Genomic DNA, 72089 nt, shown 5'->3' on the forward strand with positions numbered 1-72089 from the left:
TTGTATTTTCTTGGTGAGGAGGTAGGACTTGAACCGAAGGATATCGATGATCAATCTCAAGTTGGAGAGGGGATAGAACTAGAGAAGCCAAAGGAAGGGAAAAAGGAGAATGCTTGGCTGTGTGAAGGTGAGATTGAAATGCCATGTTTTATAGTGAGAAAGGCTATGATTAGTAATGTTTTGGGTGATTCAAAGGGAAAACCTTTTTAACACCAAATGCCTTACTAAGGGGGTTGTGTGTTCTATGCTTATTGATGAAGGTAGTTGTCACGACCTGAGTTGTAACGCTAACTGTAACGAGCATCCAAAACCACATAGGCCCGGACGCTCCTTTCTATTTGGTACATCATGAACACCATTCATAACCATAAAGTAAAGATGTGGAACATACACAAAATAGAATCATGGTCACATTCTGAGTTAAGTATATCAATACAAAAGAAGATCCATCAACTTCTAAACAATATTGGTTTCTGTTTGTAAAATCTCTATTACATACAAAATTATCAAACTATCTAAAACTGGGACAAGGGCCCCAGTGGACCAAAACCAAGTAAATAGTAAGTATCTGAAAAGAAATAAGCCTTCCGGAATAGAGAAGGCTCACCAAGTGCACACTTCACTTCTGTCTGAAAAACTCTATGGGTTAGCAAGACCTCTAGACTGAGCCTCAGATCCTGAAATATAGGGGGTCAATACAACTGTACTGGTACACAAAATAGCCCAAAAACAAAATATACATTTCTTTATAACCACATAGGTAAGAGCATTTCATAAATCACACATATCATCTTGAAGTAGTTGAAAATACATGGGCATAATATGAAACTTTCAAAACACATTCCGCAAATCATGACTCTACTCTTTACCTTACTTCTAAGCTAGATGGTACACCCTACAACTCTGCTATTCCACGGGTTATATGGAATCCTCCCTTGAATTGGCGACCAAGCCTCCAACCCAAGTTTGCCGCAAGGGTTGGAGTCAATGTTTCTCTACTACACCATAAGGCCATCGCTAGCGTACAATTTCCCTATCGGGTATTATAAACCCGTGTCATCAAATCATAGTTTTGGGCAATGAATTGTTTGACTCGTGCCTTCTTCGGGTAACCATCTAACTCTCTTAAGCCCAATTTTAGATTATTTAAACTATATCTTCTTTGAAAAGTTCCTTCTTTCTTAATATCATACGGGCACATCAAAAATAGTGTATCTTCATACCCAGACTTACAAGTCGTGTGAAAACATCTATACTTCCCTTATGTTATTTCAAAATATGTTTATTGACCACCCAAAAGCTTTACTGTTTGAACAAAAGTTCATATTTCACAACAGTTGAAATACCCAAACCATTTTCAATACTTATTCTACGGTGGTCAACCTTTTCAATCACTTCAAAACTATTCTATATAAGAATTATGATCATCATAAAACAAGTAAATTTATCTCAGGAAAACAATTCAATATATACATAACAGGCTCAAACATTTAACAATTTGCGTAATTCATTCTCAACATGTGAAATCAATACAGTTTTATAGTAAAAGAGGGAATTACATATCCCATCCTCTCTTTTAAATTCACAATTGTAATATCACAAAATCACACGAAAACAAATTCGAATTTAGGGTTTCATACCATAATTTTCATGGCACTTCATCATGACGCAATAATTCCAGCACAAGTTCATCAATGATCTTGAAACAATTTTGTATATATATATATATATATATATATATATATATATATATATATATATTCTTTAAAAAAAAATTGAAAACCAAAAATCCATGCCTATGAGGTTTAGCATAGTCCCGCGTACCTTAGACTACTTGGGAGGGAGAGTGGAACCCGAATCTTGTTTACGTTTTTTAAAATCTTGAGTTCAAAGATGAACTCTAGATCTATGAGGGAGGGACTAGGATTTTCTTTTGAGATAATAAGAGTAATTTTTGATAATATTTTCCCTAAACACTCTTTAATTTTGTGTTATGGCAAAGTTATGATGAGGGAAAAAGACTGATTTGCCCTCCCCAAGGTCGGTTATTTAAAAGAATTCGTGAACTGGGCACCGACTCATTGAGATCACGTCAGTCCACTATTTCATCTACACTATCATCGACACAACGCATCGACTTCGCGGTTGTTCACTGCTTCTCACAATCCATCCACATTTGGTACACACAGCCTGCCTTGGTACTTCAAAATACCATCACCGCCAATTTCAAAAGACATCATCTTCTTTTGACCCACATCTTTCTTAATCTGCATCAAGATGGGATCCTCGGCTTGTTTTTTCCTAACTTCCGCACATAAGGAAGACTTAGCTATTTCAGGCACAACTACTCCACCATCTTTGAAATCCAAAAGTTGTACCCCTAGATTTGCAAGCCAGTGAATGTCTTTCACTATCTCCCTCTTTCTTTCCACAACATGAGAAATGCTGCCTATAGATAATCTACTGAGGACGTCAGCCAATACATTCACCTTAACCAAATGATAGTTCAGGCTTATGTCATAACCCTTCAATAGTTCCAACCATCACCTTTGCCTAAGATTCAACTCTTTCTGCGAGAAAACATACTGCAAACTTTTGTGGTCAATAAATATGTCAAGATGTACTCCATAAAGATAATGCCGCCATATTTTAAGTGCAAATACCACAGCCGCTAACTCCAAGTCGTGAGTGGGGTAATTTCGTTCGTGCACCATCAACTTCATAGATGCATAAGCTACCACCTTTACATGTTGCATAAGTACACATCCAAGTCCTACTCGAGATGCATCACAATATATAACAAAACCCTCTGTACCCTCCGAAAGAGTCAAAACAGATGCGGTAGTCAACTTATCTTTTAGCTTCTCAAAACTATTCTCACAAGAGTTAGACCACACAAATTTCACCTTTTTCTGTGTCAAACTAGTAAGTGGAGCAGCTGGCACACCCATTTTTTTCAACCTGAAAAGATTGAATTTTAAAGTTTGAAAGGGTTTTTACTATTAAAATGATAAAATGAAGATTTTGTTTCGAAAAGGATTATTTTTCACTTAACTCAGAGTCTCCACTTGACATAATTGGATGTACCAAGTCACCTTTGGAAAATCCTTGTCAAAACGATTTGACTCTAAAACTGATCTGCGAACAGAGATTCCGTTTAAGGAATTATATTGATCAACAAAAAAGTGTTAGGCACCCCTCGATCCCGTTGTTCGATCATGGTCGCTTGGTGGAGCGTATTGGCTAATTTGATACTACGAATGTATAAACCACACAAAACACATAAAACAATCAATCAAGCAAACAAAACAAAACAAATACAAAATTCAGTGTCCAGTCCAATTATACAGTCCGAAATAGGAAAATACAAAAATATAAAACCTATTCTAAACTAGTCCTAGACTAAGATCCAATGCTTTACCCGATACCTCGGGCCTTGATCACGAACCTCCTTCAAAGGCATAATACGCGGGGCATTCTACGGTGAATAAATACATGAAACCTCGGGGCATTCTCTGGCCAAATGAATACATTTAAATTAAATACGATAAACTAGAAAGAAACATTCCCACGCACATTCAAACATAAATCAAACACAAGTTCTAAACTTGCCCTCCCGAACCTACATTTGCCTATCCGTTTTAACATATCATAATTCTATCGCATTTCAATAATATTCATGCTTATTCCGAATTAAACAAAAACAACAATAAACCAATATTGATCTATATTCATCCATTTTTACCAATTTCTCAATTCCACCCATCTAGCTTCGTTTGTATCAATCACACCATCAAAATTGCTCCAATTCGTTCCATGTATCATCGAAATCACATCGTCAAGCACATAATCATAACATCAACAAAAATTCAATAATCATGATTACACCACACATAATCACAACCAATTTAACAAATCAAGATAAAGAAAAGAGAATGAGTTAAGGAAATAGACCTCGATAAAACTTATTTTTGTCGATAATAAAGAACACCCGAACTTGGAATTTCGAATAGAACCTCAACCGCGATGAATCCAACTCAATATAGAGAAGCAGCAATCCAAAACTTACCGCAACAATCAGATTGATACCAAACAGTACCCAAATTCCTTCAAACCAATGCGGAAACCGATGGACCAAAAATAGAAATCACAACCGAGTAACCAAACCCATCATGCAAAAAATATCATGAAATCGATTCAAAACACTGAACCCATGAGAATAGTGAACCCAAAAAACCAAAATTACAAGAATATCAGAGAAACACGTGCAGACGGAGTTCCGGTGAGTACTGGCGACGGCAAAAAATAAAAAGCAACCAAAAATGTCTAATTCCGGCGAATCTCGGTATGCTTCGATGTTTTTTCGGTGACACAGTCGAAGAATACTAAGAAAAGTAAAGAAATTTTGTGGTGTTTCAAAGCGGTGGTGGTTTCAAACCTGTGATACAAAAGAAAATGATGAAATAATCAGTTCCGCCGATGTGTTTGCCAAAAAATTCAACACCACCGTTCTCCCTCTCGATCTCCTCTCTCTCTCTTTGTTACTCTCTCTCTCCTCTCTACTCTCTATTTTTGCTACTCTCTCTCTGTTTCTCTCTTTCTCTCTTTCTCTCTATCCCATTTTTATTTTTAGTGTATCTATGGGTAATTGGGTGGCGTTAATGGTTGTTCTTTGTCTTCTGTGTGTAGGTGTATTATTTTAGAAGATGAAAATGATCTGTGTATTAACCAAAATGATCTCTATCTAAAAAAGGAGGAATCAAGATGATTATTCCCCAAAATGGCGTGTTTCCTTTTTTTTATTGTATCTTATGCGGGTGTCTACTATTGGTGGCTCGTGGAAATATGTGCGTGGCATGTGGAAATATGTGTGTGGCGTGTGGGTTCCACCTGAATGAGTGTGTAAGGTGAGTGAGACATGTGCCTTTTTTGTATGTATCCAATGAGAAATAAAGAGTGAGGTGTTAAGGCGGCATGGTGAGGTGTCAAAAGTACTATGTATTTGATTATTTTTTGTTCTTTTTGGTTGAAAAATATCAACCAAAAAAATAGTAAGTTAAATAAAAATAAGTAAAATATTTTTCGGGAAGGGACAAAATTATGTGTCTACATCATGCCACCTTAGAATGTAAACACAGAGTGTTTTCATACAAAGAAGTAGACAACGCGGCAGAATTTTATCCCACTCATTATTCGTTGGAAGAAATAGAAAGAAGAAGGACAACCAAGTCTTGACTTAGGACATCTTACCCACCCAGGTTATGAGGGAATCAAGTGACAGGTATCTCAGAGGATTAGAAGGAGATGGACTATACCGAGTTGGAGAGTCGAGTGAGGTCCCGTCAAGGTTCCGGTCTGCGGTTCTATTATGGAATCTAAAATGAAAATTACAAGTTAAAACATAAATGAAATCAAAAAACTCCTATCTACGCAGCTTCTTTTGGGACTCCTTATTTAAGTTTCATCACCCTATTCTTCAGGCGGGCTCCTGGTTTACAATTTCCTCAACTTGTTGTTTGGCTTTCAATTACTTCACCTTGTTGTTTGACTTTCAACTTCTTCATCATGTTCTCCAGATGGGCTCCTGACTTTTTATTTTTGAATTTCAATTTCTTCGCATTGTTGCTTGACTTTCAACTTCTTCACCCTATTCTTTAGGTGGGCTCCTGACTTAAAATTTTATCACCCTTGTTCTTCAGGCGGGCTATGGAAGAAAAACTCTCTACGAATCTTCTACAATACCCTGCCAAACCCAAGAAGCTCCGAATGTCCGTTGGAGTCATGGGTCTGGGCTATTTCCTCACTGCCTCAATCTTTTGGGGATCAACTTTAATTCCCTCACAAGACAGAATATACCCCAAGAAAGAAATAGCATCAAGCCAGAATTTACACGTGGAAAATTTTGCATACAATCTATGATCTTTGAGGGTCTGAAGAATAATTCGAAGGTGATTGACATGATCCTCCTCATTTTTAGAATAAATCAAAATGTCATTAATGAAAACTATGACAAACAGATCTAGAAACTGGTAGAACACTCTATCCATTAGATCCACGAAAGCTGCAGGAGCGTTAGTCAGTCCGAAGGACATGACTAAGAATTCATAATGTCCATATCGGGTTCGAAAAACTATTTTAAGGATATCAGCCTCCCTAACTTTCAACTGATGATACCCCAAATGAAGGTCTATCCTTGAAAAACACCTAGCACTCTGAAGTTGGTCAAATAGATCATCAATTTTAGGAAGAGGGTATTTGTTTTTAACTGTAACCTTGTTCAGCTGACGGTAGTCTATACACATGTGGAGGGAATTGTCTTTCTTACGCACGAAGAGTACAAGTGCACCCCAGGGAGAAACACTAGGATGGATAAAGCCTTTGTCAAGAAAATCTTTTAACTGCTCTTTCAACTCTATCAACTCTGCCGAAGCCATCCTGTATGGTGGAATAGAAATAGGATGAGTGTCTGGAAATAAGTCAATACCAAAATCTATCTCCCTATTAGGTGGTATTTCTAAGAGATTATAAAGAAAGACTTTGGGGAATTATTTACCGCAGGGACAGACTGGAGAGGAGGACTCTCAACACTGGAATCCTTGACCCGAATAAGATGATACAAATAGCCCTTAGATATAAGTTTGCAGGCTCTGAGATAAGAGATGGATTTCCTTTTTGGTGCTAAGGAATACCCCTCCTATTCTATCACAGGTTCATTCAGAAAAGACAAAGTAACCTTTTAGGTTCTACAGTCTAGGATGGTGTAGCACGAGTGGAGCTAATACATTCCCAAGATGGCATCACAATAAATCATGTCAAGCTCTATAAGATCTGCCATAGTATCATGGTCACAAATATTTGCTATACAATTTTTATACACCCTCCTAGCTACCACAGAGTCACCAAAAGGAGTATATATTGAAAAAGGTTTCAAAATAACTTCAGGCCTAAACCCAAAACTAACTGCCACATATGGGGTCAAATAATATAAGGTAGACCCTGGGTCAAGCAACACATATGCATTACGAGAAAAGATTTTTAACATACCCATGACCATCTGGGAAAGCCTCTGCATCGTGATGGTTGGACAAAGCACACAATCGGTTGCGACCACTCCCGGTAGCTGAAGTAGCACCCTTAGGAGGAAGAGCGGTGGAATTTTCCTGAGACCTAGCCCCTCCAAGGTTTCCTTTTGCCGTGGGACAATCCTTTTATATGGCCAAGCTGGCCATAGGCATAGCAAATAAGAGTACCAAACTGATATGATCCAGGATGCTCCTTTCCATATTTTCCACAGCGTGGGTAAGGCCGAGGAGTATGAGCTACACTTCCCTGAGACTGAGTTCCTTGAATTCTCGATCTATGGTTAGGCTAAAAATTCTAAAACCGCCGATCAATTGGAGGTCTGGGCATTGGAGCGCTGGCTGATGACTGGGCATGACTCCAAAACTTTTTCTTCGGCCACCTGTTACCCCAATTACCATCTTGGTGCTGACTATAGTTCTGGTCTACTGGTTTGGCCCTTTTGGCCTATCTATCTTTCTCCCTTGCTTCAGCAACCCTCTTTTTCTAATCCTCAATCTACTGCATATGAATGGACAATCTAGAGAAGTCCATATCTATGTTCATCATCGCCCTTTTGCACTCCAATACCAAGTCATCCGAAAGACTGAATACAAACTTCCTCATAATGGCCCTCATGTTTCCTGCCAATTCAGGAGCATAACGGGATAGTTGATTAAATTTCAGGGTGTACTCCTTGATACTCATCTTCCCCTACTTCAAATTCATAAACTCTTCAGCCTTGGACTCCCTCAACTCCTGGGGAAAGAATCGGTCCAGAAAAGCTTCTACAAATTTTCCCCACACAGAAAGCTCAGCATTTTCACCTCTCGAATCTTCCCACTTATTGTACCACTAATTTTCTACCTTCTTAAGTTGATAAGCTGCTAGTTCAACCCCTTCCACTTCATCCACATGCATCACTAAAAAAAATTTCTCCATCTCGTCTACAAACTCTAGTGGATCCTTCTTCACCTTTGTACCAGTAAACTTAGGTGGGTTCAACCTCATAAACTGACCCACCCGTGTAGTCTTGGATGCACCAGATGCAGACCCAACATCCTTTGACCGTCGGGTTTGTGAAGCCACCAACTGTCTAATTATATGCATCGACTATCTGAACTCAGCATTTGATATCTCTCTTTGGGGAGGTTAGGTGTGATTAGTCCCAAACCGGGGAGACCTAGGTGCCCTAGGTGGGCTGGTCTGAATGGGAGAGACTCCCGTAACAGTAACAAATTTAGGAGTGCGATCCCTATTACATTTCCCCATCCCATAGGTAGGACAGATATGAATTCTAATCCTTAGAGCGACGAGGAGGCATGATAGCTTTTCTGAAATATAAGAGACCATTGATTAGGGGACATTTCAAACTCTACAGCACGAACTAAATCACAAAAAAGGGAGACATTCCTAAATGCCTAGTAGTCTCCTGTTTATAAGTATGGCGCGCTACACACCCATAAACAATACTCTACCCGACGTGATTTCACAGACACCCTGGGACCATGAACTATGCTCGGATACCAAGTTGGTTACGACCCGAGTCGGGACCCTAGCCGTGATGAGCATCCTGAACCATATAGGCTCGGACACTCCTTTATATCTGGTACATCATGAACACCATTCATAATCATAAAGAAAAGATGTGGAACATACACAAAACAGAATCATGGTCACATTCTGAGTTAAGTATATCAATACGAAAGAAGATCTATCAACTTCTAAACAACATTTTTTTCTATCTACGAAATCTCTATTACATATGAAATTATCAAACTATCTAAAACTGGGACAAGGCCCCCAGTGGACCAAACCAAGTAAATAGCAAGTATCTGAAAAGAAATAGGCCTTTTGGAATAGAGAAGGCTCACCAACTCTACACTTCACTTCTGTCTGAAAACTCTACGGCTTAGCAGGACCTCTAGACTGAGCCTCAGACCTTTAAATAAAGGGGGTCAATACCATTGTACTGGTACAAAAAACAACCCAAAAATAAAATATATATTTTTATAAACACATAGGTAAGAGCATTTCATAAATCACACATATCATCTTGACGTAGTTTAAAACACATGGGCATAATCTGAAACTTTCAAAACACATTCCGCAAATCATGACTCTACTCTTTACCTTACTTCTGAGCGAGATGGTACACCCTACAACTCGCTATTCCACAGGCTCTATGGAATCCACCTTGACACGGCGGCCAAGCCCCCAATCCAAGTTTGCCACAAGGATTGTAGTCTCTCCTTCTCTACAACACCACAGGGCCGCTGCTAGTGTACAATTTCTCTTTTGGGTATTATAAAACCGTGTCGGCAAATCATGGTTTTGGACAATGAGTCGTTTGACTCGTGCCTTCTTCGTGTAACCATCTAACTCTCTTAAGCCCAATTTTAGATTTTTAAACCATATTATCTTTGAAATGTTCCTTCTTTTTTAATATCATTCGAGCACATCAAAAAAATGGTATCATCATACCCAGACTTGCTAGTCATGTGACAACATCTCTACTGCCCTTATCTTATTTCAAAAGATATTTATTGACCACCCAAAAGCTTTACTGTTTGAACAAAAGTTCATTTTTCAAAACAGTTGAAAAACCCAAACTTTTTTCAATACTTATTCTACGGTGGTCACCCTTTTCAATCACTTCAAAACCATTCTATATAAGAATTATGATCATCATAAAACAAGTAAATCACTTTTCCATTATCTCAGGAAAACAATTCAATGTATACATAATAGGCTCAAACATTTAACAATTTGCATAATCCGTTCTCAACATATGAAATCAATACAATTTTATAGTAAAAGAGGGAATTACATATCTCATGCTCTCTTTTAAATTCCCAAGTCTAATATCACAAAATCGTACACAAATATATTCAAATTTAGGGCTTCATACCATAATTTTCACGACGCTTCATCGTGATGCAATAATTTCAGTACAAGTTCATCAATGATCTTGAAATAATTTTGTAGATACATACATACATACATACATATATATATATATATATATATATATATATTCTTTAAAACAAATTTGAAAACTGAAAATTCATGCCTATGAGGTTTAAGGTAGTCTCGCGTACCTTAGATTACTTGGGAGGGAGAGTGGAACCCGAATCTTGTTTACGTTCTTGAAATTCTTGACTTCGAAGATGAACTTTTGATATATGGGGAGGGACTAGGGTTTTATTTTGAGATAATAAGAGTAGTGTTTGATGATATTTTTACTAAACACTCTTTAATTTTGTGTTATGGCAGAGTTATGATGAGAGAAAAGACTAATTTGCCCTCCCAAAAGTCGGTTATTTAAAAGAATTCGCGAACTGGGCACTGACGTGTTACCCGATGTGACGCATTGAGATCGTGTTGGTCCACTATTTTATCTATGTGGTGCATCGACTTCGCGTTAGTTCACTTCTTCACCAATACAATAATCAATGTGGCACGCTGACTTCACATTGGGCCACTAATTCCAACATCCAAACACATCCCTAACGTTGTCCAAAAAATCTAAAATTTTACCGAGACATCTCCCTTACTCCCCCGAACATGAATCAACTTATAAATCCATATCTCAATATTGGAAAAATCGATTTAGAGGTCACACAAGTTTAGGAGCTTAAAATACGACTAAATCCTTTTGACCCTTAGGAAATTTTCAGGTGATTAACCCCTTAAGCATGCTACGATGTGAGGTATTAAATCAAGGATACCACGGGGTGTTACAGTAGTTGTTCCAATATTGCTAGTAGTACCTTGGTTGATGTTTTGAGGCTGCCCACTATCCGTCATTCCAGCCCCTACAACCTTCAATAGTTAAATGAGTGCGGGTAGTTAAAGGTAAACCGACAAGTAGTGATACAGTTCAAGGTATGCAACTACTTTGATGAGGTTCTGTGTGATGTTATTCCTATTCAAGTGTTCCCCCTATTGTTAGGAAGACCATGGCAATATGACAAAGGTACCCTGCATGATGGATAAGCCAATAGCTATACTTTGGAGCACTATGCCCGAAGGTATACACTCCACTCTCTCTCACCGATACAAGTGGCTGAAGTTAGTCAACAAGTTAGAGACTTGGAAGAAAAAAGGAAGAAGGAGAGAAAGAAAAGGACCGAGAGTGGGAGTGGAGGAGAAGAAGACAGAATCAAGGAGCAAAGATACAAGGGGTCCTCACTTTTGGGACTTACCCTCGGGAATCCTTTACTTCTCACTAACATCGGTACTTGCATTTTGCCTAGTACCATCTTTTCTTGTATGCAGGTATATGATTTTATGCTTCCTAGGGGAGATGCCAAGAAATTTTCTCACAAACATATTCTTGATGAACTCAAGGGGTCCTTGGCTAAGCCTCCAAGCTTCAGGACAGAAAACGAGGAGGTGATTCTATGGAGGAGCCGTAAGGTTGATGAAGTCGTGAGTTGAGGTCAAACTCTTTTCAAGTTGGAGAGGATGATACGAGTACGACCTCGTAGATGGACATATTTTGTGCATGTCAAAGACAACTGAGATAAGGCCCGAGCTTAAGTGTAAATGAAGTCCAAAACCACCCTATGTATGCACTCTTTAGGCGGCCCTTTGGAGAATTTTAATTAAAGGGGCACTTTTGTCATTTGTGTCTTATTTTGTGTTGTAATATAAATAGACCAACTTAGGGTTTTTGAGACTTAGTTGATCATATTTTGAGACTTGTAACATTTGCAACACTTTATCTATCTCTTAAGAGCTGCAACCGAAACTAGGCTAGACAAGTGAAGATTCACTTGTGTTTGTATTGTTGTCTTAATACGTTGGTTTTTAGAGGAGGTAACGTGTAATATCCTATAATTTTCCTAGCCTAAACTCGTCCCGAAAATGATAAGGAGTAGCTTCTAGAATGATTTATATTTATTTTGTGTGAAATTCTTTAGATTTGGACTTTCCATGGCGTAGAAAATTGAATTAGCTTTCCAATGATATAAGATTCGTCTAAATCCGATAACCGAACAAGAAGTTATGGCTATTTTAAGTTCCAGTCATAAAACATCATGAATTGGGTCCTTAGCGCGTCGCAGAGAAGCGTAAAATCATAATTTTCAATTTCCATTAAGACTCCGCAATTTTGGCGCATTGCGGAGAGGCCCAATTTCTATTTGGCAATTTCCAGTGTCACTCCGCGATACTGGCGTGTCTCGCCAATGGTCGAAATGGAAAACTTAGGGGCTCCGCAATGGTGGCACGTCGTGGAGGGAACCCAATTCCCACTCATCCTTTTTTCAGTGAGCCACCGCGATTGTGGTGCATCGCAGTGGCCACCCTGATCGGAAAAAATTACATCTTCCAGTTCTGTTTAAGAATTTAAAGGGGGTATTTTGGTAAATCCTCCAACTCACAATCCATCCAAAAACATAAGATTACTCAAATATCAAATCACTTTATGCGCTATTCATCATTCTCCTCAAAGCAAAACCCTAGTTCATCATACTTCCTCTCCAAGAAACTCAGAGTTTCTCCATTAATTCTCCAAGATAGTCCAAATTTAAGAATTCCCAATACAAGAACACTAAGAAGAAATCTCCAAAACATCAATAGGAATTTAAGATTTGAGTTTCTCATCAAAGATCATCAATTAAGGTATGTGGGGTTTGAACAAGGATGATTCTTTCATCCTTGTGCCCAAACTTTGTTTTAATTACAAACTTTCTGAATTATATATGATTTTCCATGAATTTCAAGTTAGGGTTTATACCCATTATCATTATTTGCAAGATTTTGAGATTTTCCATGATTTAGAAGTTGAATTACATGATTATGTTTATGTTTCCATGTATATTGCTGAAATTTCCAGATTTTAAGTTGATTTATCAATAATTATACTATCAAGCATGAACATTTTGATGATTTAACCTAAGATTGATGCATGGGTTATTTATCCCAAGATTGAATATGGTTACTTTAAGAAGGATGATGCTTTAAGCATCTTGTGAACATATTATTTTCAGATTTTCAGAAAAGCTTTGATCTTTGATCATCAGTTTAGCTATGAAATCCACTTTAAAGAATTTAGATCAGCTTTATTTATTGATTTAAAAATATAAATGCATATTTGGTTTTAGATAAACCCTTATGCTAGTTTTAAAAATGGATTTCTTTCACGACCCGAACTAGGGTCTGGCCGTGACGGACATCCCAAACCATGAAGGCCCGAACGTGCTACTCTATCTGGTAGTCATGCACAATATTCATATAATAAGAGAAGATGCGGAAATACAATCTGATACAGAAACATGGTCATTAACTCAGAGATTCATGACATAAGAATGAAAGCTGCAATATAAAACATCTGAATTAGATCTGACTCAATCTGCGAAATCTCTACTACATCTCAAAACTGTTCTGAAAACTGGGACAAGGCCCCCAAAAGACCAAAACAAAGGAATAACATAATTTGAAATGACAGGCCTTCTGGAACAAAGAAGGATCACCACTGCACGGATCATTTCTCCCTGGATACACTACTGATTAGCCAGACCCCTAGACTGAGCCTCCAAACCTAGGAGGTAGGGGCAAATACAATTGTACTGGTACGCTGAGCAAATCCAAAATAATAATTTATATTCAACATAGATGAGAGCAATTTAAAATAGTTCATAAACATATCATATTGTAAGAAATCTCATGGGCAATTTCAAAAGACTCTGTAAAATCATCTGAACTCTATGACACTCTTTGTTTTACTTCTGCGCTAGGTGGTATACCCTACAACTCTGAAATTTTATGGGCTATATGAAATCTGCCATTGACTTGGTGGGGAAGCTCCCAACCCAAGTGTACCTCAAGGGTTAGAGTCTCTGACTCTGCTACGCCACACGGTCGTCGCCAGTATAAAAATAATTTACCCAGATCGGCAAATCACGATTTTAGGCTAAGAGTTACTTGAACTCTAGCCCTCTTCAGGCAACCACCTAGCTCTCTTTATACCCCTATTTAACTCTTTAAGACATGCATTCTCTGAAAACATACTCTGTAAACTCTAACTCTGTTATGGCATACATTTATATGGTATCGTCATACCATTGACTTGTAAGCCACATCTCTGAGCCAATTTTAGCATATTCCCATCTCTGTTTTCAAAACATAAATTCGGGACCACCATATCAATAAATCATTTCAAAAAAATCTTTCTCTAAAACTCATGTAAACACATGTATGTGTGGTTTTGATTATTACAATCATTAGGGGTTAATTTTGAAATATAATTGGTTCTTAATCTTGTAATAATCTTGGGCTCACTATCTATCCTTTCATTATTTTGCAAATCCATGTGTTTTTGTATTTGTCATCTTGTATCCCTTTATGTTGCTTGTTCTTCTCACGTTTTATGGACTGCTTTTGCATCTTGGTGGACTGTTTTTGTATCATAGATAGAATGTCTTCTAGTGTAAGGGAGGCTCACTAAATTCTGAAAGTCTGGGAACAATCTACTACTGAGCTGGACCCCAGAATCGAGCCTCCGAACCTGTAGATAGGGGTCAAGACTCGAAAGTACTGGTATGTAGAACTAGCCAAAAATAACATATACTTCATATAACATGATTGAGAGCCTTTTTATAAACAATTTCGCATAATGCAAATATAAAAACACATAGGATAATTTAAGAAGCTTCAATTCATGCTTGTAAGATATTTCTTGCAAATCATGAACTCAATTTTTCTCTTTAGTTCGTTTGAGCTAGATGGTACACCCTACAAGTCTGTTATCCCCATGGGCTATATAGGATCCGCATTAACTCGCCGGCCAAGCCCCCTATTTGAGTTTGCCACAAGGATAGGAGTACGTGAAATGTTATACCCCTTATGTGAGTACACCGTAGGAATCCCAATTATCCTCCTATGTAGGATAACATATCATAAATCCTGCATCGGCAAAATATAATTTTAGGCAATGAGTTATCTGAACTCGTGCCTTCTTCAGGTAACCATCTACCTCTCTTAGAGCCCATTTTTAGCTTTTTAAAACATGCATCTTCTGAAATCATGATTTGAAATTCGGAAAGTCTGTAGTTTGTTCTGTTCTGAATCTGTCATGACATTTCTCTAATTCGGTATCTTCATACCAAGACTTGTAAGTCATTTCAGACATATCATATCATGTCTTAGTCCTTTCATTTGAAAATATGATATTGGACCACCAAAACATTCAATCAATAGAAGAGAATTCTTATGTCAAAACATGTAACACTCATGCAAAATACTCCTTTTTTCAGTACTTTAACATATGGTGGTCATCTCTTTCATCAAATACATGCAATTTCTCTATTAGGACACAAATGCATTTACAAATTAATAAAACACTCTCTCATTGGATTATAAAGCAATGCAAATCCATAATTGATAGTGAAATATTTAAACTCAAGCTTTTAACCATTCATACAAACAACCGGGACACACTAAGACAATGGATTTCATAAAAAGAGAGGGAATTCCATAAATCATGCTCTCATATAATTTCTCAAACTCATAACATCTATACATATGAACATAATTCAAGTTTAGGAAAACACCCCATAGCTTAAACAAGATTTTATCATAAAATAGGGTTCCTAATACATGCTCTTTAACAATTTTCAAAACTCATAATACGTACATACATATATACTCCAAGGCATGTAAAAATGTTAAATCTTATGCCCATAAAATTTAGGATAGTCCCACATACTTTTTGACAGATAAAAACTGAAGAGGACGTAGAGAGATTTGCCCTTGGAGATCAAAATCTTCAAACCCTAGGTGGTTTTTCCTCTCTTGTTGAAAGAAAGATAATTTGGGGATTTGAGAAGTGAAATAACGTGTTTAAAAATCTAAATTTCGTCCATATGTGATTATAAACGGTTATAGGATGGTAAAAGACCTAATTTCCCTTAAAATAACTCAAAACGAAGTACTTTTTGACGCTCGGGAAAGGTTTGGCACCTTATGGCCAAATCCAACCTCAAGGTAGGCGGTGCACAGCCAAAGCCAACCCATTCTAGTGGCATTTGATGATTCCCTCATGGCACGGGCCTAACGCGAATACTGGATAAGGTCTCATTCAAACACTCATAACTTTTGACTTCAAACTCAGATTGATGAACAATTGGTGGCATTTGAAAGAAGACTCAAAGATTTTTAATTTGACATATTATGGGACATATAACTCCTCATATTCTAGGAGTAATGGTCACTGGAAGTTGACCCAAGTAAATCCTTGATTAAAACTCAACCGGTAAGAAAGTGCTCAACTTAACTTTGAGCTAGGGGACTTTTGTGACCGTTAGAGTTTATGACCAAAATTTTGTTGATCCAGCCTTGAAAAATTCACGGTGCGATCCATGTTTGAGATTTTTTGGGGTGTTTGTGGTGGTAGCAGAGGGATGGACCTGTATGTTTTTGAGATTAGAATTTATTTGTATGCACGTATTATATAAGTGTGATTTAGTGGGTTGTTTTTGGAGGTTTTTAATATATTAAGACTTTCATCTCCTTGTTGTATTCCTCTCCATTATAATGAATGTCCTCCTCCTCTGCTCGTAGTTTTTACCGTCAAAGGTTTCCACGTAAAATCTGTGTATTTTTTTTATTTTTTTTTGTTTTGTGGTATTGCTTATTCCTGTCCGTTTCGATAACAATGATGTATACTCATCTTCAGAGATGTTCTCACACTAAAACATTGTCATTCACACTTATTTCCAACTAAAAATCATTGGATTTGGGTATATATACATCGGAAAGACGATTTCAACTTTAGCTCGAGAAAGCGGAGTGTTACACATAGTTTCACCGTGAAGGTGTAAGTCCTTGCGACCAACGCCCAAAATTTATGTTTGTTAGCATAGAGATGTCGTACATTAACTGCACTACTAGATAGTATCCTCAAAATGAGGATAGTCCTTAATATGAGCACATTCCTTAACATGAGGACAATATGTATAGTACCTCAGTCTATTATTAACTCTTGCCTAACCCTCAGTATGTGCGGCCAACATATACTGGGGTCCTATCGGTTGGAGAGTTTTGGACCCATATAGCCCCTGGGTAAAGAGATGACGGTGAAAGCTACATAGTTCAGGACTAAATTTTAAATGATCATGTAACATGTCCCTAGTCCCTATCCCGACATCCTATTATATTTGTGACTATTGAACATATGTTTCATGACTGACTTTGGTAAATTATGAATTTTATCCATTTTCCTGGGTTGCATTCCAGTACTCGTCGTACTGACAGTCTACGCACGCTACATTGTTTCATGATGCAGGTTCAGAGGTATTTTTTCCATTATTCTATGTAGTTTTAGGACACTCATATTCTCTCTTGGACAACTGGTGATAAGTGGTGAAACCTCCATCAATCATAAGGCAATTGTTCATTTTTCTTGTGTTTCCAGTCTATTATTTTTTAAATTTTTATGGCATGGTCAAAGTCATATCATGACTTAGGAGTTATTCTTAAAGTTAGAGACTTCGTAGACGGTGATGGGTTATTTTGTATTTTGTTCTTAAGATTTTGTATATTATTTTATTCAAACGTTGAACTTTGGATCTTATGGGCTCATTTCCGCAACTTTATTTATGACTATGCTCATGATATAATGCTAAGGGGCCATCTTAGGCCTTCTTTGGTTTGGGATGTCCGTCATGGCTAGGGCTCTGATTCGATTTGTGACAATATACCATCATGTAGAGACTTTAATCCTTGCGGCAAATTTGAATTGGGGGCTTGGCCGATGAGTTAATGGTGGGCCCATATAGCCCATGGGTATCATGTTTATTGGGGTCCCCCAACGGTCTGTTAAATGGGTTGGGTTGATTTGACGTCATTTTTCAAGTTAAACGGGCGGAACAGTAGGAATTGCTATTTTTTGCGACTTTCGGTGAGTGTTAGCCCATGGTTCGGGAGGTGGGCTCGAGCTACGAGAAAAATTTTGGGTAAAACTTCTCGAGTGGTGCTCCGATGGTTTATTAAATGGATCAAGTTGATTTAACGGGGTCGGGAGAGTCATTTTTAAGTCAAATGGGCGAAATGACAGGAATTGCAGTTTTTTTGCGACTTTCGGTGAGTGTTAGCCCACCGTTTAGGGGGAGGACTTGGGTTCTGGGAATAATTTTGGACGAAACTTCTCGTGCGATCTCCTTACGGCCTATTAAATGGATTGGGTTACTTTGGCAGGGCTAGGGGAGCCATTATCCAAATCAAACGGGCGAAACGATAGAAATTACGAGTTTTTTTTGGAACTTTCGGTGCCTATGGTTCAAGGGGTGGGCTCAGGCTCAGGGAAAAATTTTGAGCGAAACTTTTCGGGCAGTCCCCCGATGGCCTATTAAATGGGTCGGGTTGCTTTGCTTAGATTGGGGAAGCCATTTTCCAAGTCAAATGAGCAAAATGACAGAAATTGTGAATTTTTTTACAACTTTCAGTGAGTGTTAGCCCACAGTTCGGGGAGTGGGCTCGAGCTCCAAAAAATTGTGGATGAAACTTCTCAAACGATCCCCCAACAGTCTATTTAATTAATCGAGCTGCTTTGACGGGGTCGGGGAGCCATTTTCAAGTCAAATGAACAAAAGGACAGGAATTGCGGGTTTTTTGTGAATTTTGGTGGGTTTTAGGCCACGGTTCGGGAGGTGAACTCGGGCTCCGAAAAATTTTTTGGAGGAAACTTCTCTGGCAATTCCATGACGGCCTATCAAATGGATTGGATTGCTTTGGCGAGGCCTGGGGAGCCATTTTTCAAGTCAAACGGGCGAAATGACAGGACATGTAGATTACGATATTGTCTTCCTTGTTCAGCAGCCTTGATTCGATTCTATCCTCATGCATGAGCCTTTTCTTTTTGAGAGAGTGCTCGTCCATCTCCTTCCATATTTGACCTCCGAATTAATGGGAATTAGCTTTGTCATTATTGAAACCATCTATGGAATTAACAGATTGCAAGTACTTGATTATAATTGGCATCATTAATGCAGATACCGTGTAACGAATCAAAACGACGAAATATTTTTCTATCGATAAAATGGATCCGAATCTTCTCCACTTCTTACGCTTTTCATTTTCCCAAGTTTCTATTTAAATTGTAACATTTGTCCATCTAAGAATCAGAGTTCAAATTTATTTAATTAGAACAAGTGTCCTAACAAGATAAATATCATCTTGTATATATAATCAAATATTTACCTTCATTCACTATTGAAAATGTCCACTAAAATAGGGACCACCAATAAGCAAAATCTCATAAAATATGTAAACAATACATTGATTTCCTAGACCGGCATCCAATTGATCTATAATCTTTCAACTTTAAAAATACCAAAGCAATTTAATATGTGTACATATTTAATGATATTGTTTGAACAAAACTGAACTCGTATCTAAGCTTTTACCTTCGCCGCCCCTGATTACAAATCCTACATTTCAAGTATTTGTTACTTGTAAATATCCTTTCAGTGAATAGTGTAAAAAAAAAAAACCTTATACTGATAATGACGATGTATATAACTTAAACTCTATTTTAGTTCATCTTTTTTTAATTATTATTAGAGGTAACGTGTAATCTGATATTATCCCATCAATCAAGCTATTAGAATTGCAAACTAAAACAGGTTGACCAATCTATTAGAATATTGTTGTAGACCGGGTTGATTCACCTGTTTCATTTCACTGTATATTCATCTGCTGTTGCAGTACATAGCTTGAGCCGCATCAATATATTGATTTCGACCCAAATTTAAAAAATCATTATATATTATTTTATTCTTTTTGTACATCATATGTAGATCTTTAATACATAGGTAAATCTTTAGAATATGTTTCTAATATCTTGTACCTTATTTAGGATTGAATCCTACCTTATTTAGGAGTGTATCACTTTATTATTTTGTACATTATTTGGAGTTCTACCTTATTTAGATGATTAAATATTTGTATAAATAGGTCATTGTACCTCAATCTTATTTCAATTGAATACATTCAGTACAATCAATTCAAGTTAAATTACTCAAGAATTCGATTCAATTCAATCATTCATTTAAATTCAATTCATTCATTCAATTATTCCGCAATCTCCTTCAAACTTCAATTCAATTTTTAACATGGTATCAAAAACCAATTTGGGCCGAAATTGAATTGAAGTTTGTAAGAGATTGCGGAATAATTGAATGATAGTTTGAGTGAATGAATTGAATTTAAATGAATGATTGAATTGACAAAGAATGCGGAATAATTGAAAAAGAATTGAATGAATAATTGAATTTGAATGAACGACTGAATTGAATTGAATACTTGAATAATTGAACTTGAATTGATTGTATTGAATGTATTCAATTGAAATAAAATAGAGGTACAATACGCTATTTATACAAATAATTAATCATCTAAATACGGTAGCAATATTCCAATAGAAGAGTCAGAATTTTCATCCGTCTTCTTTTGTGGTTTTTGAACGTTTTAGACCATGATTTTAAGAATTCCTTTTGAATATGTCAAAAATCTTGTGAGAGAACATTACATCACGATTTAAATTTTTATAAGTTATTCAAATATTAGATAACCAAGGAATAAACCAATATGCTTACGTGAAACGTAACACAATGTTATAAAGATGGTATGATTGAAGAACCGAGTAATAATAACGAAATAACAAGGTAAATAAGTAAATAAAGTCTGATGTCGCTCGAAAATTTTAATAACAATCAAAATAAATATTATATTTTCTTAAAAAATGCAATAGATAACAACCTTCCAAACAACAAGTAAAGCAAAGTGCAGAAAATATAACATCTTAGTGTATTCACAACCAAGTACATGTACAAATTATATTTGGGAGTAGCAATAACAAATCACACTTGTTATACTAGTAAATATATCCATGCTTCGCGCGGGCATAAATATATATGCTTCTATATAACTATTTCAGTTTCTTTGTATTATATGTATCTCATTTTCTTTTCATTACATAATACAACAATTTTACTTATATATGTTGTTCGTCTCAATTTATTGATATTTTGTCTTCTCACGAAGTTGAAGAAAATAAAAAATATTTTTTAAATCATGAGGTCTTAAATTAACGATATATTAAATGTATCAAAATTTTCTTTGACCTTGCGATCTTAAGTATGACAATGCGAAAATTTGAGATCAAATTGTTACTACAAGAGGAAAGAGTCATTCTTTTTGAAATAAAAAAATGAGCTAAACAAATTAAAGTAAAGGAAGTAATATTTTCTTAATTCAAATAAAAGATGTGATGTTAAAACAGTTACAAGTTTTTCCTATTCAAGATAAACCATTACTTTCGTTCAATAATCTAATTTTTTGTTCTTTTTTTCTTCATCCTACTCTTTAAACCTTTTTTATTCTCACTTGAGCAAATGTATTTTTCTTTGCTTCATCAATTCTTTGATTTTCTTAAAAATAATTTTATTCGTTACTTATTTTTCTCCGCTAATTAAAAAGAGACATGTTTATTTTTGCCGTCAAGTTTAATGCTCTTCAAGGAGCAAACCAATTAAAGAGAGAAATTAAAATCATCAAAAGATTTATAGATGAGATGAAAGGGAAGAATAAATAAAAAGCTAAAAATATTTCATGCAATAAATTCTTTTGATCCGATCTCTTTATTGATTCCATGAGGCCTTTCGTACGCCGATCAAGTTATTTTTTATTTTTTAAAAATAAAATTATTGATGACACCATATTTTTTTGAATTTGTTTTCTAATTAATATGTAGCAAACTTAATTTGTTGATAATAAAAAGCATTGAATTCATTATGAAAGATATCGTAAGTTATAAAGAATTAAACTCTTAATTTTTTGAAATAAATAAGGTATTAAAACTCCTTAAAAAATAAAAAGATATGGACAAAAGGTACTTTTACTCTTCAATAAAAGTGTTTGGTGATCAAAAATATATAAATATATCAAATAATACTGTAATTGTAATAAATTGCATTTAAATTTATTGAGTGAAATATCTTTTACCATGATTTTTCAAACTCCTCCATAAATAAGTTAATTTGACAAAATAAAATACCAGTATGCAAGAGATATAAATTAATGGAAAGATAAGGAAATAAAAACTAATGAATAAGAGAAAAACTATTTCTCTCTTTCATTTTTTCCTCTAAGGTCTTTTTATAGTATTTTATGACTGACAATTCTTTTTTTCTCTTTCTCTGAAACAAAAAAGAAATTAAAAATGAAAGGACAAAAGTAGAAAAAAAATGAAATAAAAAAATTTAATAAAATACATATATACATACTTTGCATATATCCTTTCATGTTCCCTTTAATGAAAGGAACAAAGATTAAAAAAAAAAAATGAAATAAAAAAATTAATAAAATACATATATACATACTTGCATATATCCTTTCATGTTCCATTTTTTTCTCTCTAAAAACTTTAGTAAATGAAAGCTGGTCTATTTAATTTTTTTTTTTTTTCAATTATCTTCATTCTCACTCCAATTCTTCCACATTGCCATCATCCTTTACAAAATTAAATATAATATTTTTTCATCAAATTTATTTTATTACATTACATACACACGATAAACATCGTAAGAATAAATGCTAATTGAATTTAATCATTACAAAAAACAAAAAGAAATGAAAACAAATAAAACCAAAAAAAGATAATAACCTCAAGTATCCCTAGTCATGAATATTTATCATTTCTCGTGCAGAAAAATAAAGAAAAACAAACAAAGAAAATAATTCTTCTAAACATAAAATATTAAACAAAGAAGAAATTAAAAGAAGTACATATAAGATGCATCTTGAGCATGTGTATATATACATAGATAACTTTTACTTTGGTAAATTTCAGCAAGTTATGAATTTTATTTTATTGGATATAGCAGGATTGAGAAACAAAGCTAACAGAGCCTCCAAATAATCGCATACATTTATACCCCACAATCAGTAATCCTACATCACCAAAAAAATATTGTGCAAACTTTAGTAAGAAAGTGTCAAAATAATGTTAAGACAAAAAACTTGTATAGAATTATTAATTACATAGTTATATATATATATATATATATATATATATATATATATATATATATTTGCAATAACTATGTTTTTTGTTCAACTCACTTTTCATGTTATGTTATATTAGTATATTTTTTATAACAATAGTAAAAAATATCTTGACAAGTGATGACTGCTTTATTATATGCAAGATATTTAGTAAAATACATTTGTGCAATATCATAGTAACATATTCATAAGAATTACTAACAAAAAATTGAAAACATACATTACATAATTAGGATGAAGAGTATGACAAAGAAAAAGAAAACATATATAAAGCTTAACTATAGCTATTTGAATGATCTCAATTTATTAAACCTCTTCCATGAAGTAATCCTATTGCAAATTTTAATAAACCTCATTCTCACCTTATTTGCTTCTGCCTTCTTCCTCCACCAATGGTGTTGTTATTCTTTCTTGCGACTTCTTCTGATCCATTAAATCATTGAAAAAGCTCACCATTGAAGACCCTTTGAACTTGCCTCCGCATTTGAAGATAGATTATGACATAATGTTATCGTCTCATTTCTTAATCCAATAAATTATGGGAATCTCATGAGAATTCTATCAATCATATTGGTAATGTCTAGTTATATTCTAATGAAGAATAGAGAACGATTATAGAAGAGATGAAAAGTTACAATTATAATAATTAAGAGATGAAAAGTTACAATTAAGAGATGAAAGTTACAATTATAATAATTAAGAGGTGTAATTAATAGAACTAAGAGAGTAGTTTTTTTAAGAAAAAATGTACAAAAAATTAATTTTAACATGAGGAAAAACTCAAAAAATACACAAAAAAAGATAAATGACATTGGAGGCCTCTAAGGCATGCCACATAGAATAGGTTAAACTTCTCCTTTATATATATATATATATATATATATATATATATATATATATTGATTTATAGAAAGAAAACTAGGATCTAGAAATGTGAGCAATGAAAGAATCCATATCTCTCTTTGAATCTCCATCAACAGCAACTGATTGTCTAACTTTTTCACCCAATTCTACCATACTCTTCCTCACCTCATTTCCTTCGGGCGAATCCATCAGTTTTCTTAGTGCGGTTTCAATAGATGTGGAAGTAATTAACTCATCGCGTTGTTCCCAATCCTTAACTGCAATGCCAATTTTGAGCACCTTTGTGACGAGCACTGCAATCCTTGGTTGGTCAAAAACCATAGGCCATGTGGCTAATGGAACACCCATGGTGACGCTCTCCATAACAGAATTCCACCCGCAGTGACTCAGGAATCCTCCTGTTGATGAGTGCCCCAATATTTCTAATTGTGGTGCCCAATCCCTCACCACGAATCCTCTTCCTTCTACTCTCTCTTCATAACCTTTGGGAATTTGGACTTGTTCACCTTCTTGTAACAACGCGTCCCTCGCTATCCAAATGAACTTGTGTTGACTCTTTTCCAACCCTATAGCGAGCTCTTTGATCTGCTCTTTGGATAAAGAAGTTGTTGTTCCAAATGACACGAATATTACAGAGTTTGGTTCTTGTTTGTCTAGCCATTTTAAACACTCATGACGATTGATTATGTTGCTTGGATCATCATCCTTAATCATGGTCGCGATTGGATGTAATGGACCAATAGCCCATTGCTTGGAGCCTCTTCTTAGTAACTTATTGTACCTTGCAAGAGCATTGAGGTAAGGTCTGTCAATCGCCTTGCAAGTGGAGTAGAGGTTTCCAGAGCAAAAATTGTTATGCAAGTGTTGCTTTATCCCGAAGTCCATAAACTCCGATATGAAACTAGTTTGATAGGACGGAAGATTATTGGGAAATTCAACTCCACTAGGGAGTAGAAGTCTCGCAACAAATTTGCCAATAAGCGAGGGGAGGTGGAACTGTATGCCAATAGATGAGGGGAGGTATAGTCGTATTAGTTCCTCGTCCACATACATGGAACTTATCACAAAAGCAGACGAGGCGTTGAAACAATAGGCCTCCGCATTTGGTATAGAAACTACCGCGTCTTGAACAACACTAGCCATCTGAGAGTCATATATGACCACCACCCTGCGTGTTTTTGTGGAAACCTCTTGTAAGAATGCACCCACAGGGTCGCGCAACATTAGGGATTCTTCAAGGAGGGGTAGTATGAATCTTTGTGACTCCATTTCATTTGAAGAATAATAATACTGATCGCGAGATGGTGGAATAGGGAATTCGTGGAAATGGATGTTAGAAGTTGTTAGAGGGTCCCAACCATGAACGCGACGTTTAACCTGCTTAATTTTGTCACTATAGCAAAGATAATGGATAGGTAAATTGTAGGAAGAAACGAGTCGAGAGATATGAAGGAGTTGATTGAGATGTCCTTGTAATAGAAAAGGTACCATCACCACAATCACATCTTCTTTAATTCCACAATCAATAATTTGTGTATGGTTTAAAGAAGAAGAAGCCATTTCAAGAAAACTTTGGTATATAGAGGGCCAATATATTAATTCTTGATGTGGCTTTGTTCTTGAGGAAATATATGGAATCCAGCCCCTATAAATACAGGTACGATTTGATTAAGAAAGTTCAGGTAACAACTAAGTGAATATCTCTACAACAATTATAAATAGGGTCTGGAGAGGTTAGGATGTATGCACGGCATGCATACCTTATCTTTACCTTTGTGGAGTTTAGAGATTGTTTCCGATATACCTTTGGCTAGACAGAATGAGGTAAATATCTCTTGCCATAGAAAGGCCTTCTGGCAAATATTGAATCGAACCACAGTACTTCAAAAGTCTTGTAATAGCCATACAAATATTATGACATGTTTAGAGCCAAAATAAGTTTCGGATTGAAGCCTTCATTTATAAATTATAAGATAAACTACTTCAAAATGTTACATGTATTATATGACTCATTTTTGAGACTCTAATATTAAATCCAAGTTAAACCATTGCGTGTTGTAATGGGAATATATCAGAGTACACGTTAACAATTTTTGTGGGATTGGTGATTGGTCAACCTGTTTTAGTTTGCAATTCTAGTAACTTGAGTGATGGGATAATATCTGACTACACGTAACCTCTTATAAAAAAAAATGATAAACTAAAATAGAGTTTATGTTATAAATATATTATCGTGAATGTCTAATTTACCATACATAGTGAATGTCTACTTTATCATATATATATATATATATATATATATATATAGTGAATATCTATTTATGAAAAAGTTAGAAACCTCATGGTTAGTTTTCCCTATAAATAAAGGGGTTTTGTCCTTCATTGTAATTCAGCCCTCGATAATTCCTCATGAGAAATAAAGAAGTCTCCTCTCTTCTCCCTCAATTCTTCTTGTTCTTTATTTTATATTTCATAACACGTTATCAGTACGAGACTCTGCAAAACAAGGTGAGATTATAAATCTAAAGATAATGTCAAGGTTAATAATTCCTTAAGTTATTTGTCTTTTACTACTAATGATATAATTATTATTGAAATTGAGAAAAAATTATTGGTTTGGAACCACTTATGCTTTAAATTTGTTCATGAAGAACAATATTATTAAAAAATATGATGATGGATTTAAGTCTCGTCTCATTAAGAGTGTAAAGCATTGGGTTGCAAGTTCCAATGCACCATGATGATAACATGTTGTGTTCAAAGTCCATTTGAATTATAGCCTAAGACATCTTTATATGGATAAGATGTTAAGTTTGAATCTCAATACACCATATTAATGATATTATGATGGCTAAGACAAAAATTAATATGTATTTGATAAAAAGTCATGAAACTTGTCCATTGAATATTCTTCACTCCATGAATTGAATGTGGTAGTAATATATGATAAGTCTGAAAGATGACAATTTACTTCATTCTGGAAGTGAATGTGATAGCAATATATGATATACTTTGAAAGATATGTATTCCTCGATGTGCTCCCGAAGTATCAATATCATGAAATGAGTTATAAGCTATCGGAAATTGATAGGCATAAGGAACGACTATATTCCATTCCTAGGGAATGAGAAGCTTATTAATGTAAATGCGCACTTGATTGTGATGGTATCACAATTCTACTCTGAAGGAGGCTGAATAACTGAGAAGAGTTATTTTGAAATCTACTTCTAAAGTAGTAAATCTGAAATTTATTCATGTAATAGTAAATTTGAATTTACTAATGTAATGATAAACTTAGAATTTGCCAGAATAAAAGTTCATAAATTGACATGAACAATTACGATATCCCAAAGATGTGCATACTAAGTATTGAACAAATATTGAAGAATTAGAAAATTCTTCTTTAACTTTTAATGTTGCGTGTTCTCAGGATAAGTTGGTTCGACCAACTAATATTGGGATTTACTCCCTAAAAATCTGGAAAACATAAAAGGTACATATAGGCCTGTTCACCAGTCATGTGATCTATTAAGATGCATCGATATAAGATGATCACTTGTACGTTTATTGTCAACCTGCAGTTTGACATTTATAAAGTTGTTGCTCAGAAAAATTGAGTTAAGAGCATAATTTCGGATTGTGTAATCAAGACAATTCATCTTGATAAAGTCTACTTGGCATTGAATGCCTTCGATAAATAGCTGAATCATTGCTAATGAGAACAAACCTTCATGTGTTGGTTTGAAATGTGATATATTATATACAAAAGTGTCACGACCCGAACCGGGGCCCTGGCCGTGACGAGCATTCCGAACCGTGAAGGCCCAGACGCCCTTCTCTATCTAGTAGTCATGCACAATATTCATACAATAAAAGAAGATGCGGAAATATAACTTAATACGGAATCATGGTCATACTCTGAACTCATTTAACGATAAAGAATTTAAAATCCAACAACTCTAGACAATATCTAAACCAGTCTGCGAAATTTCTATTAAATGCTAAAATGACAATCGTCTGAATCTAGGACAAGGCCCCCAGTAGACCCAAAACAAAATAAATAACATAGTCTGGAATAAATAGGCCTTCTAAAATAAAGAAGGCTCACCACTGCACAGTTTTTTCTCTCTGAAATCTCTACTACTTAGCCGGACCTCTAGATTGAGCCTCAGACCCTGGAAGGTAGGGGGTCAATATAGTTGTACTGGTACGCAGAGCAAATCCAAAATAATAATTTTTTTATGCAACATATATGAGAGCAATTTAAAACAGTTCATAAATATATCATATGGTAAGAATCACATGGGCATAGTTAAAAGACTCTATAAAATCATCTGAACTCTGTGATACTCTTTATTTTACTTCTGCACTACGTGGTATACCCTACAACTTTGAAATTTCACACGCTATATGGAATCTTCCATTAAATCGGCAGCCAAGCCCCCAACCCAAGTTTTCCGCAAGGGGTGGAGTCTCTGTCTCTACTACACCACAGGGTTGTCACCAGCATACAATAATAATATACCCGTACCGGCAAAATACGGTTTTAGGCTAAGAGTTACTTGAACTCAAGCCTTCTTAGGGTAACCACCTAATCCTTTTTAAGCCCATTTTTTTAACTCTTTAAAATATTTCATTCTCTGAAATCAAACTTTGAAAAACTCTAGCTCTATTATGGCATACATTTATATGGTATCGTCATACCATTGACTTGCAAGTCACGTCTCTGAGCCATTAATAGCATATTATAATCTCTGTTTTCAAAACATAAGTTTTGGGACTACCATATCAATAAATCAATTCAAAGAACTCTTTCTTAAAACTCATGTAAACACATGGAAGAAACACTTTTTTTCAACATTTCAAATACACAAGGTGGTCATATCAAAGTTCTCAATCACATGCAATTCTTTCTCTTTAACACAAGAATGTAATTATATCTAGAAACTCCCTCTCATCATCTCTAACCCAAATACTATGATATTGAGAAAACTATTTTTAAATCATAAATAATGTATTTCAAACCATTCACAATAAGATCATAAACTTAAATTCATCACAAGAGAGGGATTTCATAATTTATGCTCTCAAACAACCTTCAAATCTAAATTTACATATATATACATATACGTATAAATCAACTATAAGGGGAAAAGACCTAAAGGCCAAAACAACAATGTCATTACAACATTCATGATGCATAATTTAAAAAATGGATTCCTAAACACCTTTGTAATTTCATTCTTGATGATCTTTAAATCATATTCAAGTATTTCCACAAGCCCATGCAGTTTTAGGATAAACCTCACGTACCTTAGGTTGTTTAGGAGGAAGAGTGGATTCCGAATTTCACCTTAGTTCTTGAAACTATTGACTTGCAAGGATGAGCTCTTGATCTTAAAAGAAGAGGCTAGGGTTTTCATTTAATGTTAAGTGAGTAATTTTTCATGAAAACCAATCTAAAGTGATGATAAGATGCTTTAATCTCGTGTTTTGGGCGTATTCGGATAAGGAAAAATGACTCAATTGCCCTTAAAAATGCAGATTTGAAAAAATGAAACAACTGGGCTTCGATGTGATAGGCGACGCGGTGCGTCGATACCATCGACGCGATACCTGACACGTCGCGCCCTAATCGCGCCAAGCCTCAGTACTTTTACCTGGCAGTTCCTGTACAAAATTGACCAACGCGATGGGTGATGCGACATACCAAGATCATGTTGATCCACTATTTTGGGACACCAAACAAGGTCTAAGCGCGACCCAAAAGATCTGAAACTTGTTTGAGATGTACTATCGACTTGCCCCATCATGAATCAACTCAAAAATTAACTATCGGAGGTCAGAAAGGTGGTAAAATAAATTCTCAAAGATTTGAAGCTCAAAATGAGGCTAAGTACTTTTGACACTTAGAAAAATTTTCAAGTTTTCAACTCTATAATCATGCTACTAGGAGATAATACTTGGAGGACTTTTGCGGGGTGTTACAAAAAGTACTTGTATACATCAAACCCATTAATTATGAATAATTTTCTCTCAAAGTTGGTTCTGGGTCAGGAACCACACATTGTTCATTTAGTTATTTTAATGTGTGGTATACGATTAATGAATATACCATGGTACAAAAAAATGGATACCTCAAAGAAGATGGAGGATGTATGTTAGTTTTTCTAACATAAGGGGGAGATTTAAGCAGCCATGAAGTATGTTAGGAATTATCATTAGATCCTCATTTAATAATTCAAGTGAAATACCAAAAGTATCTCATATTTAAGCTGTAAGTGCTCCTATTTTGTGTCCCAGAAGAACAAAGTCTATGCATACTGAGACATGATAGACTAATCAATTTCAAATAAAATAATCCTTGAAAAGAATAAGTAGAAAATAATCATAATCAGAAGACAATGTGCTATTGAAGAGACTACGACATAATACTTCATGAAACCTTATGAGAGGTTCAGGTACCTGAAATTAATGAAGTGGTGAGATATTAAAATGTTATGTCACATTGAGCGATATAGAATGATATATCATTGATGAGATCTTTGATACAATATTGGCACAATACTATGAAAGATTATGAGAATCCGAATTCTATGATTATTTAAACATGCTAACGTAGAAATATTTATCAAGTGACATGAAAGGATGCATCTTGGTAAGCATAAAACTTATTTGATTTACAATCCAAACACTTGAAGATGTTACTCATAAAATGTTGAATATTGTCACTTGAAAAAATTTACATGAAAGCTTTTTTAAGGATTCAAAATGTTTGAGGCATATAAAAATTTCTGGGAAACTTATCTATAATCCTTATATTGCATAAATTTATAGCTTAAAAAATATTGAAACTCTTGGAGAGATTTCAAAAGCAATAGATTATTTGATGAAATGAGAAATATAATAATTTGAATTAGTTATAAAGTACCATATCTTAGTTCAGTTGGTGCACTCATGTATCTTGCAAATATTACAAGGTCTGATGTAACCTTTTTCAATTAATTTGTTAGCAAGGTATAGTTCTGCTCCTACTAAGATACATCGAAATGGAATCAACATGATCTTATTTTGTAGTTTCAATTTTTTTACTATGCTCATGTTGGGTATTCATTTAATCCACATAAATCTCGGTCTCAAATATACAATGTCTTCACATAGCCAATATCTTAGAGATACACAAAGTAGTTTATCGTAGTCACTTCATCGAACCATGCTGAGATAATAGCTATTCATGAAGAAAGACGAGAATGTGTGTGATTGAGGTCCATGATACATCTCATTCGCGAAAAATGTGGTTTGAAACATTACAAAGTATCCATGATTTTTTATGAGGATATTGCAGCATGTACAATAGAACTTAAGGGAGGAATCAAGGAGATAGAATGAAGAACATTTTGCCAAACCTTTTCCATACCTACGAGATACAAAAGAATAGTGATATTAACGTGCAACATATTCGTTCAAGTGACAATGTGGTTGATTTATTTACCAAGTCTCCTCCAATTGCAACTTTCAAGAAGATGGTACACAGGATCAGGATGTAAAGGTTAAATGATGTTCTTATTAGGGGGAGTTAATACGGTTGTACTCTTTTTTCCTTATGAGGTTTTGTCCCACTGGGTTTTACTTGTAAGGTTTTTAATGAGGCAACCTTTATGCATATTGTTAGAGATGTGTACTTTTTTTTTCTTCACTATATTTTTTTCACTAGGTTTTTTCTAGTAAGGTTTTAGCGAGGCACATTATCTATCAATTAATTATTCAAGGGGGAGTGTTATAAATATATTACCATATATAGTGAATGCCTACTTTATTATACATAGTGAATGACTATTTTACCATATATAGTGTGTTGGTGTAATATACCACAAATTACAATAATCATTACAGTAGAAACAAAGTGAACAAAAAATAAAAAAAACAGGATCATCTTCTTCTTGGACGAGGTACAGATATCTCTCTCTTTAAGGAGATTCACGTTTTGTTACATTTTGAAAAATTGCGGATATCAATATGAAATATCTCAAAATATGAATGGCAAGATATAGCCACGTAAAGTCTCTTTCTACTCCTCAACTCAAGCGGAGGAAAGGTAAAAAAACTTTTCTACTTGTTGCGGAGGAAAGGTAAAAAGTTACCTATTATTTTTCATGAATAAAATGGTACTTTTCATGAAAGTTTATTTTCTTAAAGTCTCAAAATAGTGGGGGCTAATGAAATGAGAAAAATTATCATGAAAAATGTGATTTTTGCATTTTTGAGGATGCTTCAAAAAAATTACAAGTGCATATATTAGTCTTGGAATAAATCACATGTTACTATTTGTATATTTATTGATGTCTTTCGCTCTAACATGCATGTTATCAAATAAATAATAAAGTAAATAGCCAATTTGATATTAAATATCTTGGCGAGATCAATTTCATTATTGAAATGAAAAATACCTAAATTATGTGATGAATTTTTCCTTGAAATGTCACATTATGGTGAAAAAGAAAAAATGTGATATACATTTTGTTGATTGTATGAGCCATGCAACTTCTTTTGATTCAAATATGTGAAATTGAAGTAAAAAAAGGAGATTACTAGTCTAATAAAATATGAGATATGTGGCTAGTTGCACTTGTCCTGAAACTGTGTAAAAGCACTTAAGCAGGTTATACAAGCAAATCAAGTATATTTACTTGAAAAGAAAATTTTTTCTCTTGTTTTTATTAAAATAAATCCTGTTGTACTTCAAAGTAATTTGATGCAAAATGGAAAAAAAAAACTTGGTGCTGTTTGTTAAAAATAACAAAATAAATTAATATTTGTTAACTCTAATATGGAGGTTGAACTAATTATTTTAGTCTCAACTAGTGAAAAAGTGAATTGATCAATCACTTTATTTTGAGAAATTGATTTCTCTAGTTTTGAGTTATTGTGATAGCACCAATATTATTAATAAAGTTTGAAGTTGTTATTACAACAGTAAAATAAGACCCGTGAGAATAAAATGATATTGTGATATTATATTTGACAAGCGGTACCACTAACATTGAGTATGTCAAATTATATGATTATCTTGCAGATGAACTAAGCAAGACCTTGGCAAGATAAAGGGAATGAATTACATCGAGAGGGAGAAAGGAAGCCTATAAAAAATCATGAGTCATATATGAGGAAACCGAACCTGGGGACTAGAGATCCTATAACCAGGTTCAGTTGAAAGAACGAATCATATGATGACTTGGTGTGAGATGCACTATTATTTAATCCTTCCTATGATGTGAGTGCATTTTGTTCCTATAATAATTTGTGAAGGTTGAGTCTAAGAACTCTTAATGAAATTTTGTATCTCTTATGAGTGGGGTGTCAAAATTATAGAACCACCCTTGACAAATTTCACCTAGGTGAGTGTGAAAGTAGGCTGGTTCCTATGAGAATGAGTCTTATTCTCAAAAACGCTCATAAAAAATGGGTTAGCACATGGTCGTAATGTGTTGACTATTAAAGCTTATGTCAACACCTTGATTGTTGTGTGTAAGCAGTGATACTTTATTTCCCTTAAACAATCATAGTTCAAGTCTGAGAGAATCATGAGTAGTTTAGGATTAATTCTAGTGATAAAAAAGAACTTTAAAAAATGTGAGGCTTGTAGTAAAGCCAAAATCATAAAAAGGCCTCATTTTCAAGTTGAAAGAACAGCTAAATTATTGGAATTAGTTCATATTGATATTTGTGAACTTGGTGAAATTTTAACTCGTGAAGGAAATATATATTTTATCACTTTTATTGATGATTTTTCTAAGTTTACATATGTTTACTTAATGAAAAATAAAAGAGTTACATTTGAGAATTTTAAAACGTTTCTCCAAGAAGTTGAAAATCAGTTTAATAGAAAAATAAAAAGAATAAGAAGTGATGGAGGCAGTGAATACGAGTTACATGAATTCAATTCTTTTGTTAGATCATTGGGTATAATTCATGAAACTCCTCCTCCTTATTCTCCTGCATCTAATGGTGTAGCAGAAAGGAAGAATAAAATTTTGGTTGAGTTAACTAATGCCATGTTAATTGAGTCTTGTGCACCTTTAAGTTTTTGGGGTAAAGCTCTTTTGACTGCCTGTTATGTGTTCAATCGTGTGCCTCATAAAAAAATCAAACTAACACCTTTTGAGTTTTGGAAAGGTCATAAGCCAAATTTGGGATCTCTAAGAGTTTAGAGTTGCTTAGCCTATGTAAGGTTAATGGATCCTAAAATCTCTAAGTTGGGTAAAAAAGTTACTACTTGTACTTTTCTTGGTTATGCTTCAAATAATACGACCTGCAGATTTTTTAATTTTGAAGATAGTGTGATAATAGAATCTGGTGATGCTATTTTTCATGAAAATAAATTTCCTTTTGATTCTAAAAATATTGGGGGTCAAAGGACTAAAGAAAATATTTTGTCACTACCTAGTTCTTCTATTTCTACTTTGAAAAATGAAGAAAATAAGATCATCTTCTTCTTGGCTGGGCGAGGATATATCGCTCTCTTTAAGGAGATTCAAGCCCACTGAGGCATAATCTACACCGATCGAGCAATATATCCCCTCCAGGATACAACATCCCATCAATGATGTATAACTCAAGCAACTCCGGATTAGTTGAAGAGTCCAAAGCTCCTCCATAAGACACCTTCCTTCAACATATATTTACTCTCTTTATATAGTGAATATAGTTAAAGACTTAGAATATTTTCTTTGTCTCAGCTCTTTCTTTCACTAATATAATAACTCTCTTTTGTATAGTGAATATAGTTGTAGACTTAGAAGTGTTTCTTTGTCTCAACTCTCTCTTTCACTCATATAATAACTTTCTTTTATATAGTGAATATAGTCGTAGACTTAGAATATTTTCTTTGTCTCAACTCTCTCTTTCACTATTACACACTATAATCTTTTTCACACTTATCATATTTCCTTGTCTATACAATAAGATGCAAGACCACCTCTGTTTATAGGTGAGGTATTCATTTTTGTATTAAAAAGAATGAATGAGGGGCCGTAATATGGGTAGATAAATAGTCTTGATGTTACACAAGTTACAAGAACTAATGGCCAAAACTAATGACCAAGAGAATTACAAGAACCAATGGTCATATAAGTTATAAGAACTAATAGCCATGAGAGTCATAAGAACTAATGACCAAATGAGTTACAAGAACTAATTGTCATCTTTATTACAATTTATACCACTAACTCAAAAAGATAATGTGGTGAGTTACAAGAATAATGTCACCACTTTCTCCATTTTATATCTACTAATTTCATGCACTTTAATTTATTTTTAATAATAAAATGCACCAATATAGTGAATATCTATTTATGAAAAAGTTAGAAACTCAGGTTAGTTTTCCCATATAATTAAAGGGGTTTTTCCCTTCATTGTAATTCAACCCTCAAGAATTCCTCATAAGAAATAAAGAAGTCTCCTCTCTTTTTTCTCTATTCTTCTTGTTTTTTATTTTATATTTCATAACAGTTTAAGTTATATACATCGGCATCATAAGTATAAGGATTTTTTTCTTATACTCAAGTCGCTGAAAGAATATTTAATTACAGGTAAGAGATACTTGAAATGTAAGATTTGTAACAGGGGCGGCGGAGGTAGAAGTTTAGATACGAGTTCGCTTTTGTTCAAACAATATCATTAAATACATACACATATTAAATTGCTCATCTGATTTGGTATTTTTAAAGTTGAAAGACCATAAATCAATTGGATGCCGGTCTAGGAAATCAATAATGAATTGTTTACATATTTTAAGAGATCTTTTGCATATAGGTGGTACCTATTTTGGTTTGACATTTTCAATAGTGAATGAAGTTAAATATCAAATTATGTATATACGATGATATTTATCTTGTTAGGACACTTATTCTAATTAAATTGTTACATAAGCTGATTACATAAGCTGATATTTAATTAGACAGTATCACTAGTGGATATTAAATAGAATATTGATGTGGACTAGTCATGTAATAATTTTTTATATGATGTGTTTGGTGGCACTCCATTAAAGTGAAAGATATTTTTTAAGTCAAAAAAATAAATGGAGCGGTAGTTTTGAGCCAAAAGCAAAATGAGAACATTTTTGCTTCATTTCGGATAGTTCGAGTGTAGTTTTGTCCCCTTTTTCGTAAATATAATACTGATGTGGACTGGCCATGTGGTGTGCTTGGTGGCACTCCATTAGGGTGAGAGATATTTTTGAGTCAAAAAATAAATAAAAGATATTTTTGTTCTATTTCAAATAGCTGTGAAGTAGTTTTGGCCTGTTAGATAAAGAGTGTAACCTTACATATGTATTCTTGGGTCCATTTTGGTTAGATGTTCCAAGGAGTATTTTCTAACCTTTAGGCACATAAAATTGCACCACCAGAGACAACTAAAAATAAGTGAGTGGATTTACCAATTGAATAAATTAAATATTTAAAATCTAACATTTATTTCCACGAAATTATATTCTTAAATCACTATTATAAAACATGAAATAAGCCGTGCAATTTATTGATAATCCCTAGCTAATTTATTGTAAATAACTTTTGGCTGATTAAATTTCGTTTCAATTCATAGGTAAATGAAATTAACAAGAAATTTTTTAATTGTTTAACCACAAAATTTTGTCCATCGCTAGTTCCTTATTATCTTGTGCTACTGAATAAGAAGCAATTTGCACCACCAATAAAATAACCTACTAAGACAACACATAATTCGGGGGGTGAGGTGACGGTGCGAGAGGGCTTGAGCTGGGGCAAGGGTGGGGGTATTAGAACATCTTAGTCTTATCGTAATATGAGTCCAAGTCAATTCCAAGCCATACTGATCAAACCTCTGAGTTATATTATATTTCTATTATCCTTATTCTTTGTTGCAGTTAGAACTCTATATATATTCAAATATATTAAGCAAATTGTAATAGAAAAGGTAAACCAATAATATTACGGTAGAAATACAAAGTTTAGGTAATTCTTTTTTCACTCTGCCGGATCAATCACATTTGAAACCCAAGAAAGATAAATTAGCAGCATCTCATTCGAGAAGAGCTCATATTCTTTCAGTAATACTATGAGATAGATTAGGAAAGACTGTGGGGAGGGGTGGGGAGGTTGTGGGAGGGGTGATGGCGGGGGTTAGGACGCCCAATTTTTGCTCTCCAAACATAAAACTAATAGATTTAGGCTTCCTGATCGTTAAATGACACAATATGCAATTTTTCACTTTTTTTGTGCGATTGTTAATAAATTGTTGGTAATCATCATTATTTTACAATTTTTACTCATTTATTGTAATATTTTAATTTTACATGATTAATTGATAATTACCTTTAATTTCATAAATTTTAAAATTTTTATCAGTTTATTATTATTTTAATATTTTTGCACAGTCCTCTGCATACGTATACAATATAGCACTGCAATTCTTTATAGCATAGGGTAATTTTAATCATTTATAGCATAATATATTTTTTTCAAGACAATTATATTTTTTATTTGTTCTTTATATTTTTCTGTAATTATACATCGGCATTCATGTTTTTTGTCTATTATTTAATACGACTTACAAATGTGAGTCGATTTAGTTATTTCAATACACAGAATAATAAATTAGTTAAGTCTAAGTCTTATCACTTTTTAATTTTTTTGACTTTATTTCACCCACAATTCCTAATTTAAGGGGCTTGTTGGGAAAAAGTAAATATGAATATTATTTTTTATTATTTTTCCCTTTTTAAATACTCCACACACACAATAAACACACAAAGCACACACCACAAACATTCACACCCTTAATTTCGTAAATTTTAAGATTTTTATCAGTTTATTATTATTTTAATATTTTTGCATGGTCATTTACACACGTACACAACATAGCACTATAATTTTTTACTTCATAATTTTAATTATTTAAAGCATAATATATATTTTTTCAAGATAATTATATTTTTTATTTGTTGTTTATATTTTTCTGTAATTATATATCGACATTCATTATTTTATATGTTATTTAATACGACCTGCAAAAGTTGAGTCGAATCAGTTATTTCAATACATAGTACAATAATAATTTGTTGTCTTGTCACATTAACACAAATAATATTAGTTTAATTTTCTTTTCCTATTTCCTCCACTTTTTTTAGTTTTCCATATCTACTTTCCTAAATCTAAGGGATATGCTTGAAAAATGTAAATTTGATGAATTACTTTTTCCTTTTAAATACTCAAACACACATTCACTATACACACACAAAAATACAGATTTTTTACTCCCACATATTTTCTTCCATTTTTCTGTCTCTAAAACCCACACAAATACACAAACAACCAGAACAACAAAATACTCCATCTCAATTGAAACTTTCTTCCTTTTTATCTCATCGTTAATTTTGTGGGTTTATTTTGATTGGAATAAATTCTAAGCATAATCATGTTCATTGTTGTCTTCACTATTAATTTGGACTATTTATTATTTTCCCTATCTACAATTGATTTACGTTTATTTTTTTTAATAAAAATCACACTATAGTGTTATTTGGTCTTGGCTTTGTTCCTTTGATTTATTTTTTTCTTCTTTTTTCCAAATTCCTTTTCACTGATTTTTGTATTGTTTTAACTTTTTCCTAGACACATATTGATTATTTGTGTTTGAATTTTCTTATAGTGATACAAGCACGACCATGAAGATGGACGCTTTTGAGTATTTTGAATGCAACCTACGGAGTGTATGAGTTGAAGTGTGAAAAAGGCTCCAAAGTCGCCCCTCTATTGCACTCCACGGGCTCCATTTTGCTCATTTAACACTAAGGGGCACTTTTGTCATTTTGTCACTTATTGTAATAAGTCTTTAAATAGAACATGTTAGGGTTTTAGCTCATTATTTATTGAATATTGATGAAAGAACACTTCTCTTAAGAGAGAGCCTCCCTAGGCCGAAACTAGGACATGAGCAAGTGCGGATTCACTTGTGAATGTGTATTGCTTGGAAATGATGGTGCTTGAGCGGTGGAATCCCTCTGGTGTCTTCGTAAGAGTGTGGTGTAGCTATTGTAAGTCTTAGGGATCCTTAGATTTAATATATCTTTGGGTTCTTGGGTCTTATTGTAGTGTATGTCTCTCTATCTATCTCTGCATTTCATGTCTTAGTTAGTGTTATATAGGGAAACCCTTGGTTCTCGTTGTTCTTGTATATAATCGTTGGATTGTTGTTATCCTATTGTTGTTCTTCTTACCATAGTGTGGTTTATCTCTTGTTGTTGACACTTCTCTTGAGAGAGAGCCTCCCTAGGCCGAAACTAGGACATGAGCAAGTGTGGATTCACTTGTGAATGCGTATTGCTTGGAAATGATGGTGCTTGAGTGATGGAATCCCTCTTGTGTCTTCGTAAGAGTGTGGTGTTTCTATTGTAAGTCTTAGGGGTCCTTAGATTTAATATATCTTTGGGTTCTTGAGTCTTATTATAGTGTATGTCTCACTATCTATCTCTACATTTCATGTCTTAGTTAGTGTTATCTAGGGAAACTGTTAGTTCTCGTTGTTCTTGTAATTTTGTAATCGTTGGATTGTTGTTATCCTATTGTTGTTCTTCTTATTATATTGTGGTTTATCTCTTGTTGTTGTTAGTGTTTTTGGTGTCAGTGCACCTTGTTTCTTGTTGTTGTTGGACCCAAGATTTATGTTTGTGTTGCTCTTGGTTTTCCTCTTCTTGTGAACTGTTTTTAGAGTGTTTTTGATACGTACCAAGTTTGTATCGTATCATATAGTTATTAGTTCTTACTTTAATATTAATTTTGTTATTAATTCTTGCATGGTATGAAAATATGTGAAGTTACTTTATTTTCTTATTATTATTATTATTATTTGTTATCTCTTTTCTTATGTCAATTAGCATGAAGTGAGATATTGGTATAGGTTTAATATGTTCTTTGTAATAATTTTATTTATATGGCCAATGAAACTATCTGTCTGTTTGGATATTTGAGGCCAACCCATTACAAAAGACGAACTTTATTTTATCAATGTTATTATTTTATATTAAGGGCCGACACTTGACTGATGAAAAAAATTCTCCATTGATTTTCGAGGACATCACAAATAAAAGACGGATATTACATATATAAATACGTAATACAAAATTTGAACGATGACAAAATTTTATAATAATGCAAAAAGTTTTATAATCCGTATCTTGGCAAGATGATTTAGGATGACTAATAAATCAGAAACCACTTCGTAGCCATGCCGTATTTAAAATTTAATCGGAGCCCACCCTTTTTATGAAAAATTATATTTTATATTTATATATGCACACATATTTTTTTAATTTATTTTGATAATTATTTATTTGTTACTAACATTTTATTTACTAGTGTTTATACATGTTCTCGGGAATATTCGTCGGTAAATAGCATTTGAAGAAGGCTTTAATTTTTATGTTTGTGTTTTTATACTTATACACTTGTACAAATATTAATTATAATGAAATCTTTATTTTTGAGGTGTTGGGCGAGATATTCTTTTACGCAATCCTCACCACGCGTTAGTCAATTTTAGACCGTTAATATTTATGTTAAAATTGATTTAGATATGTAATCAAATAATTCATACTTTTTACACTAAATTATTACGCGGTCCTTTCTTTAAGCAGTTTTTCTTTATTCAATTTTGTCTTTTCTTTACATACATATACGTATATACTTTTGTTTATAAATACGACATCATAGGCATTATATTATTTTAATAGATATTTTATATTTGTATTTACAATTATTGATTTTTTCTTTCCTTCTTTTAATAAACCTAAGTCTGGCCGGGAACCACATTTGTGGATTCTGAAGGGTGCCTAATCCCTTCCCTTCGGAATAACTTGAACCCTTACCTAAAATCTAAATTGATTTCGTAGATTAGAATAAAGTGATACTTGTTAATAAATAAGTAGATTTCCTATTTTTTCTTAAAAATTAGGTGGCGACTCTGTGCATAAATTAATTATTTTTGAGTCCATAATATCGTGCTTGTTTTGACCTTAAGTAAAAATCGGGCATGACAGGGGCAATCGTGAGGAGGAAACAATGAGACTTGTTTTTACTATTTGCATTATGAAAATCTTTTTTCTTATTTTCAAGGAATTTATTTTTGTAAGGAAATTTTTTGACCAATAAAATAAGGAAAATATTTTCCAGCCATACTGAACAGACCAAATGAAAAGTAGAAAAGAAAAAAAGTTAATGGTCATTAGTCGAGGTATGTTTCGTCAAACATAAATGTATTCAGATCAAGTATCTTACTAGCCATTGCCCTTACCTGAGTGTCTGGTCCAGGTAGAAAAAATAAATTTTAATTTTATGATGAATACAAGAGGATAAATAACAACTTCGAGACGAGTTGAAAGATCTGAATACAATCAAATAGTCTCACATACACACAAAAAAAATAAAATTAAAGAAGGTAGAAATATTATGGAAAAGGATGTATTTGATGTTTATTGTTGTACAATATTTTACAATTTTGGGTTATATACGATTGATTTGGATGGGGTAGGACCATAAGAGTGAACCTAGCGAGAAATGGATGACCCAAGTGGAGATGGGATAAATGTACTAATCGCTTTGACAACAAAAGTTGATACTGTAACGAAGAACTCCTAGAGTTTTCTTCTCTAGTTGTTCAGTAAGTTAAAAAGCTAACATATATTCTATATATTGACTTTTAACTTATTCGGGTTACTGAACAACTGGAGAAGCAAACTCTAGGAGCTCTTCTTTACTCTGAAATAATAAAATATCAACTTTTGTCAAAGTGATTAGCACATTTATCCCGTCTCCACTTGGGTCATCCATTTCTTGCTAGGTTCGCTCTTATGGTCCTACCCATCCAAATCAATCGTATATAATCCAAATAGTCGCTCCATTTGGGGTACAGACTCGGAGCGTTACAAATAGGCTCCGTCTTATCATTAATAGTTGTAGCACAAGCAATTTGCCGGATTTCATCCTCAATGATCATTGCATATGCTTGGTTAAGTGTAGATGTTGTTGCATTCATCAATATCTATCTCTTTGCTTGGTCATATGCATCATTTAGTCCACTTAGGAATTGTATTAGCCTCAACTGATACGAGTGTTCTGAATACTCTTTAGACTTAGGACAATTACATGATGGAGCTGGTATAACTACATCATGCTCACTCCACAGATTCTTTAGCTTAGTGAAGTATGTTGAAACTGAGTCAGTGCCTTGGTGTAGGCTATTGATTTCCCTGTGTAGTTGATACAACCTCATATGATTCACCTTGTCAAACCTCTCCTTAAGGTCTTTCCATACCTCACAAGCATTTATTGCATACACAACACCACTAAGTGACTCTGCACTTACTGAGCTCATCAGCTATGAGAGTACCATTGCATTACATGTCTCCCACTAATCATGTAATTCCTTTTTGTATGTGTCCTTTCTACAAGTACCAGTTACAAAAACATACTTCCTCTTTCCTAATAGTGCAATCCTCATAGATCTACACCTAATTCCGTAATTCTCTGAACCAGTCAGCTTAATGGGAATCAATGTAGCTCCTGCTACATTTGATGCTCCAAGGAACAGGGGATCGCTAGGATCTATCTTAGGTGTCATATCTATTTTGCAGGCTACAGCTAAGGTAGAATAAAAAATTCATAGAATCTCAAAATCTATAACTTGTAATCAGAGATCTATGGCTCACAAATGGATATCTAACTCTTCTAAGCTTACTAGCTTATAAACAGGAATGACAAGTAGAATGAACTCACTGTATTGATGATGTATTCACACTCGATTGTTGTTTCTCCAGTTCCATTATCGCGAGGCTCTGATATTATGTTGAAATATATCTCAAGATCTCACATACTCACATACAACTGCCATTGCAGCAATTACTGAGCTTGATGAGAAAAAGGGAAGAAGAGAGAAATTGAGCTAAGAAGAAACTTTGTATGTTGAGATATGTACAATGTGAGTTCATGCTACCTATTTATAGACTCACATGACTAACATGTGATTATCTAGAATCTTCCTAACAACCTTCTAACAACTTAATCAAGTGGCCAGCTCACTAACCAACTTGACACACTTAACAGACTCAACTAACAAGCTATGCAACAGTGTTAACAAACTAAACAGTGTTAACCAACTGTTAACTAACTAACATAACAGAAACTATGAATACTTAATATTAATCCTATAAGTTTCAACAAGTGCGACACGAACAACATGGATGAAGCTCTTGCTATGGAGTTTGGGGGAAAATGATGCACCCTCCAAGGGTATACAAATTTCATTATGGAACTTGATTCCCAAATGATTATCAATATGCACAAAGCTAAGGCCACAAATAACCCCAAGCTCAAGATGGTTGTTGACTGAATCATTAGAGAAACAAAGCACAACAATGTCACTTTTGTCACAACTATAGAAAAGGAAATAAAGTAGTTGACTCTCTTGGCAAGCTCGATGCTAACTTGAATCACAACAAAATGTAGTACATTTTCTAAACAACTCCCTAAGGATACTTAGGGACTCTTCCAACTCGATAAGTGACAAATTCCAAGTCTTAGGACAAGGTATCATAAAGCCAATTTTTATTTTTTTTTTCTTTTGTAAGCTAATTGTATAGATTTTTACTAGGTAGGAATGACCATGTCACTTAGGCAAACCTTCCTTTTTTGGGGTGATTGCATCACCAGTACTATTTATCTATGAGGTATGTTGTCACGACCCAAACTAGGGCCTAGCCGTGATAAACACCCCGAACCAAAAAGGCCCGGGCGTCCTACTCTATCTGGTAATCATGTATAACATTTACAGAATAAAAGAAGATGCGGAAATATAATCTAATACGGAAACATGGTCATACTCTCGATTAAGTTTAACAATAAGGAATGAAATCCAAAAGTCACTAACAACATCTGGAACAGTCTGTGAAATCTCTACTATATGATCTTAAGATAACTGTCTAGAAAGCTGGGACAAGGCCCCCAGTAAACCAAAACCATGACTGATAATAAATGTCTGAAAATAACTAGGCCTTCTGAAATATAGAAGGCTCACCGACTAGACCCTACACTTTTGTCTGAAGAAATCTACTGCTTATCAGGACCCCTACACTGTGCCTCAGAACCTGGAAGGTTGGGGGGGGAGGGGGAGTCAATAGAGATGTACTGGTACGCAGAGCAATCCAAAATAAAGCTTTTAATATAAATAAAATAGTTGAGATATAGTCATAAAACATCAGATACGATATAAATTCCAAAACACATGGGCATTTTCATAATCATAAAAAAACTTTCTGTCAGTGCAATTTTTGATCTTCATATTACTTCTAAGTTAGGTGGTACACCCCTACAAGTATAAAACCCCACGGGCTATATGGAGTCTGCCATTGACTCGGCGGGGAAGCCCCCAACCCAAGTGTGCTGCAAGAGTTGGAGTGTCTGAGTCTAATACGCCACAGGGCACTAAGCCAGCGTAATATAATATACCCGGATCGGCAAATCACGGTTTTGGACAATGAGTTGTCTGAATTCATGCCTTCTTCGGGAGACCACCTAACATCTCTTTATGCCCAATTTTATCCATTTCTAAACATGTATCATTCTGAAATCTTAAGTCATGAAAATCTTGTTTCTATGTTTATCTGGGTATGTTATGGCATTTTCTATTTTGGTACCGTCATACCAAGACTTTGCAAGTCATGTTTTCTGAGCCATAATGCAATAAGCATGATCTTTTCATTAAAACATAATTCAAACCACCCAAACATGCAATTCGCATAAGAAATTTCATGTTCCGAAAACATAAGTCAAAGCTATGCAAAAGTTCTCATCCTTTCAATAAATAAGTGGTGGTCATGTAATCTTTAATAAACCATGCAACTCTTTTCATTATATGATTATGTTCAACATTCATCAACATAAACAACTCTCTCTCTTTTGGAATCAAAATCATAATCCAAATATAACATTATTCAAGACATTTCATAACATACTTTTCAAGATGCATTCAAACGATTTCATAGTATATCAGAAGTAAATGAAAATCATCAAAAGAGAGGAATTTTTTTTCATGAATCATGCTCTCAATTCAATCATCAACCTTAAAACACATGCTTACATATATATAAAATTTCAAATCAATTTTGGGGGAAGGCCTAAAGGCCAAAACAATATCATCAACGCTTCTAAAACATGAATATATTCATAAATCCGAAACCCTTTTCTTAAAAACATGATTTCTATGCCCATGAGATTTTAGGAAAAATCCGCGTAGCTCAATTTTGAAAAATAATAGATGATTCGTGAAGCCTACGGCGTGGGGATTTCAACTCTCTAATTATCTTCTAAAATCCACAATTGAATCTTGAGTTATTTGGAATTCTTGTTTGAAGCCCTAGAGAGTGTTCTTGTGAATTTCTGAAGAAAATATGAATAATGTGGGCACTTGGGAGTATAATCCCGTGTTTAAGCTGATAAGGGGGATGAAAAAAATACCTAATATGCCCTTAATGAGACGGAATAAAATATAACTGGGAGCCCAATTTTATGGGCCACTGCGACGTGCCACAATCGCGGTGGCTCACTGAAAATTGACGAATGAGATTTTTAGGGTCACCGCAACACGGAGCCATCGCGTTGTCCCACTGGTTGGGACCTGGAGCTTCAACGCGACGTGCCACAATCGCGCTAGGCTACTGGAATTTGACAATTGCTAAATAGACCACTCTGCGATGCGCCAAGCACCAAAATGACGGTGTTTTACGATTAGGACTTAAATTAGCCATAACTTCTTGCCCGGGTATCGGATATGGGCGAATCTTATATCGACAGAAATATCATTCAATTTCCCACATGATAAAAAATCAAAATTAGGAAAATTATATATTGTTTAAACTTTACTCATTTTGGAAGCCAAAAATGAGACTAAGTCTCTTTGACACTATTCTAGTCATTTAACTCTAAGAGCATATTACCACGAGCTAGCGCATGAACGATTTTTGCGGGGTGTTACATATGTATAGCCCCCTCTCTTTATATCAATACAATAAGCTCAGTATTATGCTCTGAAAGCTTTATTTAAAAAAAGAAAACCCATTTTTAGATATAGGGTTCTGACAAGGAGTTACTCGGATAGCGCACTCTTCACTTCTGATCCGGAGGTTATGAGTTCGAGTCAACAATGAAGAAGAAGGGGTGGGAGATCCCATAGAGGGGTGATAAAAATAGAAAATAAATAATTTTTTTTAAAAAAAAGATCTGGGGTTCTAAAGATAACTTGAACAAATGTAATAGTAAGTTGAAATAGACAACTGAATTCAAAAGGTGACTTATTCTCAATATTAAATAAAACAGCTGCAAACACTTAGGATATGATGATCACACATTATGGCTTGGTGTGAATTTAAAAGACAACTTGAACAATTGCACAACATTCTCAAAATTAAAAGAAACAAACACTTAGGATATGAAGATCACACAATATGGCATGGTGAGATATTGTTCGCTTTTAACTTATTCGGGAGTCTGAACAACCAGAGATGCAAACTCTAGGAGCTCTTCGTTTCTCTGAAATATTGACATATCAGCTTCTGTCAAAGTAACTACAACATTTATCCCATCTCCACTTCCTTCATCCATGAAAAGGAAGTGGTTCTTCATTGAATATCGCGCTACGGACAATCTTACGGGCTTACCCCATCCAAAATCAACATACTTATGTAATTCTATATTGCACAAGCTAGTGCAAAAATAAACATCAAATTTATTCCGCTTTAGTATGTCTGCACCCTTTTTAATTGTTTTAAGTGCATCCGGGCCTAGCTTATTTGTATTCATACCTTTCAACTTATCTCGAAGTTTTTGCTTAGCCTTTTCCAGTCGAGCCATGTACTTGGACATATTAATCACATCTTCTATCTTTGCCATTGTTCCATAGTGACAAGTAGCATTTCCTATGGTGTTTAGTGGAATTGGTGGGCGTAAATTCATTAGGTGGCTCAATAAAGTTGGTTTGAACACGCCAGAATTTGCCTTTGAAGCTGCCACCCCACATTTATGAAGAAGTGCTGTGGCAACTTCAACGCGAGTTGGATTCTGTACAACTCGTGAATTTCTTGCAACAATATCCTTGAGTCTTGTCAAATTAGAGGATGAGAAATGGTACATTCTTGACACACATCGTTGTGTTTCAGGCGCAACATTAGGTATAGTTGGAGGATGGTCCATTAGTGGGTAGAATGAAGCCGCGTTAAACTGAGGAGATGGTTTGAAATCCAACTGATCATGTCGCACCGTATCAGCCCAATCAAAAAGGAACTTACAAAGGCTGTACCCATCAGCAATCTTGTGTGACAGGCATATGCTGACCGCCAGTCCAGCACAATTGAAATGGCTCAATTGGACCACTAACAGGCTTCTTCCGCTCGATAAGGAATTACTCCAAGGCAAATCTTGTGGAAAGACTATATCAATAGCATCATTGTCTGGATTGTTTAGAATTTCAGACATTGAACAATTGACTCGGCCATTTAAATACTCAACGCCTATGTCATCGTCATTACAGTCGACATACTTATTATCCTTGATTCGTCCGGAAGGGATAATAAGAGAACAATATTTTTGAAAGGGATTTTTCAAGAATCTGTGATATTTGAGTTATGTTATAATTTTCAGGTTTGGAGTTGAAGGAGGCCACTGAGACATATGCAGAAACAGCTATGTAATCTCTGAAAGAGAGATTGTGATGTCTAAGTGAAGAAGGGATGGGGAAGAAGGCTTAATTGTTTTTCCTGAAAGAATTGTTGATGAGGCCATCTTTAGCTCTGTGTTTTAATTTGTGAGTTTAGGTCCTTAATTTGAAGTAGAATTGACTTAATAGGACCACATTCACATTTATATAGTGTAGCAAAATAATTCTGTGTACATCTAGAGACCTAAGTTATTATAATAGAATCACTTTTAAAACTCTCCGATAATACCTAAGTTATATAAATTGAAACGGCTGTAATGACGTGCAAGCAGCTTGTTCCATTAAGTAATGATAATTGGGATAGGAGAATCAAATCATATCCACATTAATTATTCTAATTTTAATAAAATACTTGCAATGTGCTTCATTAATAAAATACTTGCAATGTTGTTCATTAATTTTAATAAAATACTTGCAATTAAATAATTAACTGTTAGGTGGGCCAGGCCGGGTCAACCCGGAACTGGACTGTGAATTTTAACTGGGTTCTGGGCCGGTCCGGATCCGGGCTTGGTTAAACGGGCTGATCAGGTTTCGAGCCCAACAATAGTTTTTTTAAAAACAACTCTGAACCGGCCCACTTAACCTAACTCGGTTCAACCCACCTAAACTCGGTCAAAACTGGTTCAAAATTCAGTCAAAACCGGTCAAAATCCCCCCAATTTTTTTTTCTCCAATATACATTATATATACCAGCCTATATACATTTTAAATACGTTAAACAATATATATACACTATATATTGTAAATACTACATATGAATTTAAAAAATATATACACAATTACACATGTAATCGTGTATACGACTATACGTTAGTTAAATATATATACTGCTTAACTAAAACATATACTACAAGATATATACTACAATATAATGATATATATACTAATTTATTAAACATATACACATGTATACGTTAAATATATACTACTTTAGAGTCTATAGAAGATATATACACATACATACGTACCATTCAATATATATGTAATACTTTAAATAAAATATACTACAATATATATACTACAATATATAAACACACTATATATATATTTATATACTAATCTATAAAACATATACTCGTGTATACGTTAAATATATACTACTTTAGAGTCTATAGAAGATATATACGCATTTATACGTACCATTCAATATATATGTAATACTTTAAATAAAATATACTACAATATATATACTACAATACACACACACACACACACACTATATATATATATATATATATTATATACTAATTTATAAAATATATATCACGTGTATACGTTAAATATATACTATTTTCGAGCCTATAGAAGATATATACAAATATATACGTACCATTCAATATATATGTACTACTTTTAATAAAATATGCTACAATATAATGATATATATAGTAATTTATAAAATATATACACATGTATACATTAAATATATACTACTTTAGAGTCTATAGAAGATATATATACATATAAACGTACCATTCAATATATATGTAATATTTAAAATGTACTACAGTATATATACTACAATATATACACACACTCTAGATATAGTTATATACTAATTTATAAAATATATATACGTGTATACGTTAAATATATACTACTTTAGAGTTTGCATTTTTCGTGTGAGGCAGTAAGCCGACGCGATCTTGATGCGTCCCCGACACGAAACCTGACGCGAATCTAAAGTGTGGTTTTACGCATTATTTTAATTAGTAAAGGGTCTAGGTCACTTTAGTCATATTCCCTCACCCAAATTCCATCCCTAATCATCCTTAAATGAAATTAAGCCTATTAGTAATGTTTTACTCTCTCTTAAGATCCCTAATTCATCTTTCAAGAAACAAGAGGAGAAAACAACTAGGATTTGGGCAATCAAGCTTAAAGGTCCAATATTTTCAAAATTTCTTCGTAATCCTTCTCAATTAAGGTACGTGGGGTTTTCCTAAACTACATGGGCATGGTGAAAACATTTTTTTAATGATGTTTTGAATGTTGAGAAATCATGAATTTGTAGTAGGTTTTGAATTAAATTTACAACTGTACATTGTGAATCCTTTTTGATCAATTGTTTTGGTCTTGAGGCCTTCCCTTAAAGAAAATTGATTTCATTTATAAATATATGTATGTATGTATGTATCTATAGTGATAATTGAATTCAGAGCATGACTAATTACACTCCCCCTCATGTTGCAACACCTTTACATTTTTGTATGTTTTGAATTGAAGAAAGTTATATTTAGAAGCATGGTATCAATGTTCTTGAACATTGTTGAATGATTTAAGATTGATTTTAAATTGATGAGTGGGGATTTTATTTGCTGAAAAATATTGAAGATATATAATGAAAGAATTGCATGGATTTTCAAAAATACATGACCATCACATGTTTGTTGAAGTATTGAAAAGAGAAATTCTTTGAATAATTTGACATATTTTTTGAAGTATGAGTCTTCTTGAATGGTTTGAAGTATTGATATAAGAATGATCACGGATATGGACTTATAAGGGTGCGCGTTGGTCTCGAGACTTGGTGTGTGCAATTTAAGTGTAGAAGAGGCCCAAAACACACCAAAATCTGCCCATAACTTACACTTGATGGGCAGCCCACTCTTTGAAGGCCCTTTTGGTCATTTTAACTTATATCTTGTAATAGTTATATAAAGAACAATGTAGAGTTTTATTTACTTAGATTATTATGGATGTTGAAGTGAGAAAAAATTGAAAAACACAAAGTCCTCTCTTCTCTTGATGAGGCAAAACCAAAACTTGGAGACAACAATAGGGTGGATTCTCTTTGTTGTTGATTGCTTGGAAGCATTGATGCTAGAGAGGTGGATTCCGATCTTGTATCTTTGTAAGAGATAGGTTTATTATTGTATGTACTGTTATGGGTCCAAGAGTTACCATTCTTGGGTTCTTAATATTATACCTTCATGTGGTCTATCTATCTATCCTTTTCCTTTTGCAATCTTGTATTCATTTTGTATCTTGTATTGTGAAGCCGTTTTTGTTGTTGTTGTTGTTTTTCTCACTGTGGTTTAATCTTGTGTTTTTAACTTAGTTTGTTGTTGGCTGCGAAGGTGTCAAATACCTAGTAATTTGTCCTTCTTGTATTGCATTCTTGAATCCGAGAGTGGTCTCCAAAAGGGACCTCGGTTCTTTGAATTAGTGGACTGTGTTAGGAGTGTTTTTGGAGTGTTTTGAGCCAATTTCGTGTCTTTCAAGTTTTTACAGCATCATTTGGTATCAAAGCATGGATTGATCTTGTTCCTACAAGATCAATCTTGGTCTTGCTTGTTAGAAAAAAAAATGTTGAAAAGCTGAAAAATTCAGAAAAATTGCAATCTGTCCATTGTTGTTGTCTTGGCCGAAATTGTGTTCTTGGTCGATATTCGCTCTTGAGTCTAGGTCTAGGATTCTTTAACTTGTCTTGTGTGTTTTTAGTGTTATTTTTGTTCCTCACTAACACTTTGAGTCGATCCAAACTTGAGCTTGAATTGTTAATATTGTTGTTGTGAACAAAGTGTGGCCGATTGGATGTTGTTGTTGTTCTAGCCTTGACCGAGTTGAAGGCCTTGTGTTGTGGTGTTTTTGTAGATCTTGAAAGATTGTTGTTATTTTCTTTTTGTCCGTCACAACCTTCACCTTTTGTAAAATTGAAAACACAACACAAAGGGGACTTAGCTGATTGTTGTTTCTATCCTTGTGGTCTTGGCCATGAGATTGTTCACCTTGTTATGGTGGACTTGTTGTTCTTGGGAGATTGTTGTTGGTTGTTCTTTTTGTGGTTGTTGTGTTCTTGAAGTTCTTCACCATATTCATCACCTTGTTAATATTAAAGTGAACTTAGATCTTAAAAAGGTGAAAGACAAGGTGTAGTATTTGTTGAATCTTGAAAGACCCCAACCACCAAAAAGACTTTACATCACATCTCAACCTTTTTCCATAAAACAAGGGTCCATATTTTAAGGAGAAGTACAAGTCTAGTCAAAGACTTTTAAGTCTTGAAATTTGAATAGAAAAAGGATCTCCAAAGACTAGTTTGTATTTCCCTCCATTGAACAATTTCCACCAAAGTCCAAATTGTGAAATTAAAATTTGTCAAAAACCGAACCACTAGTGGACTACCACGTGGACCTCCAAATCACCATATACACTGTTCATGCAATAATTTTTGCTCAAATTTTGATCTTTTAGTTTCATTGTGTTATTCCATTTGTTTCATTTGTTGGTTCCATTACTAACTTACAAGCTAGTACTAGATTGTAAGTTAGTTTTGAAACCGTCCTTCATGTATACGTTCCTTTGTGTGTCTTATTCTTTTGATTTATTTTAATACTTGGTCCACCTATCAATTTCTCAAGGAGTACAAGCAAGGTTACGACACTTGTGAGACCAAAGTAAAGAAAAAAAATTTGAGAGACCAAACAATAGAGAGGGAGTGTAAGGACCATTCTTGTACATCTAACTTGTTTGTTGTTTTGTAGGTAAATTCTTGGACATAATGGAAACCATATTGGCCCTCCTTGATGCTTTGTCCCAATACCTTTCTAGGGAAAATGTGGGTCTTGAAAAAATTGACTCGAATGTGATAACTATGAGTTAGAGGTTGGATCAAATAGAGAGTCGGAGGAACTCCCGTGATTTTACTCCCGAACCTTTACTTCCAATGACCAATCCTCCAAGACTACAACATAATGTCACAAGCCAAGCTCCAAATAACCCTCAAAACCAAGAACAAGATAGACCACTTCCCCCGCAAGTTGATCAATTCCAACAAGGAGGACTTGGAAGCCAATTTCCTCCCATCCAAGCTCCATGTTACCAAATTGAGCCTCTCAACCGAAACTTCCCTTTTCCAAAACCGACACATCCAAGAAGAGAAACATGGTAGAGAGAGACACGAAGGATATGGAGTCTACGAAGATGCATATATGATAGAAGGAGATTTGATTCGAATGAGATTGAAGGCTAATCTCAAGAGGGAGAGGAAGCCGAGGGTCAAAATGAAGATGTTGGATCTGAGACTTTTTGCCATTATGCTCTCGGGTTTGGCTAGCTTATGGACTATTTTTTATGCATCTCTTGTGGGATGTTTTTAGCTCGTTTTTGATACATAACTTGTTATTATTGAGTTTTTGGGCTCTTCATGTTTTGCAAACTATTTTAAGTAATTTCTTTTGAAGTGGCCAATTGAAAGAGATGAAGCCATGAATTTGTGGGCAAATTCCTTTCAAGATGGAGAGGATGATACAAGAATAATAATGGATATGGACTTATAAGGGTGCGCATTGGTCTTGAGACTTGGTGTGTGCAATTTAAGTGTAGAAGAGGCCCAAAACACACCAAAATCAGCTCATAACTTAGGCAGCCCACTTTTTGAAGGCCTTTTTGGTTATTTTAACTTATATATTGTAATAGTTATATAAAGAACAATGTAGGGTTTTATTTACTTAGATTATTATAGATGTTGAAGTGAGAAACACTTGAAAAACACAAAGTCCTCTCTTCTCTTGATGAGGCAAAACTGAAACTTAGAGACAACAATAGGGTGAATTCTCTTTATTGTTGATTGCTTGGAAAAATTAATGCTAGAGAGGTGGATTCCAATCTTGTATCTTTGTAAGAGATAGTTTTATTTTTGTATTCAGTGTTAAGGGTCCAAGAGTTACCATTCTTGGGTTCTTAATATTATACCTTTATGTGGTCTATCTATCTATCCTTTTCCTTTTGTAATCATGTATCCATTTTGTATCTTGTATTGTGAAGCCATTTTTGTTGTTGTTGTTGTTGTTGTTCTCACTGTGGTTTAATCTTGTGTTTTTAACTTAGTTTGTTGTTGGCTACAAAGGTGTCAAACACCTAGTAATATCGTCCTTCTTGTATTGCATTCTTGAATCCGAGAGTGGTCTCCAAAAGGCTCCTTGGTTCTTTGAATTAGTGAACTGTTTTTGGTGTGTGTTTGTACTGTTTTGAGCCAATTTTGTTTCTTTCAAGTTCTTACAGTATCAAGTATGGTGGTTTGAACTTTATGTTTTGAAAGGAGATTATAATATGATATTTTATGGCTTAGAGATGCAACTTGCAAGTCAGTGATATGACGATACTATATAAATAAATACCATAATAGGTAAGAGTTTCAGAATTGATTTCAGAGGATGCATGTCTTAAAGTGATGAAAGTGGGCTTTAAGAGGGTTAGGTGGTTGCCCAAAGAAGGCTTGAGTTCAAATAACTCTTAGCCCAAAATCATGTTTTGCCGATACGGGTTCATTATATCCCCAAGAGGGACCATATGCTAGCCTAGTGCCCTGTGGTGTATCAGAGATAAAGACTCCAGCCCTTGCGAAAAACTTGGGATGGGGGCTTGGATGTCGAGTTAAGGGCAGATTCTATAAAGCCCGTAGGCTTATCAGAGTTGTAGGGTATACTACCTAGCTCAAAGGTAAGATAAAGAGTGAGTCATGGATTTCAGAAAACTGTTCAAAGACTTTTAAATATACCCATGTGTTTTTCATATATCATATTTAAACTGTTTACAAATTGCTCTCACTTATGTTGTATAAAAATTCATTATTTTGGATTGCTCTGCGTACCAGTACATCTGTATTGACCTCCTATATTTCAGAATTCTAAGACACAGTCCTGGGGTCCCATTAAGCAATAGATTGACTTGTTAGGAGTTTGCAGCTGGTGAGCCTCCCTTACTTCGAAAGGCCTAGTTATGAAACTTGTTATTGTTATATTATTTTGATTCATGGTCCGACTGGCCCTGTCCCAGATTTTAGACAAATATTATTTTTAGTTGTTAGAGATTTTGCAGAATAATGTTAGACGTTGTTGGAGGTTTATGGATTCTATTCTAGATTGTTCAATTGAATTATGATATTGAGCATGATTCCGTATTATTTTATATTTCTGCATATTCCTACATATTATATGAAAGTATGTATGATTGCCAGATAGAGAAGGGTGCTCGGGCCTTCACGGTTCGAGATACCCATCACAGCTAGGGCCCCATCTCGGGTCATGAAAAACTTGGTATCAGAGAACGATTCATGGTCCCAGAGAGTTTGTGAAATCGTGTCTAACAGAGTCTTACTTATGGATATGTTGTGCACCACACTTATAATCAGGAGGCTACCAGGAATTCAGGGGTTGTTTCTTATTCTTTCATACTCTAGTTCGTGCCATAGAGTTGTCCATAAGAAAGTCATCCAAATTCATTCCTCATTCTAATTTCATGGGCCATGCCTCACTGTCGAGGTGATACAAGTCTAAGAGTCTAGCTCTCACAATGATGTGGTTCTCTCTAATTGAGTTGTTCATAAATTTATGAATTTGCACAAGGACTTGAGAGGAGTCCATGAGTTCTTTGAAGTGTGTTTATTTAAGTATATACCCCTATTTACATCAGTCATGCGGTTGAGCCTGGGGTATGGAGTGTATTCAGTCTTCTTTAATAAATTCTTGTTATGGATGTCATGTTTAAGGATAAGGATGTGCAGAAGAATGTTGGAATTATATTTCCACCTGAGTAGTAGTGTATATTAAAGTTTCATGACCTATTAGTAGTGAGATGGTCTAGAAGTTGGTAACATAAAGTCACAAGGTTAGCAGTCATAAAGAGAGTGACATTTGCGTTAATAAATAGTTTTAGTTGTATAATTGTGGATTGGGGAGTGGGTTGCCATTGTGTAGTGATAGACTAATGTGGTAGCAATATTTGTAGATTTTATGGTAGTCTGTGAAGCAAGTGGCTAGCTATGATTATTATCTATTCGAATTAGGGAAGGAGCCTACAGTGGATAGTTATGGTGGTTATAGAAATTTGTTATAGGTTGTAAATGGAAAGGGGTAGATTAGTTAATAAGTTGTAAGTAGAGACTCATTAGTGTTTATTGAATTTTGAAGATCATTGTGATGTACGATTGGGTAAGTAAGTAAGATGTGAGAAAATAGAATATGTTGATAAGATTGAAATGGATTATATTATAATATTAAGATCGACTAATCCTATCATGTGACTTTATCCCTTTGATGTTCCTTTCTTTAGTAGTAGTATACTAGAACTTCAAGTGAGAAGGTATGTAGTTGATTTTGAGTTGTAATAAAGGGGTTATGGCAGGGTTGTGATTGTAGGTAGTAGCTAAGTAAAGTGAAGTATTTGGGTTGATTTCCCAATTTGATGGACTAGTATAGTATGTGTCATGATATACCCGTGGTAAATAATTAAGGATAGACAACAGGCTTGAACTATAGATGTGGAGTTTAGGTGTGGAGTGTAGTGGTGAGAATAATAGCTTAAGATTAATGATGCATGTTTTATGGAGTAATTAGCAGGCTTGATGTAATGTGCAAAATGGCCTAGGTTGATGATTTATGAAAAGTTTAAGTGGTAATTGTGAGGTATATATGTGCATGAGGACTAGTGTTAACACGATGAATTATGGTTGAATCATTAAGTGGATGAGAACACGAGTATTTGGGAATGAGTTGAACCCCTAGTAGCAGGTTGCTAATTAAAGTTTTATGTGTATAAGTGTTTTGTGTACCTAGACTTAATTCTTGAATCTTGTAGTATAGAGAAGTCTGGGAAGTTGTTGTATGGTGCTCTTTAGAGTTAAATTGAGGAAAATAGGCAGGAAATATGTGCCCTTGGTATAGTCTTATAGATTTTGAGCAGTTGTAGGTTATGTGATTAAAGGTGTAATAATAACATTCTAAGGAAGTGAAGATAGAGCGTTACGTATTTACAAGCGTGGGTGTCTATGCCCATGAAAATGCTAGTCGTAAGTTGATGACTTTGGGAGTTAGAAGAAATTACGATTAGTGTCCCTGAAAGGGGATGTCCTAGTAGGTAATTTAGTATCTTTGTATTAAAAACTATTAAGAGGATTTTGTACTTATGTATATACTGATACCCCCTTTTTGTGATAAGAAGTATGGATGCATGTGCTTATGAGAGGGAGTTGTGGAGTGATGGCTATAGAGGCTAGCGGAAGTTAGGAGTAGCATTTACAAAAAAGCAAGGCCTTCAGAGCATAGTTCTTCAGGGAGAGTGTGTGGTGATGTCTCTTTTATGTTGACAGTTGTGGCTATAGATTTTGATGTGGGGTTATGTTCGTAAGTCTAGGATTGTGACTTTGATCTAAGGGAGAGATGGTGAATTAAGTAGTTCCCGAATGTTCTCAGCAGGACAAGTGTGGGGAGAAACCACGATAAACCTATTTCTACTCAAGCATAATCCTCCTACTTCAATTTAGGAGAATATCCTACTAATGTATTACGTCAGTTATTCAAGTCATGCCTATGCCGATGGTTTGAGTACTCTATGGACTTATGTTCATGATCTGACCTCCAGACTAGAAGCAATAATGTCTCTCAATAATCCAGTCTTTCATGTGTTCCACCCATATGTTGTGTTGTTCGTGATCCATGAAAATCTATGTCTCTCAGCATGCTTGGTCCTAAGGAAATATGTTTCTATATGTCACCGATTCATTCTATGTTGGGTTTAGCCAAAGTGATAAAGTTTGTGCAAACTCATGGCAAATCTCAGTTCCTTAGTTGTAATGTAACACCCCGTAGCATTCTAGACACAATATCACTCTTGGTTGCATGTATGGAGAGCTGACAACTTAAAAAATTTTCTAATTGTCAAAAAGGACTTAGTCATATTTTAAGCTCCCAAACTTTTGTGATTTCTAAATCGATTTTTCCAACCTTTTGATATGGATTTTTAAGTTGATTCATGTTTAGGAGAGTAAAGGAGATGTTTCGGGAAAGTTTTGAATTTTTCAGACAACGTTAGAGAAATGTTTGGATGTTGGAAATAGTGGCTCGATACAAAGTCGATACGCTGCATCGATCACCGTATTGATGAAGTAGTGGCCTGATGTGATATCGACACATCGCATCATTTGGTGCATCAGGTGCCTAGTTCGTCTTTCTGACTTTAGGGTCCAGGAGGGTAATTCAGTTTCTTTCCCTCATTTTATCTTGATATGTGCACCAATGTTTTCTCACTATGCTCTATCCTAAGAATCATGCTATATTGTGTTTCTTTCGAACGACTCTCTACTTAAGATCCATTCACTTGATATATGGAGCACTTCATGTCTATTTTATCGTATCTTCATTTCATGTCCCTCCTTGTGTTGTGCAATAGTATAAGTTATGGTCTAATAGTGTTACTTCCATTAATGACCTGTATGCTCTGGTCCCTTATGACCCTCCGTATGATAGTATGATGGTGTCTGTAAAAGTGTAGTGATGTGTTAGGTAGGGGAGTAGATGTTCTTGAAGGTGAATAATTTAATGTTAATTCTCGAGCTAAGGTAATAGGTGAAAGGGAAAAGAAGGAGATAAACTTTTGTTGTGTGAAATAGCTAAGAAGGGGGAATGTGGTGAAATATTTGTGAGAGGGATTGAAATTGTTGGTCTTAGTAGGGAGATCCATGTAGTGTGTGTAGTAATGATTAGGCTTGAATGTTGTGGTTGCGGAAAACACAAACCTATGTGCTATGTGGTTAGTACTATCTAAATTAAATCTCGATTGTGTTTGATGGTAGTGATAAGGTAAATAAATATTCTTAAAGGGATGTAGAGTACAGGGTCTGTAGCTTAATTTAACACCTTTTAACTCCGAGTTAGGCTTCAACATAGCAGAACTAATAGTGGGACTCAAATTTATTGTGGCTAGATGTGTGATTGGGGAATTGTAAGTTCGCAAGTGTGAAGTATGCTATTTATTGTTTGGGGTGTAGACGATTAGTGCCTCTAAGTTTAAGACTATTCATAGTACTTTGTAAGGTAGAGAATGCTCCTAATCCTATCATCCGCGAAATATTATTTCATTATTAGTACCAATATAAATCAATTTTATGATCATCAAATAAATCTCTGCCTTATGTTGTGATGACTACGTCCATATAACCCATGTGCAAGATCATCCCTATGTAAAGTCTCATTATCCCATGTTTCTTGATTTCATATTTCACTGGGGGTTATCATAAAGCTCGGTAGATGCCCTTACATATTTTGTTAAGGAAGAATGTTCAATACAAGGTTTCGTTCTTTATTCTATACTTTTATAACTTCAACAAGTCCCTAACCATCATTCGGTGATGAATGATCCCAAGGGGGAGATAATGTAACACCCTGTATTTTTGAGTTAGAAAGCGAACCGTCAATTCTATATGCGAAAGATATAATTCCATGGTTTATATTTAAAATCATGCATCATGATCCTTCTCCTAGTGTATGAAATGATTATGAGGTGAAAAGTGTTCATAAAAATCACTTGGATCAAAGTTGAGCTAAGAGTAATTCATTCATCCAAAGTTTGATATTCAATTCTTCAAGGGTCTACTTTGATCGGGTATAACTTTCAATACACAGAGAATTTTTTCAGCTCAAGAACCACTGATATGAAGATAATTGAATTAGCTTTCCAATGATACCAATTTCACCAAAATTCGATAACCGAGCGAAAAGTTATGGTATTTTCCATGTGAGGCAATAAGCTGATGCGATCTTGACGCGTCTCATCGACAGCTTCCCAACATGAAACCTGATGCAAATCTAAAGTGGATTACGCATTATTTTAATTCCTAAAGGGTCTAGGGTCACTTTAGTCATATTCCCTCACCCAAATTCCGTCTCTAATCATCCTTAAACGAAATTACGCCTATTAGTAACGTTTTACTCTCTCTTAAGATCCCTAATTCATCTTTCAAGAGAACAAGAGGAGAAAACAACTAGGGTTTGGGAAATCAAGCTTAAAGGTCCAATCTTTTAAAAATTTCTTCGTAATCCTTCACAAATAACGTACGTGGGGTTTTCCTAAACTACATGGGCATGGTGAAAACATTTTTTTAATGGTGTTTTGAATGTTGAGAAATCATGAATTTGCAATGGGTTTTGAATTAAATTTACAACTGTACATTGTGAATCCTTTTTGATCAATTGTTTTGGTCTTGAGGCCTTCCCTTAAAGAAAATTGATTTCATTTATAAATATATGTATGTATGTATGTATCTATAGTGATAATTGAATTCAGAGCATGACTAATTACACTCCCCCTCATGTTGCAACACCTTTACATTTTTGTATGTTTTGAATTGAAGAAAGTTATATTTAGAAGCATGGTATCAATGTTCTTGACCATTTTTGAATGATTTAAGATTGAATTTAAATTGATGAGTATGGGTTATACATGTTGACAAATGTTGAAGATATATAATGAAAGAATTTCATGGCTTGTCAAAAATACATGACCACCATATGTTTGTTGAAATGTTGAAAAGAGAGATTCTTTGAATAATTTGACATATGTTTTGAAGTATAAGTCTTCTTGAATGGTTTGAAGTATGGTGTTCTGAACTTTATGTTTTGAAAGGAGATTATAATATGATATTTTATGGCTTAGAGATGCGACTTGCAAGTCAGTGGTATGACGATACCATATAAATGAATGCCATAATAGAATAAGAGTTTCAGACTTGATTTTATAGTATGCATGTCTTAAAGAGCTAAAAGTGGGCTTAAAGAGGGTTAGGTGGTTTCCCAAAGAAGGCTTGAGTTCAAATAACTCCTAGCGCAAAACCGTGTTTTACCGATACGGGTTCATTATGTCCCTAAGAGGGACCATACGCTGGCCTAGTGCCCTGTGGCATATCAGAGAGAGACTCCAACCCTTGTGGCAAACTCGAGTTGGGGGCTTGGCTGTAGAGTTAAGGGAAGATTCCTTGTATCCCGTGGGATTATCAGAGTTGCAGGATATACCACCTAGCACAGAAGTAAGATAAAGAGTGAGTCATGGATTTCAGAAAACTATTCAAAGACTTTTAAATATGCCCATGAGTTTTTCATATATCATATGTAAACTGTTTACAAATTGCTCTCACTTATGTTGTATAAAAATTCATTATTTTTTATTGCTCTACGTATCAGTACATCTGTATTGACCCCCTATATTTCAGGATTCTGAGACACAGTCCTGGGGTCCCGTTAAGCAGTAGATTGGCTTGTCAGAAGTTTGTAGCTTGTGAGCCTCCCTTACTTCGGAAGGCCTGGCTATGAAACTTGTAATTTTTATATTAGTTTTATTCATGGTCCGACTGGGGGCCTTGTCCCAAATTTCAGACAAATGTCATTTTTAGTTGTTAGAGATTTCGTAGACACATGTTAGGCATTGTTTAAGGTTATGGATTCCATTCTAGATTATTCAATTGAATTATGATACCGAACATGATTTCATATTGTTTTATATTTCCATATATTACTTCATATTATATGAAAGTGTGTATGATTTCCAGATAGAGAAGGGTGCTCAGGCCTTTACAATTCGGGATGCCTGTCATAGCTAGGGCCTCGGCTCGGGTCGTGACACCCTATTTATGAGCAAGAGGCTATAGAACGAGTTAATAATCATATTTTTTTCCATGATCTATCATGCTTGAAGTTGTCTCTATCTGTCCTAATTCGTGCTTTCATATGATAAAATATGCCTCCTCGTTGAGCTAACACACGCGTAAATAGTGATCTACCACCACTACACATAGACCCTCTGAATGAGAATATTTCTCATACTAAATTTTGAGTTCCTTTCAACCGTTGGACCAAGTTTTGAATACTAATGTTCAGGGAAACCAACAGGCGGCAGTCCCATTTTAGCAGAATGATAACTTAGCGGCAGCCAGAATTTGAGACTTTATGAGGATGACTCCACATGAGTTCCATGGGTCAAAGGTAGATTAGTATTCTTAAATACTTTTTGATAAGATGAGAGAGATTACTCAAATCATGCATGTTACTAAAGAGGAGAGATTAGAGCTAGCATCATATAGGCTAAAAGATGTTGCTTATGATTGTGTTTTTATGTGGAAGGATGGTAGGGGTGAGAATACAACTATTATAAGTTGGTAGGTGTTTCAGGGTACTTTTTGGGTAGGTTCTTTCCCCTTGAGATGAGGAAGGCTAAAGTGGAGGAGTTCATAAACCTGAGGCAGGGCTCAATAACAATAAAGAAGTACTGCCTTAAGTTCACTCAGTTAGCTAAGTATGTCCCAGAGTTGTTATCTGACTCTAGAGCTCGTATGAGTAAAGTTTGTTACTGGGTATCTGATTTGGTGGTTAAGGATTTTAGGACTGCCATGCTGACTGGTGACATGGATATTACTCGATTGATGACTCATGCTCAAAATATTGAGATGGAAAGTTAAAGAAAAGAGAGAAAAAATGAGAGGGATGTGACTGGACAGTTTGAGTATAGCCAGCCAAGGTCTGGAGGGGGAAGCCATTCTCAGTTTCAGGACACTCCTTCGTGTTTGCGCCATCCTCAGCCAGTGCCCCTTCACCCAGGACAAAGCAAGAGCAGTGGGGAAGGACTTTGAATTCTAGGTCTCAAAAACTATGGTCGGGAGGTCCATTTACCCGATATGTACAAAGTGTGGCAGGATTCATCTGGGTGAGTGCATGATAGACAAAGGGGATTGCTATAGTTGTGGTAATATTGGCCTCCACAGGATCAAAGAGTGTTTGTATGCTAAGCAAGGAGGTAGAGATATGCATTCTCAAGCTCAGGATTCTAATCCAGCAGCTCAGTCAGGCCACCCAGTTTCTCCACAGGACACATCATCTAGTACTAGTAGCGGTCGGCACCAGAATTGCCTTTATGCTTTACCATCTCGTCGGGAGCAAGAGAGTTCACCAAATATTTTCACTAGTATTCTTCATGTCTTTCACCTTGATATATATGTTTTTTAGACCCGGGATTAAATATCTTTTATGTAACTCCACTGGTTGCTGTAAAATTTGGGGTAGGTCTTGAAAATTTCCCTAAGCCCTTTTAGTTTCTATCCCAGTAGGTGAGTCAATTGTTGCTAGGAGATTCTATAGGGAGTACCCTATTACCATACATAATATCACACTAGCGGACTTAATAGACTTAGAGATGGTAGATTTCAATGTTATTCTGGCGTGAATTGGCTCCATTCATATTATAAATCAATAGATTATCGCAACCACATGGTGAATTTTTAATTTCCTAATGAGGCAGTTTTCAAATGGGAGGGTAATTCTGTATCTCCCAAAGGTCGTTTCATCTCTTATCTTATGGACAAGAAGTTAATCTCAAAGGGTCTATCTAACATTTAGTTCGAGTCAAATACACTAAGTTTGAAGCTATGACAGTTCAATTAGTAGGTATAGTTAATGAATTTCTTAAGGTTTTCCCTAAAGATCTGCCAGGGGTACCTCCAGACAGATAAATAGATTTAGGTATTGATCTTCTTCCTAATACTCAGCCCATCCCTATCCCTCCATATCGCATAGCTCCAGCCAAACTTAAAGAATTAAAGTAGCAACTTAAAGACCTCTTAGATAAAGGTTTATCAAAGTCAGTGCTTTTTGTTGGGTGCTCCAGTCCTTTTTTAGCACAAGAAAGATGGCGCTCTCAAAATGTGTATAGACTATAGATAGCTAAATAAGGTTACCATCAAGAATAAGTATCCCATTTCTAGAATCAATGATTTGTTTGTTCAGCTTCAGGGTAATCGGTGGTTTTCTAAATTTGACCTTAGGTCGGGATACCATTAGTTAAAGTCGAGAAGTAAGACATTCCAAAAATAGTTTTTTGAACAAGGTATGGCCAATTTGAGTTTGTGGTTATGTCATTGGGACTGACAAATGCTCCTGCAGCCTTTATGGATTTGATGAACAGGGTCTTCAAGCAGTACATGGATATGTTTGTGATTGTATTTATAGATGACATGCTGGTGTATTCTAGGATTGAGGAGGAGCATGCAGACCATTTATGAATAGTATTACAGACCCTGAAGGATCGTCAATTATATAATATGAATTTTGGTTGGAACTTGTTACCTTCTTAGGGCGTGTTATTTTAGGGGCTGGTATTTAGGTAGATCCTCAAATGATTGATGCATTGAAGCACTGGCCTAGACCCATCACTTCATCTGATATCAGGAGCTTTTTGGGTTTAACTTGGTATTATAGATGATTTGTAGATGAGTTTTCCTCCATAGAAACACCATTGACTTAGCTGACCCAAAAGAAAGTGAAGTTTATATGGTCGAATAAATGTGAGAAGAGTTTCTAAGAGTTGAAGGATATATTGACTTTAGCGCTAGTGTTAGCTCTACCAGAGGGGTTAGACGGATTTGTAGTGTATTGTGATGCTTCCAAATTTAGGCTAGGTTGTGTATTGATGCAGAATGGGAGAGTGATAGCGTATGCCTTTAGAAAGCTTAAAAATCATGAAAAGAATTACTCAACTCACGACTTGGAGTTAGTTTTCATAGTATTTACCTTGAAAATTTGGAGGGACTACCTCCATGGTGTGCATGTTGATGTTTTCACTGACCATAAGAGTTTTTAGTATATATTTTCTCAGAGGGATTTAAATCTTTATCAAAGAAGGTGGTTGGAGTTATTGAAAGATTATGACATGAATGTACTCTATCATCTAACTAAGGCCAATGTGGTGGTAGACGTGCTGAGTAGGCTATCTATGGGTAGTATGTCACATGTGAAAGAGGGAGAATGGGAATCGGCCAAAGAAGTACAAAATTAGCCCATTTGGGAGTATGTTTGCTCGACACTGATTGTGGGGGAGTAATAGTTCAGATCGGTTCGAAACCATCTTTGATAATGGAAGAAAAAGAGAAGCAGCATGATGATATCATACTTAACCAAATATTGGATGTAGTCCAGCAATAGAAAATTAAGGTTTTCTCCCAAGTGGGAGATGGTGCACTTCGCTATCAAGGTAGGCTTTGTGTTCCCAATGTAGACGAGTTAAGGGAAAGGACCCTAGCTTAGGCTCATAATTTGAAGTATTCTATTCATTCTGGTGCTACAAAAATGTACCATGATTTGCAGGAAATTTATTGGTGGAATGGTATTAAGAAATACATGGCAAAGTTTATGGCCAAGTGTCCCAACTGCCAGCAAGTTAAAGTTGAATACCAGAGGCCGGATGGTATGCTACAGGAGATCAGCATCCCTACCTAGAAGTGGGAGATAGTGAATATGGAATTCATTACAGGGTTGCCTCGTACAAAATGTTGGCACGATTCAATTTGGGTTATAGTAGATCGAATGACTAAATCAGCCTATTTCCTACTTGTCAAGACTTCAGATACAGCGACAGATTATCCCAAAATGTATATTCATGAGTTATTAAGGCTTCATGGGATACCCTTGTCCATCATTTCAGACAGAGGCATGCAATTCACTTCACAGTTTTAGCAGTCTTTTCTGAAAGGCCTTGGAATAAAGATTAAGCTTAGTACTACTATTCATCCAAAGACCGATGGTCAGGCTGAACGCATAATTCAGACATTAGAATACATTTTGATGGAGTGTGTTTTAGACTTTAAAAAAAAGTTGGGATGACGATCTACCTTTGATTGAGTTCGCATAAAATATTAGTTATCACGCTAGCATTCAGATGGCTCCATTTGAAGTATTGTACGGGCATAGGTGTAGATCACCCATAGGTTGGTTTGAGCTTGGTGAAGTGGCATTGAGTGGGCCAAATTCTATTTTTGAAGCTATGTCAAAGGTGCAGTTGATTTGTGAAAGATTGAAGACCGCTCAGGGTCATCAGAAGTCATATGCAAATTTAAGGAGAAGAGAGCTCAAGTTTGAAGTGGGGTATTGGGTGTTCTTAAAGGTGTTACCTATGAATATAATAATGATACTTGGAAATAAAGGGAATTTTATTCCCCAATTTTTTGGTCTGTATGAGATAGTGAGGCGTGTAGGAGAGGTGGCTTATGAATTGGACCTTACATCAAAGTTAATTGCGGTTCACCGAGTGTTTTATGTTTAGATACTTAAGAATTACATTGTATATCCATCCTTATTAGTTACCCTAGAGATTATTGGGGTCAAAGATAACTTGTCTATGAAAAAAAAAACCTGTGGAGATACTTGAAAGGCAGGTCGAAAGGCTAAAGAATAAGGAAGTGGCATCAGTAAAGATTCTTTGGAGAAACCAGTTGGTTTAAGGGGACACTTGGGAAGCAGAAGTAGACATGATGACCAAGTATCCTCAACTCTTTTATTCCAACTCAGTTCCTATAAAAGGTAAATAGTTATTTTCAACCAAAACTCTTTCTCTTTAAGCTCATTTAAGTATTCTTAAGTTGTATCTAATGTTATGAGGAATTAGATCCTTGTGATAGATATAATCTTAGTTGTAAGTTTGGTTTAGAGGTGTTGATTCTTGTCCAAATCAAGATCCTATATGAATCAAATTTGAGGTCTAATGCTTCCAAGGGGCAGATATTATAATACCCAATGTCTGAAGGCCACTGCGTAATGTACGACTCATTTTCTTAAGTCGTATATACATTTTATGAGTCGTAAGATATAAATCATAGATAAGGTAGTATGGATTGATTATAGCTCTGTTTGGGTTATAATTTGACCCTAGGAGTCGTCACTTGATGATACGAGTTGTATGAGGAGAAGTTTTAAGAGTAGAAGTGTAGGTTCCCCAAGAATCTATCCAAGTTATGAGTGGTTGTTTCAAGTCGTATGTACATGTAATGAGTCGTAAGATACCACTCGTATGTCGACCAGTGTGTCTTCCATCTTTGCCACTGCGAGTCTTATGTGTTACTAGTCCTAGTTGTACCATTATCTTATGAGCGTAAGATTGACTCGTGACAACTGGCGGTCAATTTCTGGAAGTTCAGTTAATAGATCTTTTGGTCTTTTCCCCTATTATAACTCCCAACCCACGACTTATAACCTAAGAGTGGCTTTATTTCCTCTATATTTAAGTCAGTTAACAACATCTCTTATCCTTCCATCCTTAAGAACAACAAGATTAGGGTTTTCTTACCAAGTCATCTCTCAAGTCTCAAAGTTCAAGTCCTCTTCACAAGTCAAGTAATTCCAGGTATGTGGGGTTCATAACAAGTTTAATCTTCCACCCTTGTTCCAAAAAAATATGATTTTTAAGTTCAATCTACATGATTTACATTAGGGTTCATCCCCAAGTTTTCATATATTGAAGTATAGTCTTATCTTGTGATTTAAGGGATAAATATGCATAAAAGTTACATCTATTCATGTTTTGAATTTTAAGATTTATATTGTGATTTGCATTTCATTACTTTGATTTGGATTCTGATGAAAGATTTTTGTATGGGTATTGAGCCGAATATTTTGTTGTAAGTGCTATGAAAGAAAGTGATAGTTTCATGATTTAAGAAGTATTAAGTTTTCCACAAAGTCTAAAATTTTAAGCTCTATTCACAGGCGATATAGCGTGATTTAAAAAAGCTTGATCCTTTGATCTAAAGATAAGACATGAAACCCACAAGTGTTTATCTTGATTATTATTTAATGTAAAGAGAAGCATAACTGGTTTTCTGTCTATAAACCCTTGTGCTATTTTTAAGGTGGATTTATAAATTATGAGCATATATGTACTCTCGGAGTAGTATTTAGCACAGCCAAGGGAATGTGGATAAGCGTATCCTAAATTCCTCAAAACTATAAGCCACTGTGGATTTAAGTTTTTTCCTAATATGGATGAAGTATAGTAATCACTTAAGTTAAGGTTCTATTCTGATTGCAAGGATAGGACAGCTCTTCTCAACATGGGTAGTACGTTGGACTCCATGATAGCTCACATGGTTTATGTCGGTTAGAAGAATCTTCCATTAGAAAGGATAAAAGTAAAAATTTTAGAATCTAAGAGTCATGGCTCACCAAGCTTATTCATATGTTTCATTATTCATGTTTTATGATCTTGCAGTTTTTAATTTTATTCAAGTCCAAGGTTAGTCATTTACGCTTAGAAAGCATCATTTAAAAGTGTATATATATATTCAGTTCTTGTTCTAATTATGCACTCACCCTCGCATACTCGTTACATTGCAGAAGTACTGACTCATATATATATCTATGTGCTACATTGTCTTATAATGTAGATTCTGGTGTTCATTTCCAGTAGTGCGATTGATCATGGCATCATCTCCTGCATTCTGACTATTGGTGAGTCCTCATAGTCTGAGGACCCAGTTTATCAAACTCATGTTTATGGTAAAAAGTTATTTAGATCATTTATTTTTGTTTATGTTTGACTCAACTGGATTTGTCCCAGTGGCTCTCTAGTTAGCAGTAGAGGCTTGTCAGACTATGTATATTCTATGTTTTAAAGAGTTTTTTTAAGGCTTCCAAAGTCAAATATTTACATTAAGATATGAAATTGTTTACCTTCAGTTTCTATACATGTTAGATCACTTTTCATGTGAGTTCTAAGTTGATTAGATATCATGGGTTAGCTTTGGGATATTCCTTGTCCTAAGCACCATGTGACGTTCAGGGGGTACTTTTTGGGTGATACATATGTATATGGGTTGTTATGAGTTATGTATAACACTGTTAATGCATAACATATACCTAACTTTGTAATGTATTTATTTTAAAATAAACAGCCCATCAATGTTTGTTTCACCACATATACATAACAAATTTAAGTATATGAGCTCATATACATAATAATATTATGTATATGGCATAAAGTAACAACAAATTTCATACATACATATGTGTATGGTGTGACACAAAAACTCCCAACAATGTCAAATTCCATACGTAAAAATACCTTTGTTTTCTTCCTCTTTTTTCTTTTCTTCCAATAAGAATGATATCACAAGCATCGGTCAAAATTTTATTGCGCATCTTTACACATATAAGACAAAGAAGTTTAGCGCCTCACAACTATAGAAGGCCTAAGACTCTAAGCTAAACCTCTAAGCATAGTGTTCCACATAAAGAGATCTGGTTGCGTAATTTGAGCAAACAACTTTTGTGCACAATGAATAGATGCTAAAAAAGTAATGGTGGAAGCTAAATGAGCTCGCGTATACCAATGCGGTTTGAGTTGAAACCATTGATTATCATGAAAGCGTTAATTTGCTTTAAGGATTGGAGATTTTTGCGTTTGCTCCACAGTGATGATGATTGTTGATGAAATCAAAAGAAAATTGTTGTTGCGGCCCAATATCCATTATAATATGCTACCCTATGTCCCAACCCTAATCACTTTCACTAATTAATGACTCACAGCCTCTCACACACTCTCCCTCGACTATCGAAAAACCAATCTGAGCTCTCAGCCTCTTACACTCTCTTCCTCAACATCGTCTAGTCGTCATCATCATTTAGTCGTAATTGTGGTTGTCTTTTTGATCTGTTTCACTTCAAAAGATGTCTTCCAGTGCCTACTATTTTGATCTTCAAAACCGAAAAAATAAATCAAAAAAATAAACTAAACCGAATTTGTTTCAGTTCATTTTGGTTGTCATTTTTGCCGAACCAAAAATCAGAAAATCAAATCGATATTCAAAAACCAAATCGAACAAACTGAATATTCACCCCTACTTGTTTTCATCAATTCTACTGTTGAATTAAATGGCCCCTAAGTATATTTTGGGGGGGCCAAAATTCCTTAACATGTGTATATATTATATTTTTTTCTCAATCTATGTGATAGTGTTTGAATTTCAAGAGTTAAACGAGTTATTTTTCTTGTAATATACAACAACAACAACAACAACAAACCCAGTGTATTCCCACTTTGTGGGGTCTGGGGGGGGTAAGATGTACGCAGTCCATACCTCTACCTCTGATGAATTTCTTGTAATATATAAAATTTTATTTAAAACTTTGATGATTCTAGGCATAAGTATACAATCAAAAGTTTGAATATTAAAAAACAAAAAGTGCCACATATATTGGATCTGACAAAGTATTTTAAATTATCACACATCATCATTCGTCAATATAATTTTTTTAGGTCAACCTCTTTAAAGAGATTTTAAATCTTGAAAATAAGATATGTACCTTCTATAGCATATAAAGATGATCTAATAGTATTTACTCAACTTATATATATATATATATATATATATTAATTTATTTTTGAAAAATCTATGAATAGCGTATTTTTTGCGAAATCTATTTCAAAAGGCGTATCTATCAATGGCATGAGGATTATAAAAACTTTTTATATAGAAAAACTAAAAATAAAAAAGACTTCAGGACATTATACATAGTATATGATTCTTTTTGTTTTTCGAATAAAATCGTAAAGCCACTCATTAAAGTTTTGCTTTAGCCCAACATACTGGTTAACCCTCCCCTGATTACTTTTAAAATATTTTGATAAATTAAATAAAACTAACGATGGACGTTCTGTTACTGATTATTCTATGCTAAATTCATTGTTAATATTCTGCGAATTTGGCCACTTAACTTTTAACAGTATGGAGTACTGACCACGCTGAGGGACAAGTAGCCTTGAAGCGAAGGATTGAAACAAAAAGAATCAATGTGTACTATGGCCCTACACCAACCATCCAAATTGTAGATAAAATGAAGGCATCAGTATTTAGAGACAGATTTTATTTTTCATTGTGATCCATTAGGTACTTATTCTTTGTAACACACCATACATGTGCAAGACTTGTTAGAGCCTAATAATAGACCTATATGACCCTTAGAATAAGTGTAAAACATTTTGAAATGAGTTCAAGAAATTTGAGTTAACTTTAAGACGTAAAATGGGATAGTGCGTCGCAAGGGGAGGGTCGTTCTTTGGCCCCGCGTTGCTTAGACCATCGCATGGGATGTGTTCCTAACCTGTGCGATAGCCCCATGCTATACAGGCTAGCCCTGTGATGGGCCCATGCTGCACGGGGGTGCGCCATGCAATAGTGTGCGCCGCGACCCCCTCCCCCGGCCATTTACATGATGGGACTTTGGATTTTTAAGGATATTTTAGTCCTTGTGCACTGAAAACCATATGTAGCACCCCGTAGTTTTCCTAACTTAAATTCGTTCCTAGAATATTAAGGAATAGCTTCCAATATGAAGAATAATTATTTTGTATAGAATTTTCCAAATTTAGACCTTCCATTGTGTGGGAAACTGAATTATCTTTTCAATGATACCAATTTCTCCTAAAACCGATACCCGACCAAAAAGTTATAGTCATTTTCGTGTGAGGCAGTAAGCTGCCGCGATGGTACCGCTTCGTGGTTAAGAGCAAAATGGGATACGGGTTACGAATTTTTGCTTTAAATTAATGAGGGGCAATGGGGACTTTTTCCCCCTCAACCCAAGTCATAATATAGCAATGTATTGCTATCATTGGGGCAATATTTTGCCTCCATTATCCTACTTTACTCCCAAGAACAAACCCTAATCAATTCTCTTTAAGATTCATCCATTCCATCACCTTATATTCAAGAAAACAATCAAGAATTAAGATTTCTATGCCAAGATAGTTCAAGATTTAGAATTTTCAATTCAAGAACTCCAAGAACTCATCTTCAAAAGCATCATAGGAATCCAAGACTCAAGCTTTCTCATCTAAGATCATCAATTAAGGTATGTGGGATTATGAACAAGGACAATCCTTTCGTCCTTGTGCCCAAAACTTATTTTAATTCCACTTTTACTGAATTTTATATGATTTTCCATGAAATTCAAGTTAGGGTTTATACTCATTATTATTATTTACAAGTTTATGAGATTTCAAGTGATCAAATGTTGAATTGCATGACTATTTTCATATAATTATGTGTATAATGCGATTTTTCAGATTTTCCCAATTGAGTTTAAGCATGATATTGAGATTCTTGATTTTATTATTTTTATATTGTTGAAGTATTTTCAAGAAGCATATTGAGCATGATTTTCTGCTATGATTTTACATGAGTTTGAAGCATGGGTCATTAAACCCTAATTAAAGATTATATTTCAAGATTGTTTGTGCTATGAGCATCCTATGATAAGATTATTCTCATATTTTTGATAAAGATTTAACCTTTTGGTCCTAAGATAAGGTAAAGAATCCACATTGTTCATATGACTTGAGATTTAGAGAAAAGAAAGAGAATAATTAGTTTTCTTATAAACCCTTATGCTATTTTGAAGTGGATTTCCTAAGATCCTGAGCATAAGAATGGGAGTAGTATTTAGCACTGATATGGGTATGTTACCAAGGTTTCATGCCCCAAAACTATGTGCCACCGTAGGATTAAGATTATTCCCACTTCTACGTGATGACTAAGATTGTGATCACTTAAGATAAAGGTTCTATTCCAATGGCAAAGGTAGAACAGCTCTCCTCAATATGGGTAAAATGTTGGACTCCATAAATTCTCACATGGTTTATGTCGGTTAGAAGAACCTCCCAAAAGAAGTCCCCTACTCTTAAAATAGTTTATTGGTTTA

General features: G+C 34.7%; 1 protein-coding gene and 1 pseudogene across 1 annotated transcript; both read right to left on the bottom strand.

The window, feature by feature from the left end:
- Positions 1–24051: 24051 nt before the first annotated feature.
- On the bottom strand, positions 24052–25557 carry LOC107846926 (zeatin O-xylosyltransferase). Its single transcript, XM_016691198.2, has one exon. The coding sequence runs from the start codon at positions 25555–25557 to the stop codon at positions 24052–24054; it is 1506 nt and encodes a 501-aa protein (XP_016546684.1).
- A 20848-nt stretch (positions 25558–46405) lies between these two features.
- Positions 46406–47861, bottom strand: LOC107846162 (annotated as a pseudogene).
- Between the last annotated feature and the right edge of the window lie 24228 nt (positions 47862–72089).

This window comes from Capsicum annuum, unplaced genomic scaffold, assembly GCF_002878395.1.
Source record: "Capsicum annuum cultivar UCD-10X-F1 unplaced genomic scaffold, UCD10Xv1.1 ctg3585, whole genome shotgun sequence".
Lineage (NCBI taxonomy): Eukaryota > Viridiplantae > Streptophyta > Magnoliopsida > Solanales > Solanaceae > Capsicum > Capsicum annuum.

What these genes read in the sequence shown, in the direction of transcription:
- LOC107846926 (XM_016691198.2), bottom strand. Translation starts at nt 25,557, where the DNA reads ATGGCTTCTTCTTCTTTAAACCATACACAAATTATTGATTGTGGAATT.